Source organism: Saccostrea echinata, unplaced genomic scaffold (genome assembly GCF_033153115.1).
Source record: "Saccostrea echinata isolate AGI-Se365-2 ecotype Australia unplaced genomic scaffold, CSIRO_AGI_Sech_v1 ptg000009l, whole genome shotgun sequence".
Lineage (NCBI taxonomy): Eukaryota > Metazoa > Mollusca > Bivalvia > Ostreida > Ostreidae > Saccostrea > Saccostrea echinata.
This window is the reverse complement of record NW_026889758.1, coordinates 33,658,701-33,730,789: the sequence shown is the minus strand read 5'-3', so window position 1 is coordinate 33,730,789 and position 72,089 is coordinate 33,658,701.

Sequence of the window (72,089 nt, the reverse complement as noted above, 5' to 3'; positions counted from 1 at the left end):
TGTTACAGTAAATCTAATTACTTCAAATAATTCATTTAAAAAAAGGAGAGGAAACAAAACCGAGAATCGACCCCCCTTTTCTCAATGAAAAAGGATTTTCAATTTGGGGCAGTTTCGAGTATATTCAAAAAATATTTAAGTTTTCTCCTTACCCCAACCCCCTTTTATATGCGTTGCAACTTACCTCACAGATCTGGATAATGACCGTAGGTTTCGTACTCCATGGGATACTTATACGGTTTACCTGTTTTATGCGATTGTACATCTTTTTTGTTATGCTAAAAAAATAAAGCAAAGAGTGTTTCGTATGAACTTTCATTATGATTCAGAGTTAAATAATTAAACCAAACCTGTACATGTAAGTCAAAAAAGATAAGACTTTGAACATATTTTTCAGCTCATTTCAGATTAGAAGCCTTACAAAAACTCAGAAAGTTATATTATTGCAAATCTAGAATTACTTTAAGATTTTCAAAAAAAAAAATTTTTAATATTGTCAAATTTCTGCATTTCAATTTCAAAAATGAAAAAATTAAAAATATTAACCGATCAGCTCATTTTCAAATTCCTTAAGCGTGTTTAAAACAGGGAGTGTAACGATATCCCGGGATATCGTGATACTTTTCGCTTGAAGTAGATTATCGATTATCTGAAATACGCTTTTTTTATATGAATGAAAAACGATTTAAAACATTTACTTTACTGCTTTCCAGAATGTAATTTGTTTCTTTCATCAATCTTTCATTCATGAGTTGTATTTGTAGAATACATTTAGTTTGGGTCCGTTCCTGGGTTTCTGGAAAGGCTGTACAGGAAATTGTATATAGGGAGTATCCTTTCCCTAAACTAGATTTTGTTTAAATAAATGGTTACCATTTTGGTCGATTAGATGCATTTAGAAGCATTATTTTTTTAAATTTCAAAAGAAAAAAATGAAACATTTACTTATACAGATACTAGTAAATGATGAAAAACATTTGTGTATTTTGGTATGACTTTAACAACTGTATAACTTTCAACAGTATCGAGGATGAAAATATAATTTTGAAATACATGTATATATAAAATCTTTTTATAAAATCAATGTTTTACAAATGAATGATGTTTGTAATCTGACAATGTTATTATAAAAATAAATAAATAAATTTGGTCTTTTAGTAAACAAGTTACAAGGGTTGGACAAAGTTGGTTGGCATGAATTTTATGATAAGTATTGGGAGAAGATGGGGTATTTTCAGTTGCAATGGTGATGGTGTAGGAAATGATAACGACTACATTTCCCATTACTCGAAAACAATTGGAACAGGCACGTATACACTTGGGATAGTGGAACATCCCGGGTTATCCCAAGTGTAATACGTCACCGCGAAAGTGATGACGTCTTTATTCTCAGAGCCGTACCAATGATATTGAATATTGAGAATGAGCATGGTAGACTGGCATTGGCGGTTCAGTGTATCCATGATTTAACCACACCCACCCTAACCCTTAGTATGTTTTTCTTGTCTTCGGTTCATGATAACGACTACATTTCCAAATACTTGAAAAGAACTGGAGCAGGCACGTATACACTTGGGATAGGGGAACATCCCAGGTTACCCCTCGGCACGTCGGTCATTGTTCCGATGTTGTAAGCGCCCGAGTATGTACTTTTCACGTATACGACCTTTCTTCATTCAAAGAGGGAGGTCTAGAGCGGTTCTTCCTTGGTCGCGTCAGGCGTACGGTTAATCCGCGGACGGTTACTTAGACAATCTTTACTACATACACAATCTGCAATCATTTTAATACAAAATGCAGTTTTATACAAGTTATCAAAGCAATGCAGTTCCCATCAGCACAAATTTTCACTCAGTGTCAACCATTAGTCGACTAACTTCACATGAATAGTACTTAGGTTAAAATATCAGTTGACTTTAGTGTGCGCATGTGCCAAATGGCTGCAAACGGGTAAACATTTGCAGTCACCCCACAAGGGAGCACCAAGTTGACCTACGAGAATACTATACACTCCTAGTTATTTCCTTCCGGATAGATTGTTTCTACCTTTAGTCGGATATTATAACCCCCTCCCCCGAATTATGTTATCTACCTAGTCCTTGTTGCACCCGGAGGCACACACATGTTGGGCAAGGGCTAGGGATTTCCATTCTTTTCTGTTCTTAGCTATCCTCTCCACCTATCCCCAGGTAAGATTCATGTCCTTCAGTTCTTTTTCAACTGTTCGCCTCCATGTTGTTTTTGGTCGGCCTTTCCTCCTTTTTTCCTTCTAGGGTCCATCTTATTGCCATTCTTGTAATGTCCTCATATCAGTTGTTTTTGTTGTTTCGTATAGATTTTTGTTGGTTATTTTTGCTGGCCAAAATATCCCCAAGATCTTCCCGAGGCACCCATTATGGAAACCTGATAGTTTGTTTATATCATTTTCTGTCATCCTCCAGTATTCAACACCATACATTAAGATAGATAGTACACAGCTATTAAACAGCTTGATCTTAGTGTTTCTGCTGATGCTGTTTGACTTCCATATATTCTTAAGTTTGACAAAGGATCCTCTGGGTTGCTTTACCTAATCTTGCTATTATGTCCTTGTCAGCACCGCCATCTGATGTCACTACACTTCCGAGGTATGTAAAATATGATGTATTTTTAATATCTTTTCCATTCAGTTGTATATTGGGTGGGCTTTTTGTATTTAGCGAATTACTTCTGTTTTCTTTATGTTGATATTCAAACCGATTTTGCTGGTATTTATTTGTAAATTAGATGTTTTTCTTTGCATTTGTGTTTTCAGATGAGATAGTAGAGCCAGGTCATCTGCATAATCTAAGTCAAGATTCTAGATTGCTGAAAAGAGTCCCACCTGATTCCTGTGTTGTCTTTACTGAGGGTTGATCTCATTACCCAGTCTACTGCTATGATGAACAATAGGGCTGGCATCACACATCCTTGTCTTACCCCTGATTTCACAAGAAAGCCTGTGTTTAAAGAACTATCAATACAGCATTTAAATTCTGCATATAATGCTTTTATTAGGTCAATTAGTTTAGATGGTATACCATAGTGTCTTAGGATGTTCCACAAACTGTCTCTGTAAACGCTATCAAAAGCTTTCTCAAAGTCAATGAAGTTTATGATGAGTTGTCTTTGTCATTCTGTGCATTGTTCTATTATGTTTCTTAATATAAACACTTGGTCACAGCAGATCTTTCCTTTTCTGAAGCCAGTCTGTTCTTTCCTTAACTTGTTGTCCACTGCTGTCTTAATTCTGTTTACAATTATTTTACTAAAGATCTTGCTTGGTATAGAGAGTAAAGTAATGCCTCTCCAGTTGTTACAGTTTGTGAGGTCTCCTTTTTTTGGTAGTTTAATGATGTTACCTTCAGACCATGCTGTTGGTATCATGTCGTACTTCCATATCTTGCAGAAGAGAGGATGAAGAATATCTGCTGCTGGTGCTATCAGCTGGTAAGTTGTCATTCCCAGCTGCTTTGTACTTTAAACTCGTGATTGCTGTGACAATTTCTAATTTTGATGGTTCGTCTGTATTGATTTCTAAGTCAATGTTTGCTTCAGGTATTTCTGCTCTTCTGTTTGGATTTGGTCGGTTCAACAGCTCTTTAAAATGTTCTTCCCATTGTTCGTGCTCTTTTTCAGATGTAATCATTGTGCCCTGCTTGTTTCTTGCTGGCATACATGCATTTCTTTTTTGTCCACTTAGCTTCTTGGTGATCTGATAAACATCACCCATTCTCTGTTCTGATACTGCTTTCTCAGCTTCTTTTGCCATATTTTCAATGAAGTTCTTACGGTCCTCTTTGTGGCCTTCTTTACTTCTCTGTTATAGTTTGAGTATTGTTTTCTCAGTTTCTTTTTGATTCTTTCTGAATGTGTGTTACACAACCTCTTCTTTATTTCTTTTATGTTGTCAATGAGTTTCCATGTACCTGGTGTTATCCATTCTTTATGTACCTGTTTTCTGAAACCTATATCTCTCTCGCTTGTATTGCTAAACATATCCTTCACTTTTTGCCAATGCCCGTCTATCTGTTCTTCCTCTTTATCACTGCTTTGTAAGATATGGAATCTGTTTTTCAGCTCCAATCTGAAAGCTTGGTTTTGATGTCACTTAGTTTACCAGTATCAAATCTTTTCTTGCTGTATTTGGGTACTGTTTTCATCAGCTTAAGTTTAAAATCTGCAGTTACAAGGTGGTGATCATGCCTACATCTGCTCCTCGTCTTACCCTCACATCCTGAAGAGATCTTCTCTATTTACCATTTATAACAATATGGTCTATTTGATTCTTGTCTCTTCCTCCAGGTGATACCCATGTCAGCTTGTGTATTTCTTTGTGTGGGAATACCTATTCCACCTGTTACCAAGTTGTTGTTACCACAAAACTCTGCCAGATGTTCACCATTCTCATTCATGGTACCACAACCATATTTTCCCATGGATCTTTCATATTCGATGTTGTCTTGGCCTACTTTTGCATTGAAATCTCCCATGATGATGGTTAAATCATGCTTTGAAATTTTTTCTAGCTCAGCCTGTAGTACATCATAGAATTCGTTTAGCTTCATCTTCTGCCTCATTCGTTGGAGAATAGACTTGTATGATATATGTTTTAATAGGCTTTGTGTTGAGTCTTGCTCTTATCATTCTTTCACGTACAGGATGGTACTCTATCAAGGATATAGCTGCTGCTTTACTCAGAATAATTTGCTACTCCCTCATGATGTCTATCATCTTTCCTTCCTGAGAATATGATTGCTTCACCACTATTTGTAATGTTCTTCCCAAAATCTGTCCATCTGCATGCACTTATTCCTGATATGTGAAGTTTGTTGTTCTTCACCTCTCTGACTACTTGGGCCTGCTTTCCTGCCTCGTACATGGTACGGACATTCCAAAAGCCGATCTTAAGTTTAGCTCTCGTGCTCAGTATACTCTTCCTGCTACCATCTTCCTGTTGGCTTTCACTGGTTGCATTCATGTATGTAGGTTCCTGCTGGTATTCTGATGTCTCGAGAAAAGGTGAAATACTCCTAGTCCTCGTATCCGTAATCAAGCAGTTTTTAAGAGAAGGGGAGGTTACCCCCTTGCTCAACCTCCAACCTGATGGATCAGGGATTTATAATCAGGGTTGCCTTCCTCTAGAATGGTTGTCTGCCACAGCTCATGAAGCCATTCTCTCCAGGTTCTTTCTATTCGAGTTCCCTTTCATAGATTTTCTGTCTGGATTTTCTTCCGTAGCCTTTGACTTTCCCAAGCCATCCACAAGGCAGTGGAACTATTTAACCCATAGCTGGGAACTAGATTTGCAAGTATCAGGGCATATCCAATCACCGTTGGGCCATGCATACCGTGCATTTAGGGGTTCAGTTTCCTCCAAGACCCTGTGGTTCTGCTTGGGGCCGTAAGATAACCAATTTCCACCTGCTACCTTGAGGAGGAGTCCCATATCTGGGCCACATAGGTCTAACTGTGGAGAGGCTATACCTGGCAGAGAAGACTTAAATATTTCGCTTACTCTTTCGGAGCAGACTGTTAGCCAGGGGTGGTGCTGAAAGCGAGAGCGACAAACACAGACAAACACACACACTGTACACATCACATAGTCATTTAGCAGGCCCGAATTGTGTTAAGAAATGCAAAATTTCCCAGGTCAGAAAGCTGATATCCATCTTTTAACAAAAAAGGGAATATATCCTGTACAAGTTCTGGATATTTCAAATGGCAACCTCTCAAACCATAGGGAAATGTTTAGCGATTACGGATACATGTATCTCTATTAAAGCGAACACAGGCTCTTCTCATTGCTTGTTTATTTTGGGAGTACTCCATTCTAATTTAGAAAGGACCTGTATCCATATGAATTTGTAATTTTGGAAATGCTGTACTTTGGATTTTATGTCATTTTGTTGTTTCATGTATTAGCTTATACAGAATTTTATCTCCCCTACCAAAATCATGACTATCTCAATGAATAATAATAAAATGTTGTAACTCTTCTATTCTCTTCAAACAAAACAATTTCTTTTTCAAGTAATCTTTAGTTCAGTCGAGTGCTATTAACAAATCATCAATTGCATATCAGTCTTAACTCTAGAAAAAACTCACAGGCTCCTTCCATTGCTTGCTTATTTTGTGAGTACCTCCATTTTAATCTAGGAAGGACCTGTGACCATATAAATTTGGAAAATGCTGAACTTTGGATTTTATGTCATTTTGTTTCATGAATTAGTTTATACAGATTTTTATCCCCCCTTCCTAAATCATTACCTCAACAATGAATAAGAATAAAATGTGGTGGCACTCCTATTCTCTTCAAACAAAACATTTTCATTTTCAAGTCAGTAATCTTTAGTTCAGAGTAGTATATAAAAAAAATCTTAACTCTAGAGCAAACTCAAATTTATATCACCAAAATCATTGTTTTTTGACTGGCAAACTAATTAAGGTTTTAGAAAAGTTTAACAAGTGGGCACCGAATGTACGACTTGTACCCTTGAGATTTCTATCTACCTGCCTCCCTTACAACCCAATTCATATGCAGCAGTGGCTGCCCCTATTCTTAAGGAGTGTGCTTTAAATTGTCCTCCTACCCCTATAATTTCTAAATCTTTTTTTCAGAATTGAAGTAAACTGATATCGAGTGAAAGGTTTTCCCCCAAAATGACAAAACAAAGGTCCTTTTATCTTGGGTCTAACAAATATTTAGACATACACCCAACAGGACATATATTGCTGTCCACCCTTTGAATCCTTAGGGTCACTCCTTTACCATGTTGATCATACTTTGATCAATTCATATTCCAAAGTGTTGTGACACGGTCAGGTTAAATTTTGATGTTTGCAATCCGCATATTGCAATAAACATCACTTGCTGTTGATAAAGCGAATTCTGCAACCCATAAAAACCGGAAAGGCTAATTAAAAAACTTCTTCTTTACTCCTGAACATCAAACAGTTGGCATGACTGAAATAAGTATCGAGCCCTCTACCAAAATTATGAAATTCGTGGTCCCAGGGTCAGGGGTTCTAGAGTTGGAATGGGGCTTTAATGATCATAATTATAGTAAAAAATGCATAAATTCTTTAAAAAAATCTTATCTCCCCTGTATATTAAGCAGATAAACTAGGTGCATGTTTATGATGAACAGGATTGCCTCTTTCAAAATTGTAAAAAAAATTTGGCCCCTTGGTCGGGGGTTCTGTGTGTGTGTGTATTGGGAGGAGTGGCTTTATTGATTATTTGGTGAAAATGCATTATTTCTTTGAAAATCTTCTCTCTGCTGTAGGTATTAAGCAATCAAAGTAAGTACATAGTTATGATGAGCAAGGGTGTCTTTTCTAAAATTCTGAATTTAATATGGCCCCTGGGTCAGGAGTTCTGGTGTTAGGATTAATTAATTAGGTAGGTCTAATGATTATTTAGTGAAATTGCATTAATTCTTTGAAAATCTATCTGCTTTTGTGCATTTAGCAGATAAGTTAGTGCAAAGTTATATTTAGGGTGCTTCTTCTTCAATTGGGAAATCTGTAGCCATGGGGTCAGGGGAGGGGTTCTGGTGTTGAACGTGGGGACTTTATTAATTTTATAGTAAAATGCATAAATTCTTTGAAAAATTTCTTATATGCCCCTGGGAACTAAGTGAAATTAGTCCATAGTTATGATGACCAAAGGTGCCTCTTACAACATTTTGAATCCCATGGCCCATGGATCAGGTGTTCTAGTGTTAGGGCAGAACTCTATTGATTATATAATGAAAATGCATCAATTCTTCAAAAATCTTTTCTCTTTGCTCCTGTGTATTTCGCAGATAAGTGCATGGTTATGATGAGCAATGGTGCTTCTTCCAGAATTGTGAATAATTTCATAGCCCCTTGGTCAGGGGTTCTGGTGTCTTTAAGTATTTTCTTCTCTCTGCTTCTAGGCATTAAAAAAATAAACTTATTGCACGGTTATGATGAGCAAGGATGCCTTTTCCAAAACAATGAAATTCGTAGCCCCTGAGTCAGGTGTTTTGGTACTAAGACTGGTCTGTTTGAATATATCGTGAAATGCATTATTTCTCAGAAAATCATCTTTGCTCCTGGCTATTTAACAAACATACTTAGTGCATGATTATGATCAGCAAGGGTGCCTCTTCCAAAATTATGATTTTCTAGGCCCCATGGTCTAGGGCCTTTGGTGCTAGGGCAGGGCTTAATTGATTATGTGGTGAAGGTGCATTATTTCTTTTGAAAATATTCTTCTCTGCCTCTGAATATCAAGCAGAGAAATTGAATATGTAGTTATGATGAGCAATTGTGCCTCTTCCAATATTGTGAATTTCCAGGCCCCTGGGTAAGAGGTTTTGGTGTTAGGGTGGGGCTGTGTTGAATCTATTGTGATTGTGAAAATGCATTATTCTTTGTAAATCTTTTTCTCTGGTCTTGGGCATCTAGGAGGATTTGTATGTTTGTTTAACGTTCCTTCGAGAATTTTTCACTCATACACTGTATTAAGACGCCACCACTTGCAGGTGGAGGGATGCAAATTTAGACCTGTAAATTGTTGGCAAAAAACTGATATGCTCAAATATTTGTTCTCCTTTCATTCAACTTTATCTTACATTGATTGCTGGTGGAAAAAAATAAATCCATATTTTACGGAAATGTTGTACTGTAAACATGTAATTCATAACTGTTTTCTTTTTCATTATTTCTTTCTCACACTGAGTATTTTTAGCAGAGAAGTGATATTTAATCACAAAACATATGCGCAGTTTGGTGTTCTATGTCAGTATAAAAATCTTTACAAACAGGTTCAATTCGTGCGTTAAACATGCTTTGTAATGTCTCTCTGTTGAAAAACAATCTTCATTGCTTTGACTAATGTTTATAGTTTCATCGTTTCTAAATATATGGCTTAAATTTCATTAATCACTACTGCGGTAAGAAAAGAATATTTTGCTGACGTCGATGGTAACATTTTTCATGTATAAAAAAATATTGTCTACACGAATTTTTTAATAGGGTTCTTATGCAACTTAACAAATTGGATCGAACTTAGATTCAACCATACTGAAATTACAGGACACATAGCCTCGGGGAAGAATTAATCATTTCTTTTTGGTCCCCTTTTTTGTTTCACTTCAAGGTAAGTTATGTTTAAGGTCTCTTGTTACGAAATCAAACGACCATTTTAAAAATATCACAAGAATTTCATTATTTTTTAATCAAACAGTTAAACCAAACTATGAAGTGACTCACCAGTAATAGCATCCAAGTTTGAAAAACTTTCTAAATCAGATTTAAAATTGCATAAATAACCATTGATAAATAAACAATCAGAGTAGAGTCTCCATAATACATATGTTTTAATCTTTAAAGTTGACTAATTTCATTTTTGAATGACTTATTCGAGAAACTCGCACACAAGCAAAACTGAAAACTCCACCAAATTAACGATACTTGAAAATATTGTGACTAATTATCAAATCGAACTAGATGCTGTCATAAGACGTTAATAACTATACGTGTTTGTCTCGAAATATACTCTCCTTTCGTGTGTGGGAAACTAGCAAAGGAGCCCAGTAGTATTCCATAATTTACATAAATGTATATGTGTCAAACTTCAATATGACGTTACCCTGTACTTTATTCAAAATTCCTTACACTGATCTGAAATATCTTGTTAAACTTTATGTAAATTATATTTGACATATTGATTGGGATTTTGTGATGAAAGTAAACTTTTTTCTATAGAAAACAAAGTTAAAAGATCAAATGACTTCGACCTCAAGACGAAGTGATTATTTCAAGAAAACATATTGGTCATTCAAAAGTAGCACATGCATACTTACTGAATAGGGAGTTTCAGCCAGAATGTATATCTTGCGACTATCCCCTAACTATTAATAAACCATATTCTTTTAAAATGTACTGATTTTTCGCCTATTCGAAGTAGACTTTTTAATAATGTAGGAACCATGTATGAACTTTTAATGTTAATGTTAAAACGATTTTAGAATATTTACATGAAACTGGTTTTTACAGTAAAATTTAGATGTAAGTAATTTAAGCAGCTTTGATGATAACGTACAGATCTAGAGTAATTTATATTTTACATGTTTACATTACATATTTTTGAATTTTAAATCCGTCGGACGGGACTTTAAATGGTGCTTCGTGTGAAGGATTACAACCCCCTTGGCACGAAAAAGATAGTTTCTCTGTATTTCGAAAAAGAGTAGGCTTACTGGGGGCCGCCAGAGAAACCAAAAACTGGTCATATAAAATTAATTTTCCGTCGAAATATGGCTGAAATATTGCTGACTCGGAGTTAAGCAATAAACAAGCAACCAATCAAACTGAACATAAAATGCACAGGTGGGCATTTAGCTCCCAGGCCTCTCATGTTAATATTTCATATGATAAATTCGTTACCATTCTGAAAACAAGATGTGTTTGTGAAACACTGATGCCCCCGTATGGCAACCGTTCAAAAGTTATGGCCAAGGTTAACATTCAAAAGTAGGTCAAACTCCAAGGTCAAAATTGTTGGTATTCAAAGTAAGGATTACACAAGGATTACATGTGTGAAGTATGAAAGCTCTAACACCAACCGTTCAAAAGTTATGGCCAAGGTTAAAGTTTTTCAAAGTAGGTCAAACTCGTAGGTCAAGGTCAAAGGGTCAAAGTTGTTGGTCTCCAAAGGAAGGTCTTGTCACAAAAATTACACATGTGAAGTATGAAAGCCCTAGCACCAACTGTTCAAAAGTTATGGCCAAGGTTAAAGTTGGGTAAAATTTTGTAAAACTGGATCAAACTCCAAGGTCAAGGTCAAAAGGTCAAATATGATGGTACCCAAAGAAAGGTCTTGTCACAAGAAATACACATGTGAAATATGAAACCCATAGCTCAACCAATCAAAAGTTATGAGCAATGTTAAAATTTTTGCAGACAAACAGATAAACAGACAGACGGACGGACAGGGCAAAAGCTATATACCCCCGAATCTTCGATACGGGGGCATAATAAAGAATTTAATGAAGAGAATTTCTGTTTTAGAAAGATGTTTGTTAAAAAGGTATTTTAAATTTTTGACACCTTCTTGGTCCCCAGGATGAAAAAAAAATTCCAAAACCTTTTTGCACATCTACAGGACAACACCAATCGTATTCCAAAATGCTACTGGTTGAAACATAAAAGGAGTTCTAAGAACATAGTTTTTGTGTCGTTTTCAGGCCCAACTGGCCTTCCGGATGAAAATTCCGAAACCTTATTGTAAGTCTACAGGACACCAATTAAATTCCAAATGACGATTTGCCTACAACTTCAAGAAAAATTTGAGTTCTGGGAAACAGGTTTTTGCAGCAAAACTTTGATTTCGAGCCACAGTTGTCATCTCGGATGAAAACCTTATTGTACATCTACAGGACACCTCTGATGAATTTGGCTACTGTATGAGTTGTAGTAACCGAGTTTTGGAAGAAAAAATTGTTTATCGACTCCCAATTGGCGCCTAGGATAAAGATGAAAATTCTAAAACCCAATTATACATCTACAAGATACCACCAATCATATCTTTGTATATTTCAAGTGCAAAGTGAATAATATTGCACAAGATACATTTTTGTCTTAAATCTTGCTTTGAAACGGTACAATTTGGAAATAATATCCAGTTGAATCATTTAATTGCAGCATAATGTATCGGTGGGGAATGACAAGAGTTCTTAAAACATAACGCAAAATCACTCCCTTTCACATGGAATTCATCTTTACTTCAGTTTTTCAAACTTTGCTTTTTAGAAGATAAAGTTAAGTGTATATGGAACAGAATAGGACATTGTTAAACAATATAATAACTGTCTTACGAAAAAAAAAACTTTAAATTGAATTTAGTCTACATGTACTCGTATAACATTTATTTTTTACATTTCATTTATACCACAAACACATCAATATGTAAACATTAACTATTTTTTGTATTGAAATCTCTATGTTTTGTTTAATATATCTCCTTTCTTCTAATTCAACTGTTCTACAATGTAACTTTACGTAAAAGGGCATTCCTTGCTATTACATACCACATTTATGAATCCAACGCAATTTTTCTGACTTATGTAAACAAATGAACACCTTAATGTCAAATATGTATATTAAACAAAAACGACAATTAAATGACTTGGTAGATTAATGAGAATAACAAGAAAGCTCTTTGTGGGCGGATACAACCAGAGTAAGATGATTGGATCCTTTATCCGTGTCAAAGTTTGATGACAAGAAGTAAAAAAAAATATTTCTCACCCAAATAGTAGCCTGGTTATTAATGGGGACTACAGAGTAATTGTAACGATCATAAATTCAATCCTAGCAATAATTTAATAAAAAAATGTCAGTTTTTACTCTATTATCTACATTTTAAAGGGTTAAATACCAAAGAAGTTTCTTCGTAAAAAAAACTTCCAATCGTAAAATTTCCCAGCGTACCTTTTAATTCAACAACTTGATGTATCAACGATGTTTTATCAATTAACAATAATAACTTTCATTCATATGTCAACTCGATAAAGTACACCACAAAATCTACCTCATGCTTGGATAATTTACTGAATATAGATGTTAATGGCCAAATAACAACCAAATTATATCACAAACGGGATGACTTCAGCTTTCTGTCGTCAACTTAACCTAGTTATATAATCACACAACAATCACCTGTTAATGTCTCCCAACTGATTCTATACTCGAGAGCAAGTTCCGAGTAGGATCAATTTTAAAACCGATGCAGCCTACTGACAAATAAGTTGATGTTACAGGGTTTTAATTATCTTGTTTAAAGTCGGCATTTTGCAAATTGTTAGGTCGTATTTTGACTGACATGTTTCCCTGGGGAAAAAACAAGGACCCCTGAAAACCAGAGATGGGATCAGGTACCAAGTAAAAGTAAGCGTACCCCGTCGACAGTCAAACCCACGATGAGCTCTCTGCATGGATCGTATAAACGGAGTAAAAATTACTTAAAGCAGTGACTTCTTAATTGGTATGAACCTTATCATTCATAAAACGACCCGAAGATATGCTGTTTTTGAAAACCAGGTCAGTATAGCCACCATAGAGGTTGCGAAATGCTGACTTAAAACGAAATTGTTGAAAGCCCTGTTATATTCATTATTTGTCATAAGCCTGTCTCTGTTTAAAAAATTATCGTACTTAGGGTATGCTCTTATGTACCGAATTAGTTGGACGACAAACACCATATACAGGTGTAAGGGAAGTTGACGATGGAAAGCTGACGTTATCCTGTTTGTCATCTAGTTTGGTCGTTAGTTGCCCGTTAAAGTCTATGATCAGTAAACATCCAAATATTAAAGATGTGTCAGACTCAGAATATAGTGCCCTATATTTAGAGTTTACATATGAATGAAAATAACTAATGTTAATTGATAGAACGTCTTTGGTATAGCTGGACCACATGCTTCTTAAGTAGAAGTTTTTGAATGAATTCTGCTTCATAAGAATTTAATTAAAGAAAGTTTGGCTAATAATGCCCATCGGAATTCTAACTGTTGGAAGACTCCAAAGACTACCTAGATATAAACAATAAACTCCAGCATCTACTTTATATCACGTCAGCAGAGTACTTGTGTGTAGAATCAGAGTGATTTTAAACAATGTAATTTTGGTAGGTGACCAATCCCAAGATACGAAAATTTCTGAGTTCCATTTTTATTGAAGAAGCAGTTGTTTTAGCCTAGTTTTTTAATGTATCGAAAGGAATGGTTGTAAAGAATGTAAAGTCATACGTTTTGATGATATAGATTTTTGAAAAAAAAAAAAAGTGATTTCAATTCAAAAAGTTCTTTGGAGTTTTTGAGAATCCACATTTAATTAACCGCACATTTTGAATTTGTTGTAGCACAGTACGTCTGGTGTTTGTCCTTCGCAACATTGAGGGGTAAACAGTATGAGGGTAAAGCTAGGGGAATGGTAAAGCTTTTAATGGGTCCTGTGTCTTTGTACGGATGTTTTATTAAGCTGTTGGAATCCAGGATAGTTACGGAATATCAAATTCATTTCTGTTGACTGGAATATTTAAGGTATCTAAAATTGAAGAATTTCTTCTGATGAAAGGAAACTGAAAGTAAAGTTGGATTACTACACGTATAATTAAAGCAAAGTTCTTTAAGATGCATTTGTAATAATAAGCTTTACTAACAAAGACTATATTGTTAGAACCGTTGTAAGTTGGAACCCTAATATATGTTCATGTATTCTTATTCTAATTTTTCTCAGTCTGTATAGATGGCACTCATTTGGCTTCGTGTGATACGATTCTTTATTCTTCTTCTAAGATTTTTGTCTATTATGACAAAGTTTCGACGTCTTCCTCTTCATATTAGGCCCAATCTCTGGCATGCTCCTCGACGGACACCATAAATATAAATGAAATTCTGTCGTCATGTGATCGGGACTCCCTGAGCTTTGGATCTTTTAAAGTGATTTTATTATAGCAAACTGTAAGATTAAAAAATAATCTTTTTTACGAATTTTAAAATTTGTCCCCCTTATCATCCTCCATTTAAAACTCAAAACTGATAGTAAGCTATCCTCGAACGTTTTTTCTTGATATATCGACATCCAGTCCCCTTTTCTTTACCAAATATTTGGATTGACCATTGATTTTTGTGTACATCTTGAAAATGAAAAAAAAATCTCCTCTAGACTCAAAACAGTCACAATACAATATTAGGAAAAAAATCTTAAATCATTACATGCATAAGGATAAACTCACAGGTGGCTATAATCAAGATTCAACTTCTTCCTGTTTCAAAGAAAGTAAAATGATTTAAGGGCAAACACAGCATATACAGTTTGCAAAACGAGGGAATTTTCATATTATTTTACATAAAAGCCATTCTATTCCGCACCTTACTTTCAAGGGTGTTTTGTTTGTCTTGAAAATGAAAACACGACCTTCTGACAAGGTTGCTTTAAGCTAAATACATGTATAATAAACATGAAAAAGTTTCTGAAGGACAAATGTCTGGACTGCATTTCTTGCCTTAACGCCCATATTTTGTAACCAATAAATGAATGGTCCGATATTTTTATAATCATGGAAGCATTTTGAAGGTATTATCAAATAAAAATACTCCACCAAAGGAATTTACAAAATTTTGATTAATGTCCAATTAATTGCACATCCTCCATTTAAAACTCAAAACTGATAGTAAGCTATCCTCGAACGTTTTTTCTTGATATATCGACATCCAGTCCCCTTTTCTTTACCAAATATTTGGATTGACCATTGATTTTTGTGTACATCTTGAAAATGAAAAAAAAATCTCCTCTAGACTCAAAACAGTCACAATACAATGTTAGGAAAAAAATCTTAAATCATTACATGCATAAGGATAAACTCACAGGTGGCTATAATCAAGATTCAACTTCTTCCTGTTTCAAAGAAAGTAAAATGATTTAAGGGCAAACACAGCATATACAGTTTGCAAAACGAGGGAATTTTCATATTATTTTACATAAAAGCCATTCTATTCCGCACCTTACTTTCAAGGGTGTTTTGTTTGTCTTGAAAATGAAAACACGACCTTCTGACAAGGTTGCTTTAAGCTAAATACATGTATAATAAACATGAAAAAGTTTCTGAAGGACAAATGTCTGGACTGCATTTCTTGCCTTAACGCCCATATTTTGTAACCAATAAATGAATGGTCCGATATTTTTATAATCATGGAAGCATTTTGAAGGTATTATCAAATAAAAATACTCCACCAAAGGAATTTACAAAATTTTGATTAATGTCCAATTAATTGCACCTTGAACATTGCATTACATTAAGATATTGTGGCGCAGTGGTTAGAGCGTCTGCTCTAGAGTCGCGAAGTAAGGAGTTGATCCTTACGTCGCTGTTTCGAATCCCACTGTGGGACGTGGAGACCGGTCCTTCGGATGAGACCGTATAAACCGAGGTCCCGTGTCGCAGTAGGTGCTGGCACGAAAAAGATCCCTCACTGCTCAATGGCCGTAAGTGCCGCCTATAGGACAAAATTTGCAGCTCTCCACCGGTAAGTGGTGGTGTCTCCATATGAGTGAAAAATTCTCGAGAGGGACGTTAAACAACATATAAACAAACATTAAGATATTGTAAAAAGAAACTTGAACTTCATACAAATCTCTTGGTAAAAATATGCATAAACTCTTTTTTTTTTATTAAAATATGAAATAAAATGAATCTTTTACCACAGATATTTTTACAAAATTAAAATATTCTTTTTGTCGCATAGGGCAGATAACTTTCCAAAAACGTTTGAGGTGCAAAATGGCCGGCTTCTTATTTGTTATCAGTCATGTGAATTTGGTTCTTTTCACTTTCATCGTTATCTAGCAATACATATTTAACTAGTTTAAAATGATTTAATTTTGTTTAATATCCCTTCATTATACATTGAATACCTTCAATGAAATATATATGTAACCGCACGTACAACTATCCCAAAGGTTATCACACTGCATGATGTTTCTCCGCTAGATGTCCAAGAGTAGAGAGTTACATTTCATGACATGTAACGAATTCCCAATACATTGTACACGATCATCACTACACCCAAACAAAAGAGTCGAAACCCATGCAAGATTTACAGTTTGGATGGAAGCCTCGTACTCTTCAGTCATAAAGTATACATCAGACGTTGAGGACTAAAGAAGATTTTTGAAGATACATCCATTCTGTAGTTTTGACCCCATACCTGTGTTCGAACAGGTCGTGAACGGTTTGTTTTCCTGCTCTGACTAAGTTGGGATTAATCTCATAGTTTTCGAGGGAAAAATGAACATAATCAACGGATAACAAACGAATATCAAGATGTCATTTGAGCGGACCTAGGTGACCTTAAATCTTGATATAAAAGAAACAATCTCAATTTCTAGTAAAGGAATTATATTTTAATCAAGCTGTTTAATATGACGAGTGCTTCTGTGGAAAAAAAATATTTCCAAGTGGGGTCCAATGTCTGAGCTTCTTTGAGGATACAAGCTATTTCTTACACTTCACTTTTTAAGTCACCTGAGTCACTCGTGACGAATTGCTATATAATACAAGCTTTTTCTTACTTATTAAGTCAACTGAGTCACTCATGTGACGAATTGCTATACATGTATGTTTTGCTATATGTTTTGTCCTCCGTCGGTCGTAAACACTTTCAGCTTCTGCAAGGTTCATAAACCGCCACACCAATTGCAATCTCATTTGGTATATAACATCTATGGATAAAGGGAACTTCAGTTGTAAATTTGATGGTCTCTGCCTCTCTAGGGCCTGGAGTCAAAACCATCAAAATGCAACCTTCCGAAATCTTTACTCCTGAACATCAAGCAGTTGGCGGCTTTGAGCCTACTTTCAACATTGTGATATTCGTGGCTATAGGATCGAGATAGGATAGGTGGAACTCTATTCATCATATAGTAAAAATGCATTTATAAATTATTTTAAAATATTCTCTCCCCCTGTTTATTTAGCAGACAAACTAAGTGCATTGTCGCCTCTACAAAATTGTCAGGGGTTCTAGTGTTGGGGGGGGGCACTATTGTTATAGATATAGTGAAAAAGGATTAATTCTTTGAAAATCTTCTTCTCTGCCCCTGGGTAATTAGCAAACAAAGTAAGTGCATGGTGATGTTTCTTTGAAAATCTTCTCTGCTCCTGGGTTTAAGGAGATAAACTAAATGTATTGTTGTGATAAGCAAGAATGCCCCTTTCAAAATGTTGAAGTTCATGGCGCCAGTTTCGGGTTGTTTTACGTCCCGTTCGAGAATTTTTCACTCATATAGAGACCTCACCATATACCGGTGAAGGGCTTCAAATTTAGATCTTTACTCGGCACTCAGGGCCATTGAGAAGTGAGGGTTCTTTATCGTGCCAACACCTACCGTGACATGGGTCCTCGATTTTTAAAGTCTCACTTTATGTTGGAAAGAAACCAGAAGAAGTCTGAATAAATGTACAAAGTTTATTAATCTACACTACAACATTCCAGAACACATCTATTAAACATATACAATAAAATGTAACACAAAATACACGTTACTTTGGCATCAGTAGGGGCAGACTCAGCCATTAATTCCAATAGCTAACAACCAGTTCAAGACAGCAGTCCAGTCGCAGGAGCCGGAAGAAAGGTACAGCTCAATTGTACCAGTCAACTCGGTGTAACTAGTGAGTCTTGAGACTAGCCCTACTTCCAGTGGATCTCAACTCGGTGTAGCAGCTGTGGAAGGCTGTGAGAAACCAGTTCCGGGCTACAAGAGCAGGAAGAGAACCATGGAAGGATGTTGATACCTTATTAACTCGGTGTAACTTCCTATGCAGTATTAGCATATTAAGAAATCGTCGTGTTGCGTTGGATATCTACATGGGGAAGTCACAAGAGCCGGAAAATAAGATATTAGTGTCAAAATAAAACAGAATTTTGGGGGAAAATTTAATTAATTGTTACAGCATTCGTAAAATTTATTAAATGGTGGCCAAAAGTCAGTTGAATAGATATAAATGTAAATACTTATGTACATTATAGATATGAGACTGAGTGCCCCAAAATGATGCCAAATTGTGTATGATAAACCAGTAATATATATAAGGCTAACATTATAACATCTATAGGTAAAGTTACAAGCTTAATTGTTTTTTACAAGTCTGTAGTGAGATAGGAAGTAGTGTGATCAGCCTATGAATCTACATTACTAAGGAACGCTGAGCATCTCGTAACACAGATACTGGAGTTCTAATGTATCTACAATAGGCATCGGAGGCCCATCTTCCTAATGTTTTAATAATATGGTCCTCCACATGGACAGAAGCTGCAGTCGTAGCCGCACCGATTCGGAAAGAATGTCCATTATACACATCCGCATCACAACCAATACAAGTTAACACATGCTTAAAAGCTGAAATAAATTCAACTCTTGTCAAAGGAGCACCATTTTGATTTACAAACAATGGACTTTGTGGAGAACATGACAATTTGTACCTTGCCTTTAAATATTTACAACATACAGCGAAAGGACAAATAATATTGTCTGTAGAAAACAGTTTAATGATGACTCCTTTCCTGAATGGGTCAGTTTTGGAAATTTTGAGTTGTAAATGTACATAATCCTCAAAGATAGATAAATCACTTATACAAAGATGTATAGAAGGATCAAATACTTCTTTACATGTAAATTCTCCACATCTCAAAAAGCCAAAAAATGCAACAGTACATACGGTTTCTAACATCAAATTGTAAAAATTGTCTATCTTTCTTAAATAAAGACAAGCCCTTTTCAAAATGTCGAACGTGACTGGATACCTTAAACTGCGAGATGGTGATTGTACACGTTTAACTCCATTCATAATAGCCTTAAGTCTACATAACTGAGTATTGTCAGGATATGCAATGTTATCTTGCAAACACATAAACTTAACTCCACATAAATACAACTTGATAGTTGAGTAGCTTATCTGAAGTTTGCTAACACAGTATGCTACGAATGAAATTAAGTAATCTTCAGATACAGGAACCTCAGAAATACATGCATTTGTAATAATATTTGACAACAAAAGGAATTTTACATATACATGAAAGGCTGTTTGGTATGTGCACCTAGTGCTTGGTGCCACTGCATTGGTCCATAACATGTTCACGGTGTCATTGAGATCCATAACACTTCCCTCGGATGAGGAACACTGCATGGTTGATCTTGTGCTTGAGGAGCGAGGCTGCGGAATTTGGAAATCTGTAGCTGGACCCTGCATTGCCGGTTGTTGACGAATCGCCGCCATTGCTGTGTCCAATGAGTGGTCATCTGTTTTGCTGTTCTTCTTTTCGGCCACCAAACTCATGACTGAGTTTTGAAGCCCGAGTACTGTCTGTTGCATACTCTGCATGGTGTTCAGCATGCTGCAGACTATGTCACTGTTCAAGGAGGCCGCCATATTGGATAAATTGGCTCTCGATCCCGATGCAACATTGGTTGATGCGCTAGATCTCGATCCTTCCCCCGATGGTGTTTCGCTTGAAATTGTTGCTCTGGTTGTTTCAATTCTGTTAGTATTCTCTGGAGTTGGTTCCGTACTCGGAGGCACAATCACGGCATTTGCGACGTCCTCTTCCCTCGATTCAACGCTTATCCGGGCATCTGCGTTCGCGGGGGGTATTCCTCGATTCTCCAGATATAGTTTCTTCATTACGACTTTCCCAATGTTGGCAGGGACACGAATACCCAGCTTAGCCAGTTCCTCGATATATCGTTGGGTTGTCCAATTGTTTGTGTTGCTCTCATCCCAGCGATTAGATGGGGTAGGACGTCTACGACTTCGAGCGCGGTCAGCCATGATTTGAAACTTGATCCTCAGCGTCCGAAATGTACGGTGTCCACAATCTTATTGATTTGTAACTGTTTCGCGATCACAAATTCACAAAAAACACATATCACGACATCTTGGTAGCGTACGGCGATTATTAGGTATAATAATTGAAAGTCCGTGAAACGGGCCAAATAAATTACGATACAATTTCTTTACAAACTTAGCGCACTGCTTGTAGCTGAATCCCCACTATAAAAAACAACCAATCAAATTGTAGCAACATAATATTAGAAAAAATAATGGCGGATAGGTCAAATCCGAATAAACCCGTCTTTCCAACATAAACCTGGCTTATAAAGCCTCCATTTCACTTCAAAGTGCCGAGCGCTTGGCGAAGGAACAGTTGCTACCTATTTTTTATCGACTTAGTCGCGGCCGTGATTCGAACACACGACCCTCCTATCACGGAACATGCATAAATTCACGGAACATGCATAAATTCTTCAAAATCTTCTTCTCTGCTAGGGGGAGGGGATAATATAGTGAAAATGCATTATTTCTTTGAAAATCTTCTTTGCTCCTGGGTATTAAGGTAGAACCTATGTCGGAAAAGTCTTTGTCAAAGGATTTTCAAAATTTTCATAATGAGTAATTTGCACTCGCTTACTTAGTATTAATCAATTAAAAGTACATGGCATGTTTCCTTGTTATTAAATGAAGTGCAGCCGGTGCAATTTAGAATGATAATTATACACTGCGACTATGATATGCAGTCATTTTTAGAGGTACTTGGTCATAAGGAGAATATAGAAGGTCTTCTTTAGACATCTTCGTTTGTAGACTGTATTAACTGAACAATAGTTAAAAATATTATTCAAAATTAAATCCTTTTTTCTTCAATTGGCATAAAAGATTAAATCCACTTTTCAACACTTATAGGCAAATGCGCTCAATATTTTAGTCAATCTACAACCCTAAAAATATTTGTAAAATATATTGTAAATATTTACCAAAAGTCTTTGTGGCAGTGTTTTCAATCCTCAATATCATAATGAACATACCCTAATGATTACAAAAAGTGATAAAAATGTATACCTTTCCCCGCAAACTAATGAGAGGGATGATTTTTTTTTTAAATCAGTAATCAATACTATTCATGTTGACCTATTTGCACTTACATCTAGGATTGAATGATTAAATGAATGTTTTGGTGTTACTTTCAAATTTTCCTTTGTGAATATTTATGAAAAAATGTAAATTTCTATTTAAAGGGCAAATACTTTAGCGAAATATTTTTATTATATACGAACTATTAAAAATTCATATAAATAATTACCAAATAGTTATGAAAATGAATACACATCATTTCATAATATATATTATGAACATTAAACACAATCTTCAACAGATCTAATGACTCAGACGACATATCATCAAGTTATTGTACTATTTAATAGTTATTTGAAGATTTCTTAGCAACTTTGCATTCCTTCAAAATAGTAGCATGCCATTCACATTATCACAGTTGTGTATTATTAGCTAAGACCGTTCAACTATGACGTCATTTGGTATTAAGGTGGGACTCTATTGATTATAAAGTGAAAATGCATACATTCTTCGAGAATCATCTTCTCTGCTCCTAGGCATCTAGGAGGAGGCAAACAGTACAAAGTTGTAATGAGCTAGGGTGTTTTTACCAGATCAGTGAAATTTTTTACCACTGGGTCAAGTGTTCTGGTCCTTGTCAGGGCTCTGTTGATATTGTAGGGAAATTTGTACTTTACTGAGAGAAGCTACCCCCTTTGCTATTTACTTATGATAATTAATTACTGTAAATGTAATTGATAGGTCAAATTGAATAAAGAATTAAACAAGAATTTTAATTGTATAATACAAAAAATATTTTCATAGTTTTTCACTGGTCAGGTAAACTTGTAAATAATAGATATATAAAAATGAGACAAAATACCTTATCTCCATACATTATATACTCTTCAAAGACCGAGAGAGGCCAATGTGTGATAGAATGTGTAGAGTTTACGACATAATTCTGAAACACCATTGAATTATTTAGTCTGCATGATGATAGTGACAGAGGGAGTGTATAAGTACTGGCAATTGAATAGATCTACTTCCCAGATAGCAAGCTTACGTTGGGCCAACGCAAGCCCAACAGTGAAAATTGCGTTGGCCCTCTGTCAGTTTTATGCGTTGGCCCAACATCATCTTGCTCATCGGCCCTACGTTCAACCAACATGTTGGCTCGATGTTGGGCCAACATCCGATGGTTGGTTATCTGGCATTGGCCCAACAATGGCCCAACGTTTAACTTCCTGTTGGCCCAATGTTGGTTCAATGTTTTTTAAAGCTAAGAATGAATGTTGAACCAACGTTGGCCCCACGTTCTATAAACATGTTGGCAAATGATCGGCGATTGAATTATTTTAGTTCAACAATATGAATTCCTGTAACCTTTTTATTTCCATAATTACGAGTAAAACACAATTGATTGAATAAATCCTGCATGGTAAATTATCTTGTTCCTTAAACAAATGTTCTATTTTTTTGTCACTCCTATGGAATGAAATCAACAGAGGGAAATAAAGGTAGTTCAATGTTTTCTTAAGTCTATCCCATATCACTTCAGTCACTATATAATATTCCTCTAGAATAAGAGTCCCAGTGTTCAAATTTGTGAAACTTTGGAATGTTCTCCTGCCCATATTACTTCTGAACCATTCACTCCTTTTTTCTTGTTCATGTTATTTTTTCTTTGTCTGTAAAATCCATTTCTCTCACACTGATAATTGAGATAAATCACTCACTGTCCATTACATTCCAAACATCAATGGTCTTGTAACACAAAGGGTTTTCTCCCCACCAGATGCTATAAATGATATGAAAAATATATCAGTTTAATCCGTTCAAAAATGATGTCACTTACTACTTATAAGTTATAACTAAAAGAGTAAATATACATGCATATTTTGAAAATTGCAATTCTTGAATAACTTGTTCAACTTTACAAACTATGCTCAAGTTAAAACTTTCACAGAGATAAAATTCAATCAATCACAACTAAAACGACTATACTTACATTTGAAGGGCTAAAACAATCCATTTTCTCTGTCTTGCGATTCAAAACGGACACGCACATGTATATGCTTTGTTCAATGTTGCAAGTGATAAGATGTGACCACTCCGAGTTTACGAAACAGAGCTGATTAGGATGCCTGTTTCCTAGGAAACCGGCCAGTCACCTGCTGAGCCAGTGGATTTCACCACTGACCTAATTATTTGGAGCTCTAAAATTCAGCACTTTAAGTTCCATGATGCTAAATATAGAATCTACAAAATTATATTCTGTGCACAATAATTAAAACTTCTACATGTATTTGCAATGGTCTCGGACACAAATTACAAATATAAATCAGTATTAAAAATCTTATTTTCATAAATTAGGTTCTGGAATAATTTTTCATTTTTATTTACACATACACTGTAAATTATTAATAAATGGGCTAGCTATTAAGATAATCCATTGTTCATAATATTTTAACGAAAGATAGATGTCTCTATTGAAAGAAGCTTAATTGGTTCTAAAAGATACAAATTTAATATGTGTAATTAACAGATCACCAACATGTATATTTAATTAAAGTTGATTTTATCCCAATATTCACTCCGTTGAACCAACGCTGTGCCAACGTTGAAAGCCATATCAATACCTCATTATAATCAAAATTTACTACGTTGGGCCAACATTGGACCAACATTACATGCCCAACACACATTTCATGTGTTTCATGTCAACATTACTTCGTTGGACCTACGTTGGGCCAACATCAAATGCCCAACATATAATGGTCATGTTTCATGCCAACATTTACTACAATGGACCAACATTGGCCCAACATCGCATACCCAACACCGATGGACCAGCTTTCACGCCAACATATCATCCATTGGGCCAATGTTGGGCCAACATTTACCGCCCAACGCCAACACTATACCAACCTACCAACCATCAACCAACGTTGGCCCGATGTAGTCTTGCTATCTGGGTTTATGATTTATTACTGGGTACTAGACTAACTGTTTTATTGATCCCTGGAGTATCCTATTTCTCTTGCTTTGGGGCAACATATCTTCATCTCAGTTTATTTTGTTTTATTTCATACTTCAGTAAATTCTTTATAGTGTTGAATTATACTCAGGTAAGCGGTAAGGCCTTTGGATCTCTTGTTTTAACCTTGCCTATTAATGACTTTGTCTTAATACTGTGAAATCCTAGTTTTCGAGGGGGTTTAATTTCAATGGTATAAAGAGACCCAGTAATTCATTTACAACGCGAGATGTAAAAATTTCATACAACGGTATATTGTTACCATATCAACCAAATATTTTTTCCTCAAACTACGAAAATTCGACCCCCGCAAAAATAAGTGATTTAACTGTATTTATTATCTTTTAGTTAGGATACTCCCTCAAATCATAAGCAACATCTGTGTAAATGTTACCGAGATTCCAGTTTACGTAAGGACAGACAGACGTAGAAAAAAATTAAATGTACATCACAATGTCCTCTGCAAAGGAGAGAGTATAATTAGTACCCCTCGATCAAGGGAGATAATTGTGCAAATTTTATATCGCTTTTCAGAACATAGTATTTATATAAGACTTTATTTACGGGCTTAAGGAACACTGTCAGATGCTATATCTCTGTATAGGATCATAAAAATTGAATTCTGGGGTTTTAAAGATATCTATGAATTTAACAGAATGCTTTTGAAAAATTGGCGGCCCATGCGTATAGGGCGCAGGCACAGGGGCGCTGCTAAATCGGTCATATCTTGGAAATACATGTTCAATTCTCCTTTAATTACGGAGAATAAGAAGGAAATATATAAGAGTTTTCTTTCTGGCCCCAGCCAATTACAGACAGTAGACACTATATGTGCATTTCAGTCCCTATACCTAACATGCTTCAAATTAAAAATTGAAAAGGTTCCGATTGATAGCATTTGATTAATGACAAAGATCGCACAGATCCTTCAAGCGAGTAATGGTGTACAAAAATCGCACATACTCTCCAAAGAAGTCGTGGTGTACAAAAATGTTTTTAAAATAATCGCACAAACCCTCCAAGCGAGTAATAATGTACAAAGATTCCACAGATCCTCCAAACGAGTAGTGGTGTACTGAAATCTTAAAAAAAAAAATTAGCACAAATCCTGAAAGCGAGTAGTGGTGTACTAAAAGATCCATCTTGTTCCTTTTCATAAACCCTTGACAGAAGTTGCTTTTTAAAAGTCGGGCTGGTGAGCTATTTCATTTGCCCCGGTCAAGGACCAGGAACCAATCAGAAAACAGCCTTTAATTATAGTAAGTAAGTTTTATAAACAAATATGACTCATCTTTAAAAAGGAAATTGTCATGTAATTGAATATAATTAATTGAATCATGTAATTGGCATATTAGATTTGTAACTTGTTACCTAAAATAAAATATCGAAAATTAATTTTTGGAAGATCCTTCTCCTTGCAATCAAACTTAACAAGCATTCTGAGAGTATTGCATTAGCAATACAAGTCCCCTACCGGCAATTGTAATCTGGTTCCCGTTAAAAATTGAATATGCCATAATTCCGTCAAAAATCAATGAAGCGGAACGAAATGCAAATTTGATCTGTAACTCATCAAGTTTCACTCACATACCAAAAATCAGCTCAATATCTGCAAGCGTTTAGAAAAAAAGTGCGGAAAACCAAGTGGGACAGATTGACAGAGGGACAGCTAGACAGACGGACAGACTCAGAGGAAACCTATAGTCCCCTCCGGTTTCACCGGTAGGGGACTAATAACGACAGATTTAAAAGAGATATTCTCTTTAGTTGGTTTATAATTAATCATTACGTCATTTGTAACCACAAGCTCGACTTTTAAATGACATTTTTCAAGGGTTTGTGAAGAGGAATGAATATCACAAAACCTTGACATTGTGAAGATTTAAAAGATCAAAAGATCGTACAAACCCTCAAAGCAAGCGGTGGTGTACTGAAATGTTAAAGATCGCACAGTCTCTCAAAGCGAGAGCATGTATCTGTATTTGTTTCGTCGTGGTGACCAATACTGGCTTTTATACGACGAGTAGTGGTGTACTTAAGGTATTTCCACCCTCCTGTGATGTCATAGGTTTTTTGAAAAACTGTTATTAAATTCATACCCAGTAGAAATATATCTTTTTGAAAAAGGCTTTTCAATAGGCTTAATGAAAAATATTGTTAAGTAAAAGAATTGAATATTTTCTTTATTTAATCAATTATTCAATCTTAAAAATGTTGCCAAGGGCAAGAACTCCTTCTGATTCAGGCATTTTCAATATTGTACTTCTAATGGTTTCCCTGATATTCACAGTTCAACTATAGTTATAAATCAACGATTATTTTGGAACTTTCATCATCATAGTTATGTATTTGAACCAGGTTTACATAATTCTTATAATGCTGTTTACTAAAAATGTGCTATGTTTAAATGCCGACACGTACATTGTACTTCTGTTTATGTATGTCTCACTTCTTTAAAAATATATCAACCTATACATTTTTTGCTCTGATTAATTAATTTAAACTACATTCAGTGAAAATAAATAATGCAGTTTTTCTACTTTGAACTGATAAATTTATGAGGGTGGAAATACCCCCTTGTAGATGATGTTGTCTGAATTAATTATTTGCGCCAATCAATTAAAAAAAAAGATTCCGCAAATCATATGTTCTTTTAAAAATGACTATGTTGCATAAAATGTTAGTGCTTGGACTGACACGGTTAACCTGCCCACGACGCTAATACACGATGTAATATTGCAGCAATTGATTTTTGTTTGAAAAGAATCAGGTTTGATATACTTAAGGCAAAATTGGAGATATTTCTGAATTAATCGAAACCTGATTTGAGAAAAATTATTCGCTGCTTCTATAACCAGGACCTTATCGATTGAAATGTAATCCTCTTGTACTGAATGATTTTTTGCAAACTGGGCGGCTTGGATATGTGTTTCAGATAAGAGAAATTTAATCACGTCAGAAAATTATCTATGATAAAAACCTGACGTTGATGTGAAAACAAAAAAAGTACTCGTTTTGTAAATGTTAGATGAAAGAAGTCACAATGTTTCAGCCTACCATATTAGTAACATTCCTGGTGGGGACATAAAGGTTAACATTGAAATTCCGATTTTTACCTCATACTGAGTAAAATGAAATTAGCTTTTCTGATTTTCAATGTACTCTTCTGTACTAAATTTTGGTACTAATCCATTTAAATTTGCTGATTTTTTCCCAACCAGTAGATGATTTTACCTCTGTCAAATCCACTCTCAAACTACTTGACATTTTTCTTCTAATCTGAGTTACTCCTACAATGATTTACTCGTTTGTTTCTTCTTTTTTTTTATCTGACAAAACCACTCTTACCCCAGGTTCTGAATGATTCTGTATTATATCGTTGCTTTGACCATAAGACAAATCTACTCCTATCATGAAATAACTCATTTTTATTAATCATTTTTACCACCTGATAAAGGCATTCCTTCTCCTTAATTCTTGGTCGTTTTGACCATCTGAAAAAAGCTACTACTTCTACTGAATTTCTCGGTCATTTTAAATAATTTTCTACCCCTGAATTACTCGGTCGTTTTAACCATCTGACAGAACTACTCCTACCCCTATATTACTAGGTCTTTTCAACTGACAGAACTACTCCTACCCCTAAATTACTCGGTCGTTTTAACCATCTGACAGAACTACTCCTACCCCTGAATTACTCGGCCTTTTTTTATCAGCTGATAAAGCTAATCCTACCTCGGCTGAATTACTCAATATTACCATTTGACAAATTACATTCCTGAATTTCTCGGTCGTATTAACCATTTGACAGAGAATTACTTTCCCCAGAATATTGGTAAATCGCTTCCTGTTTAGCTCCCCTGACCTTGACAAAAACCACTGGGTCAATTTTAACCAAAATAGCACAAGGCACTTTTGGGAATAGGGGATTCTAAATTGTTCAAATTAAGGGTCTAGCCCCCATCCAAGGGAGAAAATCGAGAAAAGCAATATTCTAGATTGTTCAAATCGTGCCCCCCTCCCCCCCCCCAAGGGGGAGTGGGGTCCTAATGGTAATAAAAGTTTAATATTGAAATATACAGAATTTTTTTTTTTAAATCATCTCAAGATCCACTGGACCAGAAAAGATGAAAATTGTGTGAAAGGTTCCTGATGTAGTGTAGATTCTAGTAGTTCAAATCATGGCCTCAGGGGTAGAATGGGGCCACAGTAAGGGATCAAAATAAAAAGAAAACTTTAAAGAAATCTTCTATAGAACCACAGGAACTAAAAAGTTTAAACTTATGTGAAAGGTTCTTAATATAATGTAGATGGAAAATTGTTCAAATTATGGTTCCTGCCTATAGGGTGGGTCCCAATAGGGGATCTAAGTTTTACATGGTAATATATTAGATTTTTTTTAAATATAATCTTCTGAAGAACCACATTAGAACCATCAATTTGGAAACGTTCCGAAGTTGTGTGCATTCATCTTTTTTAATATTATGAACGCCAGGTTAAAGTTGGCTAAAATCAAGATCAAATTTTACACAATTTTTGCGTACAGGAAAAGAATTTTATTTTCTGTAACTTCAAGGCCATGATAGTCATATTGATAAGCATCGCCATGTTGTGTTGATTTAGAGACCCCTCTGAGTTAGGGTGGGACCATAAAATGTTTTCACAATTTTTCATGGGGAAATACTTTTAAATATCTCTTTAAGGAACAGTTGGGCTTAAGTACTCGGGTAAGTGTTGTGGCCCATGGGCCTCTAGTTTCCACGTGAAAAAGTTAATCCATTAATCATCTGATTAAGCTGAATTATTCAGTCGTTTTTAACCATCTGACAGAACTATTCACCCTTGCATTCTATTGTTCTTTCGACCATTTGACAAAAATATCTACCCCGGAATACTAGTTACTCCCTTTTTTAATCATAAAAACTACTCTTTTTCCAATCTGACAGAGCTATCCCCCCCCCCCCCCTGAATTTCTCGGTCGTTTTTATCATCTGACAAAGACTCCTATCCCCTAAGTGTAACCCATTCCTCTTGTTTTTTTTAATGACTTTTTTAGTTTATCTGTTGAAAGTATGATTCTTATTCTTTCACTGCATAAAAAATCCTTTGAAATAAAACATTTGCGGGTTACCTCCTCTGTGTATTGGCGTATCTCTCTCACTGACGTTGCACTTCAGACTGCTGATTTGCTTTGTCATTGTAATGGGGGTAATCTCGGGATATTACAATTACATGGATTTGGGCTATAGAGTAGAGTGAATGCATTAAAAAATAACGTTAGAAGAAAGAATTATTCCGTATCGATAACAGGATGGCTGTGTCAATGCTGGATTTCAGTGGAAAATAATGATTGGATAAAGTGTCATTGATCCCTGTGAACGGATTTTATAGTGTCCTTACGTTCATCTGTGAACAAGCAAAATAATAGCGATGGAAGGAAAATAATATCTTTCCTTGCAATAGATATTACACTTGGTTGTAATGTAGAAGGTTCCCCGTAAAAGTGGTTTGTTTGTTTGCTTGCTTTATTTTTCTTTAACAATTTTGCACTCATATTGGCCGGGGGGGGGGGGGGGGGGGCTGCAAATTTAGACATATACTCGGCACTTGTAGTCTTTGAGCAACCAGGGATCGTATTTGTGCTTACATCTACTGCAAAACGGGATTTCTGTTCATGTGAACGGGACTCCACATCCCCCAGTGGGATTCAAATCAGCGACGTGTGGATCAAAATTAATCCTTATTCTGCGACTCTAGAGTGCAGTGCTCTCACCACTGCGCCACGCGGGCGACATGTAAAAGTGTAGAAAAAAATCAACATTCAAATTTTAGCTCACTTCCTTCTGTAAATGGATTACTGACAATGTTTCCAGAAGACTTTAACATTAAATAATCAGCATATTCGTTCGATGAATATTTTCTCCATAAATACTAGCTTACCTGAGGTGAAGGTCTGGTCGAATAGTTTCTGTCGTCCGTTGTCTGTAAACTTCAATTTAGACTTCTCAAGAACAACTAAAATTGCCACAAAGCATCCTTGGGTGAAGGGAATTTAAGTTTGTTCAAATGAAGGGCCACGCCCTCTTTCAAGGGGAGATAATTAAAAATTAGTAAGAAATTTAATGGCATCATTAAAAAATCTTATCAATAACCACTGGGCTTAAAAAGTTGAAACTTACTTGAAAGCTTCATCGCGAAATGTAGATTCAAGTTTGTTCAAATCATGACCGAAAGGGCGGAGCCCCAGTTGGTGTTTAAAGTTTTAAATAGGGCTATATAGGAAAAAATCTTTAAAGAACCTTCTCCTCAAGAACAGCAAAGCCATTTATTTAAAAAAATCCACAGATAGTGAAGATTGAAAGTTTGTTCAAATCATGACCCCCAGAGGGTTAGAGTTGGGCCACAATGGGTCATCAAAGTTTTACATAGGAATATAAAAATTTGATTAATTGATCGTATGTTGTTTTACGTCCCATTCGAGAATTTTTTACTCATATAGAGACGTCACCATATACCGGTGAAGGGCTTCAAATTTAGACGTTTACTCAGCACTCAGGGCCATTGAGTAGTGAGAGATCTTTATTGTACCAAAGCCTGCCGTGTGACACGGGGCCTCGGTTTTTAAGGTCTCATCCTTCGAAGGACCCGCAACTTTTACTTCAAAGTGGCAAGCGCTTGGCGAAGAAACAGTTGTTACTTATTTTTTGTCGACTTGGGTCAGCCGCGGCCGGGGATTGAACCCTCAACCGTCCAATCACGGAGCGAGCGCTCTACCTCCTGTGTTACCTTTACGGTGGAACAAGAATATCTTTCTCTCAAGGACAGAAACCCATGATAAGTCATATGTAAATGGAAGCACCCGCAGGTAGATTCAAGCTTGTTAAAATTATGACCCCCTCCCCCCCCCCCCCCCCCGTGGTAGGATGTGGCCACAATGAGCGATCAAAGTTTTACATAGGAATAAATAGGAATTTTGTGTAAAATCTACTACTCAAGAACAACAAAGCCAAGTTTATATGGAAGCATCCTGGGATAGTGTAAACCCCATGACCCCTGGGGGTGAGGTGCAACAATATTTGATCAAAGTTTTACGAAGACGTATTGTGGGGAAAACATATGCTGATGGAGAACAGCAGGTACCATAGTAACTCAGGTGAGCGATGTGACCCATGGGCCTATTGTTAAATTCTCTGATGAGCCTAGTCGTACTGGGTTTCTAAAAGTTTCACTGGATGTATCATTATTAGTGTTTCACTATATATTTTTCTACACTTTTAACACTAAACGCAGAAGGATTAAAATTTTGTAAAACTTTAAAGAGTATCATATTTTCAGTAGCCAAAGAAACACCATCATAATGGAAAACAGGCCTATAGGCCACAGCGCTCACCTGAGTTAATATGGTTCTGCTGTTTTTCATTTTCCCCCTATAAATTTCTTTGATCACATATTGTGGCCCCTTGAATCTACAATACCTGACGATGCTTCTATATAAATATGACTAATTGAAAAGAAGATTTTTAAAAGATTTTTTCTATGTATTTCTGAGTAAAACTTCTAAAAACAATCGCCAATTGTGGCTCCACCCTTACCCTATGGGTCATGATCTGCACAGATTTGAATCTATACTTCCTGAGGATACATCCATATAAATATGACTAATCACGTGCTATTTTTGAGAAAAGATTCTTACGCATTCCTATCTGAAACTTCGATTGCCCATTTTGGCCCCCACCTAGCTATAATAACGCATCCCTCTCCGATTTTTTTTTAATCTGATGTTTTCAGGAGAGGACTACAATTCCACAGGATCTCCGTTATGGTGCAAATATATTTTTTTAGATACGGTGCAAATATATTTTTTTAGATACGGGTGACTGCAGGCAAAATAAACTATTTTTGCATTCAACTTACTTCAAATAAGACGGAATTTTATTCACTATCAACAACATAGAACCAGGTAAAATAAAACTGCGTGTTTACCAATCGTTCTATTCAGCAGCCATGACAGTTCTCGCGTGATGCACTGAAAGTGATGCATTGAAATTTTGATAAAGAAATTGTCGTTGTGAATAATTATAAATGACTGTGTTGTATAATATCACTAAATATTGAGAAATAAAAACATTCCATGTGATATTTTTTTCATAAACAGCGATATTTATGCTTAAGATAAGAGAATTCCTAAATAGATTCTTTTCCTAGACCCCAAATTCTCATTGGCTGTCCCAAAATAAAATCGATCAAGGTCAGTAGACATGGTGGATAAATTCAAGTTGTGATGTTGACATACACGAAAAGTAACCGATATATGGATTTATATTCAGTATATTTTGGATTATGCAATTCATGACTTGCATAACTACATTTTTTGAGTTCAGGTAAGAAATGTTAATAAAATAGTCACTTAACTAATAATTTGAGCCGATATCCTAAATGGTAAGCTATAGAAAGGAAAGAAGATGATTAATAAACGGCGAATTTAGGGTAGGGCCAGTTAAAACTTTCAAAATTTCCTCTTAAGATCATCAGAACAAAAAATGTAGTGTAAATTCATGATTGTCCAAATCAAACTAATGACTAAGGTCTGCCGTACGACTTGAACTCGGAACAAAATTTTTACAATTTTGATAAAGGGTTTATTCTTCAATACCATGATGAAAAAGTGTGTCGAGTAGATGTGCAAGAGTGATAGAGACGATACTCAGTTATCGATTTAACTTTGGTAATGTTGGTTCACCTCTGGGCTCCAAAAATTGCAAATTATATTTTACTTTCCATTGTGCGTTCGTTTAGCACCGAGGGATCTTTTTCGTGCCAGTACCTACTGCAACACGGGGCCTCGGTTTATACGGTCTCATCCGAAGGACCGGTCTCCACGTCCCGCAGTGGGATTTGAACCCATGACGTAGGGATCAACTCTTACTCCGCGACTCTAGAGCAAACGCTCTAACAACTGCGCCACGCGGGCAACCTTTGTAAAAGATTATGTTCTATGTTCTTGTAATAAAAATAATTTAAATTCAGTGGACAGATTTTAATATATTAAGTGTCCCAGAAATTCGTGAACATCTAATTTTTTTTTCATTTGAAATCGCAGGATATTCATAGTCAACACAATTAACCATTATTATTGTAAACTTCCAACAATAAGTCTGCTCAAAAAGTACATACTAGTACATGTGAATGTCATGTTTATCATCGTTAGTTTTTGTAATTCTTTCCATCGAGTTGAGAAGTGGTTGTATAGTTTCAAACACACGTGTCTTACAACATTTGTATGAATTTCTGCCATAGCTTCTTGTATTTTGTTTTGTTTTGATTCGGAGTTATTGTAATATTATATAACGTTTGTATGCGCGGTTTGTTGTCTGATGCATTTATCATCAAGGAATCGAAAGAGTTGCAAAGTGATGAAGGTTCTGATCAGCAATAAGCTTGGTTGAACCAACTTTCAACAAACAAAACTGATACACAGTTTCTTGGAAAATAATAAACAACGAACTTTTGGACGAGGACAGAAAGCTTATTACAGTCCCCATCACACCAAACTCATTTCTAGAATGACTTATCCCGCGTCCTTAAAAATCGTAAAAACGCTTTTGGTCGGATATTGAAAGTGCAAGCTGTCACAAATAATGCCTACAATACGATCTTAGTTTCTTGATTAACAACCCTTTATAAGTCCATTCCCCGTTCACAGACAGTTCATATCAAGTTCAGATCAGGAAAATTTGCCCTTTGCAAGTAGTCGAAGCCCCTTCATAGTCAGATTAAGCCCATTCTTTATTAGTTCTACCTCGTTTCCAAAAGTCCAAACTGATTCTTACTAGTGCGAAACTCGTTTTAACTACAGTTTTTAACAAGATCACCCCGTCCAGAGATAGTTCACCTCGTTCTCATCTCGTCCTTAGTGCATTTGAATGCGGTCGTGCAATGACTACAATCCCATCTTGTCTTGCGGGTTTTAAAAACCCAGGGCATTCTTTGCCATTCCTCATTCTTTTTCAACACTGGAAACTGCATACTACTCGCGATTTTATCATGCTGCAAAAGAGAAAACTGCTTTTTCGGAGAGAGCAACACAAAGATGGCCAGGCTGTGGTTCATCTGGAAGCTATCCAGATCAGTTCCAAGAAGCTGAGCCTCCTGAAGCTGTCCCCGGACCCTGTACATCTCCACACTTAGTTGATGAAATAAGTGGAGATAACGAACAGTATTCAAGCTCAAAAGCCCATTAAACATTACAAAATAGGGGCAGAGCAAACACGGACCTCTAAGATATCAGAAGTTGGATCAGGTGCCATGGAGGAGTGAGCATCCCCTGCCGATCGGTCACACCCGTCGTGTGCTCCTTGTCATGATCGGGAAATAACGGAAAAATCCGTCGACAATTCAGTGTGTTAATAATGGCTTAACAATTAGTATGAAAAAAGTCAGTCAGCATTTGACTTAATGATAAATTGTATTTGTTGACAAGGTCATTGTATCGACCATAGAACTTACCAAATGATGACTTTAAATTTAAACGAGACTGTTTATATTCTTGTTTCATCAGCTTGTTTGTCAGTAACTTACCTCGTTTGTTCATACGTAGAACATGCTCTGGCGTATCGAATCAACTGAGAGATATAAACCCCGTATGCAGGTGATAAGGGTATATTGCTGCATAAGTAAGGAAAGTTGACGATTGAAAAGTTAAGGTCATCACATTTATCATAGAGCTTTGTTGTTAGATTACCATTAACGTCTTTTTCTAATAAAATATCCTGATATGAAACAGATGTGTCAGACTCTGGTATCTTTCATTTAGAGCAACAAAAGTCCCTGAAAAAGACTCACATTCATAATCCCGAGTCAAGAGGAAGCAATGGAGGGAGCAAGAGAAACAACTCGCACTGCTAATTGATGCTTGTCCATGTCACGTTTTAACACGTCCTTAATAAGATCGAAGTACATGTAATGCAATGCCGTTCGTAGTACGACAGGTCTGATCTTAGTACATCCATCTCGTTGGAAGTACGTTGTCACCCCGACCAAATTCAGGACTTATAATAAGTTGAAAAGGCTCAAATTTCTGGCCATCTTTCTGGTCCAAGCGAGAATGAGCACGTCAATGAAGTTCTTAAACAGTAAGCAAACAGTTGCTACATTGTACTACGTTCTCCTCCTTTGTACACCGTTTGATATCAGTTTGGCAACATTTTTGTACAACGTAGTAAGAATTATTTAGGTGGGCACTTTAGCTTACTTTTGTTAAATTCTTCATTAGAATAATAAACTTTTCTATGCGGCTCCTGCTCCTCAGGTAAAGCCATTATGATACAATACATGAATGTACATACATGTATATACAAAAAAACCAAGGGCAAAACACCAATGAAAATATTTCAAAAATACATCAATAATTTTTTTTGTTTTCTTATTCGGGAAACCCTAGTCACTTATGTAACTTAATTATTGATAGTTGGTTTCGTCCATCGACTTCTTGATCAGATTAAATGGACCAGTTGCAAACTATACTCAGCACAAAGCTGTCTTGAGATTGGAATGAAGATCCATTCCATTTCGAAAGGCAAAAATGGTTGTTGTTGTTTTTCAAATCATGAAATCATCAAATCAGTTTCATTTTTGTTGAAGAATTAGTTTTCTATGGTATCAGAAAGGGTGGTTTTTAATTTATCGAAAGGAATGGTTGTATAAAGTGTAAAAGTCGTACGTTTTAACTTTAAGTACTGACTAGTCACTTTGAAGAAAATTTTATGATTTTAAATTTCCTTAAAGTTCTTTGGAGTATTTGAGAATTCACATCTGATTCACACCACTTCTAGAATATGTTGTAGCACAGAAGTTTCTCCTTTACAGCAGTTAATTTTTTGTAAGGAGTAAAGATATGGTCAGTAGAGCATTTGTTGAACCCGGCAATGCAAGAGAGGATAAAATATGTCCATGGGAAAAAAAAATCATGCCTCGTGACACTCAGTTGAACGTTAAAGCCAATGGGCCTCTTGTTTAAATATACATTGCTGTTTTTTTAAATCTATATATCACTTATTTTCACACATTTTTTACGGAAGTGGGAAAATCAGTTAATAAATGGATGGAATGTCATTGATATGCAAAGCTTTCTAATTCTTTAAATCGAACGTATGAGTGGTTGCTAAGTACGTGTGATATGCTTGTATACTTAACATTTATATAAGGACATATTCTTGTTTCTTTAAAAGTGCAAAAAAAAAAAAACTTCCATAATTTGGAAGATTTACATACTTACTTGTTAAACTGTCGCCATTTTATTTTATTTTATTTTATTTAAATATTCGTATCATGTTAGGTCAGCTTACCATAACATGAGGTGCGTACAGGACCTCATCTAATACAAAATTTAATGTTTTCAAGATTTCTACTGTGATACAAATCAAGAATCTACTCTGGTGAAAACTTTCATTTTTTTTATCTTTTCAAAAGTAATAAATCAACGTCTTTCGAATAACATTGATTATAAAACGTACATTAAATACATCAATTTGCTAGGTATGCAAAATAGTCAAATTGACCTATATGTACTAGAATATTACTTATATGGCGCTTTTGAAAATATCACTTTCTTCTAACGATTTTGACCTTGTTAAAAGGAGGCGGAGTCAGACTTCTCTCATAGATAAGCTTTAAGTCTGATAGAAGCTTCTAATAATTTCCTCTGTTTCTGTTTCGAGCATATGAATTATATCTACCCATGACAGATATAGCCTCTAAGAGATCTTCACAAAATATGAAATATTTGTCCTGATAATGAGCATCTATCGTTTAAATTCTCATTTTTATTGACTAGAGTTTATGACGGTTAAACAGGGTAATGTATACAAAGAACCCCGATTTCTTTTCATTTATTTTATAAACTTGAATAATATCTTTATTATATAACAGTTTATTCACTGTTTTCATATCATTAGTGTTAGAATTAATTATATTTAATTTTAAAAAAGTCACAAATAAAATGAAATCTTGATCAGTCTTTTAATACACTTAGAGTAATTCATTGTTCGCTATAATTGCATAATAAAGTTCATTGTTCTATATTGCCCTATAAATAAATGTTAAAAACAAAAAGAACTGACGGAAGCAATTTCTAGAAAAATCGTTTTTCTTTTGATCTTTAAGGAATTTTTCTATTTATGCAATGGCTTGTGTTTTTAAACATGAAGTATAAAAAACTTCCGTGATTGATATACATAACTTATTCATGATCGTTGTGTCGTCCCGACACGTATAATGGCGTCCATTACAAATAATCACATGTAAATATACAGTTTAATTCGTCATTATTTTGACAGTGTATTTTATTACTATATGCTTATTCGATGATACTGTAAAATGCAAAGCATGTAAAAGCAAATAAATGCAGATCGAATTACGTGTCTGAAAACAGATATTTGAATTTGTAAAATGAAAAGCAAATACAGTACCACTTGCTTTACGTCAAATCAAATCGTAGCCGGAAGTCTAGTTGTTCGAGACTGAAGCAATAGAGGTCTATTCATTTACTTTCTAGAGTACATTCACATTACTTAGGAACCAGAAAATATTTATCACTTGGGAGGGACCGTACCAACAAAAAAAAAAACTTATAAAATTCAAAAAATAAGTCTTGGTCTCATACCTCTCAGTTTGATCGGTATGTCTATCTTCATAGGTCGTGGGTTCAAACCCCGGCCGCTACTTGCCCAAGTCAATAAAAAATAGGTAGCAACTGTTCCCCCGCCAAAAGCTCGGTACTTTGAAGTAAAAGTTGCGGGTCTTTCGGATGAGACCTTAATAACCGTGGCCCCGTGTCACAGCAATCTTGTCACTTAACCAGAAAATTTAGGTCAGTTCAAGCATCTAAAGCCAGTCCAGTAGTGTGCATTCTTAGATTTATCATCCATGCAAGTTTGGTCAACATAGCGCTGGTAGTTACTTTAGAATAAACCTGCTCCCAAAACTTTAACCTTGTCACTCATCAGAAAAATATAGGTCAGATTTAGCATCTGAAGTCTGGTAGTGTGCATCCTTAGATGTATCATCCGTGAAAGTTTGGTCAAAATAGGGCTTATAGTTACTTGTAAATGAGACCTGCTCCAAAAACTTTAATCTGGTCACTCATCCGGAAAATGAAGGCCAGACCCAGCATCTGAAGCTAGCCTGGTAGTGTGCATCGTCCATGCATCTTTGATTAATTTAGGGTACAGAAGTACTTGAAAGGAAATTTGCTCCAAAAACTTTAATCTGGGAAGCCAACGCCAAGGTTATTGCATAAGTTCCCCCCAACTTCGTTAGAGTGAGTTAAAAATTTTCTCGGTAAAAACAAGGATCCTCGGTGCAGAATCAAGTTTATGCAATTAATGGTTATCTGGTGTAGGGTGGAGCCACATTAGTAGATACATAATCTATACATTTGAATTTTTTTTTAAATCTTCTCAAGAACAGCAGTGACATGCTTAGTTATTATATGCACTAATTCTCAGGTAGTGAGGATTCAAGTTTGTTCAAATTCATGGCCACATGGGAAAAGATGGGGCCACAATAAGGGATAATAGTTGGAATAAAAAATAATGAAAAAAAAGAGGCCCAGGGGCCACATTGCTCACCTGAGCACTCAGGCTAGAAAAAAACTGAAATCGGTTGTCTTAAAGATTTAATATACAAGTGGTTGGTGGTGGTGGTGGTGGGGGGGGGGGGGTAATTTGAACTAACTTGAATCTATACTTCCCAGGGATGCTTTTAAATTAATATGATAATAATGGCTTTGCTGATCTTAAGAAGAAAATTTTTATTGATATATCCTTTGTATAACTATGATCACCTGTTATGGCCCCTTTATTTTTCTGGGGGTCATGATTTGAACAAATTTGAATCTACATTACCTGAGGATGCTTCCATTTAAATATGACTAATCATGGCTTTGCTGTCGCCATTTTCACAGTATTTGTGATTTTTCATACTCACTAATGTTATAATGCACTCTGCATCAAAATATATGATTAAACCCTTAACAATTATGACCAAATTATGACCAAATGGTACCCCTAACAAGTTAAATGATATACAACACTTCCATGTTCTATGCAATAAAAGTATTGAAGATTTACTACTGAAAATATGGGATTATTATATGTTATGCTGTTGCAGCTGAAAAATGGCTTTGTTATCCAGTTTTTGTTTCAGGAGATTTACAATAGAAACTCTCAGTGATAGATGCCAAATCATTGTGAAATTATCCCTCTTTTATATGCAATTTACTTAATGTAAATCAACAAAATATTAGCGAAATTATGTTGAAATATGTGAAAATGCAGATACGTTATGAAATTTTATATAATTCTACTGTTTGAACTTGCAATTATAAAAAAAAATATGTTATTGCATTACTATTACGTTAGGTTCTTTTTAACAATAGAGTTAAATGATAAATGAAACAGTATAGAAAAGTTTGAGTGGATTCTTCGAAACTTTAGAAAATGACACATTTTCTTCTTACTGGCATAAAAATGTCCCAAAATTCTGTAGTGTCCGCAACATGTGCTTATTTTGGAATGCATTATGAATTATATTTCTTTTATTTTACATGTAAGAAGCCAGTGAAGCTACTAATCTATCTACAAAAAAATATCAGACTTTAACTCAGTGTTGCTTGGAATTCTGGCAGATATATTGTCTTTTGTAGAGTCCGCAATGCTGTAGAGTCCACAACAACTTTTTTAATTCAAAGTTTTTTTCAAGGAAATGTAACATGATTTCAATTGACCATCACTATAATTGTCCAAATATTCAATTCAAACATGTAAGGTTACAAAACTTAGTTAAACTATAACTTCAGAATTTGAATAACACCCCATAACGACTTGTTAATACATATTATTCAAAATCTTTCAATTGTCAGTCTTATGTTATATATTGAAAGTCAATTTTCATGTGGCATTTAAAATTGAATAAGAGGAAACTTAAGAATATATCAATATGTTAATTGTTAATTAATAAGTCTAGTTCTAACTAACGCAATTGTGTTGCGGACACTACATTAATAACTATATAACACATTCATGTATTATTTTCACTTTTTATTTTATTAAATATTTCTGAAATATGAAATACTTCTCTGATATTTAGCTCCTTTGATAATAAAGTTTGTTAACTGGATTAAGATAACAAATGGTGATTTTTGTACAAGATAACACTTCAAACTTACTGGTATATATATGGGTTTTATTGTCTAGGCCAAAATACCATTTTTGACTAGCCTTTTTTTATTTCCCTATAATATAATACCATTTACCGTACATATAGAACTAGTTGGAGATTAAGATGTTCAGTTTACTCCATTCAAACCAAATATGGTGTCATTTAGCAATATTTCAATATATTGTAGTGTCCGCAACAATTTCAATACTGAAAAAAAATTATAGATTCCTCAGAAAATTCTTTAATTCATTGAATTTATCTATAAAACTGTTTGTTATAACTTTTTGAATTGTATTAACATAAGTGAAATCATAGACATTTTTTTTAAACTGCATAACAATTATACATCAAGAAATACTTAATAGTCCTTGTTATGTGGTTATTTTCATCTCAATAAACCACATTCTACATCTTTTAATATTGTCCATTTTCAAGAGTTGATCCTGTGGTATGTAATCAGCCTAGAAATGAACATTTATCAACAATTATTTTTATAAAAATGACAAAAGATTATTCTTATGGTTACTTGTAGTGTCCGCAACAAAAATGCCACGCATTTTCAAAGCTAGACAAGATGCAACCAAAGATATCCAGGATGTTATGACAAATGTATTTGAAATTTAGAATCATTCAATTTAATTTCCACATGATAATTATATAGGTTTTATGTGTAATTGTAAAGGTAGGTAAACTTAAGGATGGGAGATAAATTAGGCAAAAAAATTAGCAAGTCATTAATGTGAATAAAATTTTTGTTTTCAAAGAGAACCATAACATTTTTCTTTTATTTCACTGCAATCAGATACATAATCGAAACCTGCAAGAAGTTTGGAATAAATAAATATCTTTAATATTTTATTTTAGATATAACAGGTGTAATGTAGTGTCCGCAACACAAGATCTCACCCAAAATTTGACTTCGCATAACTTTTTTCAGAAGAATGCTTATACATGTATAAAAAAAAAAAAAAAATTGGGACTCACGTGCAGAGGTATTGTACTTTCTAGAAAACAGGTCAATAATGTGCTGTATGACTTTTTATTTTTTGGTCCAAGTGCAACACAATTAGCACAAATACTGTGAAAATGGCGAAAGATTTTTTCTATGTAAAAATTTGATCGCCCATTGTGACCCCACCCTACTCCTTGGGGTCGTGATTTGAACAAATTTGAATCTACACTACCTGCGGACGCTTCCATTTAAATATGACCAATAATGGCTTTTCTGTTCTTGAGAAGAAAATTTTTAAAGATTTTGTCTATGTATTTTTATGTAAAACTTTGATCGCCGATTGTGACCCCACCCTACCCCTGGGGGTCATGATTTGAACAAATTTGAATCTACACTACCTCACAATGATTCCACATCAGTTTCCTATTTTCAAGCACATTGGTTCCTGAGAAAAAGATTTTTAATAATTTTCATGTTCTTCTCAAGAATCCACTGGACAAATTTCAACCAAACTTGCCACAATGGATCCTTGGGTAAAGGGGATTCAAGTTTGTTCAAATGAAGGGCCACGCCTTCTTCCAAGGGGGGGGGGGATAATTATAAATTTGTGAAATTATTGGCATCATTTAAAAATCTTCTCAAGAACCACTGTGCTTGAAAATTATATGGAAGCATCCTCGGGTAGGGTAGATTCAAGTTTGTTCAAATCATGACCTCAGGGAGTAGGGTGGGGCCACAATAGGCAATCAGAGTTTTACATAGGAATATATGGGAAAATCTTTAAAAATCTTCTTCTGAAGAACAGCAAAGCCATGATTGGTCATATTTATATGGAAGCATCCTCTGGTAGAGTAGATTCAAATTTGTTCAAATCATGACCCCCAGGGGTAGGGTGGGGCCAATGGGAGATCAAAGTTTTACATATTTAAATGGAAGCATCCTCAGGTAATGTAGATTCAAATTTGTTCAAATCATGACCCCCAGGAGAATACAGAGGCCATAACAGTGGATCATAGTTATACAAAGGATTTATCAATAATTTTCTTTTGAAGAACAGCAAAGCCATTATTTGTCATATTAAATCAAAAGCATCCCGATGAAGTATAGATTCAATTTAGTTCTAATCAGCCCCCCTCGAACCACATTAAAATTTAAACTTTTCAAGCCTGAACTGATTTCTGCTTTTTCCTAGCCAGAGTGCTCAGGTGAGCGATGTGGCCCCTTGTTATATATATATATATGTATATATATTTTTTTCTTTCAAATCTTTTCTTTTTTTGTTTGTTTTCTTTGTTTTTGTTTTGGTTTTTTGTTTCTTTTTTGTTTTTTTTCTTTCCATTTTATGCTTTTTTTCTTTTCTTTCTTTTTTGTCTTTTCTTGTTTTATTTTGGCTTTTTTTATTCGTTTGTTTGGTTTTTTTTTTTTTTTTTTTTTTTTTTGCACAAAACTTGCCAATTAAATCAGACATTTACAAATCACTATTTTACATAAAACAAATCACAAGTTTACATTAAATACTCACAATTTAACATTAACAAATCACAATTAAATATGTTCAAATTCCAGTTTTACATTTTCAAATACAAATCATCATTTCACATCAAAATTTATAATCAATTACTGCAAATTTAGTCACATCAGTATATAATGCATTCAGTTTCACAATAAGCTTATAACTCGAATTGATTATACAAATTATTACTGGTACAGCATAGATGACAGAATTTGTACATTCCAGGATACAATTTAATATTTAACAATTATTACATCTGCAATATGTATAATTTGTTTAATTTTACAGCCTAACAACTAGTGGTGTTTGAACCCCTCTTCACCAGGCCATCTAGCAGGCTTGCCTGGCTACTATAGAGGCCAAGGAACTTGAATTTCCAACCAGTAATGTCCCAGGTATTGAAAAGGTCTATTAAACAACTAGCCTTCAACTACTTCATCTAAACATTTTATATCATAAAATATAATAACATATAATAACATTAGAGCAAAACAATAGATAATAAAAGATATTTACATTAGAATATTTTCAAAGATAACAATTACTTCATTGGTATAGAGAAAAAGAACAGGGTCAGTGTGGGAGGAAACCGGAGTACCCGGAGAAAACCCCCGTGTCTGAGTGGGCGACCCCATACCCTCTTACAACTCAGACACCCATTTCCAAAACAATTGTTTCAAACAAATTTGTTTTGGGTTATAAAAAATGATAACATTGTAAACTGGATGTGCTTTTGTGTGCTTCACAAATCTATCTTTCTGCATGGTCATCTTTTGTTGGCTTTTTTTCACATACAATCACAAGGATATGCCTCTTCAATACTTTTAATTTCTGTCAATGAATGAGAAAAAAAGTTAATTAACCATTAGGACTAATGAAGCTAAATGAAAAAGAGAGTCTTACAGAATGGCATACTTGGGTAACTTATTCCCATACCTGAGGGCTCCTTGTCATTCATAATGTCAAGCACATCCACATGACTTTATCTGAGTCCCCTGCTGGGTAATGTCACCAACTCATAATGCACACTATAAAATTGAAGTTAATATACTTCAGCATCTATGTACTCGTAAATATATAGAGAAATTAATGAAAGAACAGACATATCTCAGTGAAATATTATATAGCTCTAAGATGATATTCTTTTGCTGTAATTTGTCAAAAAGATCTTGGATTATTAATTATGTCACATACCTGATCAGTGACAGTTTATATCCACTGCTGTGGTAAGTCTTGCTATTGGGAAGGTCACCATCCATCAGTCTTGTCTTTTCCAGTTGCTTCCACCAATTCCTGTCTGGCTGTAGCTGTTCATTTACACATCTTAGAGGGTCAACATCCATCAGTCTTGACTTTTCCAGGTTTTTCCATCAAATCCTGTCTGGCTGTGGCTGCTCATTTCCACATTCTGGAGGGTCAATGTCCATCAGTCTTGCCCTTTCCATGTTTTCCACCAATTCCTATCTGGCTGTGGCTGCTCATTTCCACATTCTGGATGATCAATGTCCATTAGTCTTGTCCTCTCCATGTTTTCCACCAATTCCTGTCTGGCTGCGGCTGCCCATTTCCACATTCTGGAGGGTCAATGTCCATCAATCTTGCCCTTTCCATGTTTTCCACCAATTCCTATCTGGCTGTAGCTGCTCATTTCCACATCCTGGAGGGTCAATGTCCATTAGTCTTGCCCTTTCCATGTTTTTCCACCAATTCCTGTCTGGCTGTGGCTGCTCATTTCCACATTCTGGAGGGTCAATGTCCATCAGTCTTGACTTTTCCATGTTTTCCACCAATTCCTATCTGGCTGTAGCTGCTCATTTCCACATCCTGGAGGGTCAATGTTCATCAGTCTTGCCCTTTCCATGTTTTTCCACCAATTCCTGTCTGGCTGTGGCTGCTCATTTCCACATTCTGGAGGGTCAATGTCCATCAGTCTTGACTTTTCCATGTTTTCCACCAATTCCTATCTGGCTGTAGCTGCTCATTTCCACATCCTGGAGGGTCAATGTCCATTAGTCTTGCCCTTTCCATGTTTTTCCACCAATTCCTGTCTGGCTGTGGCTGCTCATTTCCACATTCTGGAGGGTCAATGTCCATCAGTCTTGACTTTTCCATGTTTTCCACCAATTCCTATCTGGCTGTAGCTGCTCATTTCCACATCCTGGAGGGTCAATGTCCATTAGTCTTGCCCTTTTCATGTTTTTCCACCAATTCCTGTCTGGCTGTGGCTGCTCATTTCCAAATTCTGGAGGGTCAATGTCCATTAGTTTTGCCCTTTCCATGTTTTTTCCACCAATTCCTGTCTGGCTGTTGCTGCTCATTTCCACATCCTGGAGGGTCAATGTCCATTAGTCTTGCCCTTTCCATGTTTTCCACCAATTCCTGTCTGGCTGTGGCTGCTCATTTCCACATCCTGGAGGGTCAATGTCCATCAGTCTTGCCCTTTCCATGTTTTCCACCAATTCCTATTTGGCTGTACTGCTCATTTCCTCATCCTGGAGGGTCAATGTCCATTAGTCTTGTCTTTTCCATGTTTTTCCACCAATTCCTGTCTGGCTGTGGCTGCTCATTTCCACATTCTGGAGGGTGAGTGTCCATTAGTCTTGCCCTCTCCATGTTTTTTCCAACAATTCCTGTCTGGCTGTGGCTGTTTATTTCCACATCTTGGAGGGTCAACATCCATCAACATTGCATTTTCAACCAGTTGTTTCCACCAATCCCTGTTAAGCTGCATTTTCACAATGTTGAAGAAAAACTTCATCAATACCATTCTTAGAAGTCTCTTCTTCAACCTGTCTGATACAAGTGTCTTATAAATAATTAATCTATTTTATTAAAATACTGATATGTCTGAAAAACGTTCTTAGTGACACAGATTTTGTATACTAGTAAGTAGAATCACATGAAATGTCCAGACAAGGGTTCCTCGGAAAAAATGATGAAAAGTCCATGTTTTCTGTAACTATTATATAATGGTATTGCTGAAAAAATAGTAGAAAGAAAATGGTCTTAGAGAATGTCAGTTTACATCTTTGCCCATTCGAGCATTTGTTGGCTCTGTTGAGTAGATATGGAGGGGAAAACGCTGTTGTGATTTGTATGTGACCATGACGGCTTAAGGACAGATGATACAAACAAGTTTTTGTCAAAAATCTTGAGAATAACAACTGAAGTCGTGATATATAAGTGAAATGAATAAGTTTAACCGAGTAGATTTTTATTTTTCAGTTAAAATTTCATATTAATGGGATTTATTTAAAGTGAAAGTTGTATAGATTTATAAGGGTAGAATTTTGAACATCATGGAAAGTTTACAATTGTTTAATATTGCAGGAATTTGTTATTTTGCATCATTTACAACCAAAATAGGTCCAAAAATATATACCAATCCAGGCATCATTTATCTGTCCTTAAGGAAGTTATAAAGTACAGTTATCTCGCTTAGAGTACAAAGTTACCGCATAATATCAGCTGATAAAAAGATTGTTTGCTCATTTTTCAAATGCATATCGATTCAATTTTGAAAGAAGTTTTCGACATTGCATGAGTTTAGTGCAATTTGTCTCACTTAATTTTATAAATGTGCTCTAGATATAAAATTCTATTGGAATCAAAATGATTTCTAAAATGTTTGACGGTATTAAGAACTTTGAAGTTTATATACAGATTTATATTTTTGAGTTAATTTTGATCAAACGTAGCAATTACGTCGTCATTTTAACCGACTTGCACAAATATGAATATATTGAAGTAATCCGAATTTCCTCTGAATCTTATCTCCGCTTTCATATTTTGACATGTGCGGGGTAGACAAATATAAGTCTCGATCATTAAAACATTTATAAATTTCCCATCGTATATTGTGCATATATTAATTTTTTTTAAGTGTCCTGACCTGTCAATGCCATCACTGTCTTTGAACCTGGCCTACCTGATAACTCTATGGCATGTGTGGCGAAAGTGAAGATAATTTTATTTTTTTCTATATATTTCATTGAAAACAACATTTTGTAAAATCACTGGAATGACAACATTTCTTGACAGACTTTACCACAGATTTCTCGACAATCCAAGAAATTATTATATTTGAAAAAAAAAAAACAATAGTTTTTATCTGATCAGCATCGATATTTAAAAAGTGCGACATGAAAATTTAAGTCATATGCGCACAATGAATTATATCGTCAACTTTGATCTTGAATTTTAGAACTGATGTAAATGATGAACTTTTTTTTAGTAAAAACTAGGCCTAAATATGTAATGATCTTTTAGAAAAAGCTAACTACATATTTTCTGGTTTAATTAGTGAAATAAATAATGAAAGAACTGCGAACGATAGCATTGTTCAGCCGCCTACCTCCAAGTCAAATTTCGAAAGTCAACATATTTGAATGATTTTTTTATATTCATATAGATATTTATGTGAATTTTCATAAAACATACATGTAACTTATTTGGGAAAACTAAGGTAGATAACTTTGATTTTGGTAAAAATTGCGTTTTCCACTACGGTTAACATTTTTAAAACGTCTGCCCCCCCCCCCCCCTTGAAACAAAAATTCCTTCATATGGGTTTTACAAATTGTTATTTCACCAATTCATTGAATTTGTTGAATTTTACATAAGTTAAACATAAGGAAAGTTTTAAGGGTCATTTTTCCATTTCCATGCGTTTTTGAAAATCTAGCGTTTTTAAAGCCTGATTTCAATGGATAAAATTTTCAACCTCCGTTTTGTAAAGCGTCGTAAATAAGAGATTAAGTTTTTGACACTGGTTTTAAAATTAATAATCAATTAATAATGAACTCTTCTTTGCATTCAACCAAGTTTTAATGGCCAGACTGCCATTTATATTGAATCAAGTGGGTATAAAATGTAGGCGGGAATCGAGAGTTAATATGCGTGGTTAACCATTTGCCAGCAATTTAACTATATGTGGTTTCAATAAAATATATAGAGAAAAAATAAGATTATCTTCACTTTTGTATACTCTTCAAATAGTGTCCTAGCATTGATAACTCTCTCTGTACCCAGCATTGTTAACTCTCTCTGTTCCAAGCATTGTTAACTCTCTCTGTACCCAGCATTGTTAACTCTCTCTGTACCCAGCATTGTTAATTCTCTTTGTACCCAGCATTGTTAGCTCTCTCTCTGTACCCAGCATTGTTAACTCTCTCTCTGTACCCAGCACTATTAATTCTCTCTGTACCCAGCATTGTTAACTCTCTCTCTGTACCCAGCACTGTTAACTCTCTCTGTACCCAGCATTGTTAACTCTCTCTGTACCCAGCACTTTTAACTCTCTCTCTGTACCCAGCATTGTTAACTCTCTCTGTACCCAGCACTGTTAACTCTCTCTCTCTCTCTCTCTGTACCCAGCATTGTTAACTCTCTCTGTACCCAGCACCGTTAACTCTCTCTCTCTCTCTGTACCCAGCATTGTTTACTTTCTCTGTACCCAGCATTGTTCACTTTCTCTGTACCCAGCACTGTTAACTCTCTCTGTACCCAGCATTGTTAACTCTCTCTGCACCCAGCATTGTTAACTCTCTCTGTACCCAGCACTGTTAGCTCTCTCTCTCTCTCTCTGTACCCAGCATTGTTAACTCTCTCTCTGTACCCAGCATTGTTAACTCTCTCTCTCTGTACCCAGCATTGTTGACTCTCTCTGTATCCAGCACTGTTAACTCTCTCTGTACCCAGCATTGTTCACTCTCTCTTTACTTAGCATTGTTAACTATCTCTCAAGTCTGAACCCCGCACTGTTCACTCTCTCTCTGTACCCAGCATTGTTAACTCTCTTTGTACATAGCATTGCTCACTCTCTCTCTGTACATAGCATTGTTAACTCTCTCTACCCAGCACTGTTCACTCTCTCTCTGTACGTACCCAGCATTGTTCACTCTCGCTCTGTACGTACCCAGCATTGTTCACCCTCTCTCTGTACCCAGCATTGTTAACTCTCTCTCTGTACCCAGCATTGTTAACTCTCTCTCTGTACCCAGCATTGTTAACTCTCTCTCTGTACCCAGCATTGTTAACTCTCTCTCTGTACCTCGCACTGTTCACTCTCTCTCTGTACCCAGCATTGTTAACTCTCTCTGTACCCAGTATTGTTAACTCTCTCTGTGTACATAGCATTGTTAACTCTCTCTGTACCCAGCACTGTTCACCCTCTCTCTGTACGTACCCAGCATTGTTCACTCTCTCTCTGTACGTACCCAGCATTGTTCACTCTCTCTCTGTACCCAGCATTGTTAACTCTCTCTCTGTACCCAGCATTGTTAACTCTCTCTCTCTCTCTGTACCCAGCATTGTAAACTCTCTCTCTATACCCAGCATTGTTAACGCTATCTGTACCCAGCATTGTTAACTTTCTCTTTATCACGCATTGTTAACCCTCTCTCTGTACCCAGCATTGTTAACTCTCTCTCAAGTCTGTACCCAGCATTGTTCATTCTCTCTCTGTACGTACCCGGCATTGTTCACTCTCTCTGTACCCAGCATTGTTCACTCTCTCTGTACCCAGCATTGTTTACTCTCTCTCTGTACCCAGCACTGTTAACTCTCTCTGTACCCAGCATTGTTAACTCTCTCTGTTCCCAGCATTGTTAACTCTCTCTGTACCCAGCATTGTTCACTCTCTCTGTACCCAGCATTGTTAACTCTATCTGTACCCTGTATTGTTAGCTCTCTCTCTCTCTGTACCCAGCATTGTTAATTCTCTCTCTGTACCCAGCATTATTCACTCTCTGTACCCAGCATTGTTAACTCTCTCTCTCTCTCTCTCTCTGTGTGTGTGTGTGTCTTCGTCTTGAATTCATCCGCTTCCTCCTCTAAACACTAAACACTTACTAAACACTTGTAGCTGCAGCTTCTACTCTACAAATATCACAACAATGTTTCAGTCTGCATCTTTTCATCACATCATTAGTACGAAAAAACACACAAACGGACAGATAGACACACATACGGGTCAGTTATTGAGTATGTTGTCTTTTAACAACAGCTGGTGAGAGTGGATCATATAATTCAATTGTGATGACATTGTCGATGATAGCGTTAAAGCCTTTTTGTTTCATTTCTTAATGTAACAATACGAAGATATGATGCAATTCTGAACAATGACAATAAAGTAGAGTACATTGATTTTTTATGACAAAGAAATGACCCCCGACTATATTATTAAGGACATACGCAACGTAGTTTGAACTTTATTGTCTTTTTCCCTGGAGTTGAAGAGTTCCAATACTTAAAGGAACTGTGTGCTACATTTAAATGTCTATATATGCTATTGTACACTTCTTCTAAAACAAGTTTGGATAAACAAAACATCTAGAATATATCCTTAGTAATTTTTGTATATTTTTCTTTGAATTATACAAGAATTTTCATCAATTGATATCTTTTCAAAACCCCTGGTAATGCATGCTGATTTTTTGTCTACGAACATCTGATGCCACTATAATCTTAAAATAAGAATATCTTGAAAAATTATCAGTAGGTAAGGTACGTTGCGTATGTCCTTAAGTCCAATATGTACACAAAGAGATGAAAAATCAGGTTTTCTGGAAAAGGAAGGGGACGTTATGTTATAATATTTAGCAAACATTCACCGTAATCCTCTTAAAACCTGCGAGCGACGGCTTCAGATAAAATGTCAATAACTGAATTCACGCATTTACTTCTCCAGATAAAAAGCTATCATGACCTTAAGTTGTTATGCAAGATTATCCATGCCAAACTCGAGTAGACTGACCCGTTAACTTTGTCATGACCCTGGGCAGCCGTCAACAGTTATTTGACTGGTTTGTTCACATTACGTGCAGTAATAGGTGATGGGGTGGGGGTTGTAAATGATAAGAATTTCATACTTCGCCTCTTTGTGACAAGGCTCTGTATGTAAACAGTTCCCCACAGATTATAAACAGTATGTGCAATAAATTCAAACAGTAGTAAAAATTATGCCTCGAATCTATACTATTTCTTAACAGTTTCTACACTGCAGCAATGAAATTTGAAATAATATATATTGCTTGTAAGTTCGAGTTTGACACATGCTTTCTATGTAACTGACTAAAAAATTCCAATAATAATAATTTTATTCAAATTATACATCAGACCACAGGTTATATATTTTCTTACAATAAAATATTACTATTATGTTGAAGGAAGAAAAAAGTTTGTCATACAATTTCCATCACTTGTGAAATCAACGAATTGACATATCTAAGTGAAGTTTTTAGCTGCTACTTGCTATATTGAACTTGCAGTCGGTTTTTTTTTTCTACGATTTTTGCCTTTCTCGAAAATGACATATATTTTTAACTTCCGATATTTTTCAAAGGTAGGCAGATTTTAGAATTTGCTTACGTTAGTCATTTCTTTGTGGAAAATGTTTCCCAGCAAGTTTCAAAAAAGGGGCTGAGACACATTGACCTAACTATGACTTCTCTTACAATATGCAATCACCTCATTTACAACTCTGGCGCTTGGAAAGTAAGCCTACAGTTCAACTCTTTCTCTTTAAACACCATTAAACCTGGACATTCATTTAGATTACAAAGAAATATCTCCCTATGACCAACTGTTGATCTCCTCGCCTTCATCAGTCCCGAGACTGACCTAAAGATTTACGCAAGATTTGTTTTTGTGAGGTCCATGAAGCGGGTAATAGTTTACTCAGGTTAAGATGGGGTCAAAGGGTGATATGTCAAGGGTGCTCGAATAGGTAATTACGCACAATGTATGACCGAGTCTTTCTTATCGATGTAGATAGGAAAAGAGGAGGAAAATAAAAATTTATCACTGTTTGTCAATAAAAGACATTTAACAGCGTCCACCATCGACCAGTATCAACAAAACATTCCAACACATATACGTTCAAACGCCTGGTCATAAAACATGACCATAAAACCGTCATCATCATTGAGAGCATACACGAGAGTGATACTCAAAAAGGTATCTTTAACCGATACTTAGATGGAAGAATTTTACAAAGGTTATCAAAACATGACAATTCTTGTTTACCCCCCTGCCTCTTTTATGTAGTAAACATTAAAAACCTACAGTTCTTAGATAATCTCATATTTATGATGGGGATTATTTTGACCTTCAAATGGTAAATGCTACGCTGTATTGGTTGTAATTTTCGAACTCCTCTTCACATATGTACAGCATGATTTCTTTTGTTTCTATTATATGAAGTTTAAACAAAAAGAAAAGACAGAAATCTTTTTTTAATCGGTATGTTTTAGATATTTTATTTCAGATAACGTCACGAAAAATTGCATTACCCATATCGGCCTACAAAAAAAAAAAAGTGTAAGATGCTAGAATGCATAGTTCTAAAGCACACTTCACTTACTGCCACCCGTATTTAAATCCCCTTGGTTAATTAAAATCGGACAATATTAATATGAAGTCATATACATTTTTTTATTGTTATTATCAATTTCAATCCAAGTTACTTTTTAATGGTGATAATGTAAGCAAAATCTGGCACTTAATATAAGATAAAAAAAAAAAATTATATTACCTCAATAGTTCTATCGGTTAAAAAAAATCTACGTGTTTTTCCTCCTTCTATGTTTTTTACTCTGTTTCTTACTATTATTATTATTCTTCGTGGGTACTTTTTTGTCCGAGAGTTTAGTAGAGGGTGGATTTTTCTATCCGTCATTTTTTAAACCGATAAAACGTCAGACTCCTGTGCTTCGACTAACTGTTAAAATAGTCTTTTGTACAGATCTTTTTTTTTTAAATTTGAAATATTGAATAATGTAAAATTTCCGCAGTCGAAACTTTTTGCATTTTAAAAAGAGACATAATATTTTTTATTTATGTCTCTGGTTTAATCCGGCAAAAATTACTATTTCAGTTTGTTTTTTGTTTTTGTTTTGTTTTGTTTGTTTGTTTGTTTTTGTTTTTGTTTTGTTTTGTTTTTTGGGCTTTTTTTTTTGTTTTTTGCTATTCTAATCGATTTGTATATATTCGTGTTTTATTTAATGAAATATCGAATCTAATAAGCACTACTGTGAAGAATAAAGAGAAGAAGTCCGAGCATGATCCCGTCTTTTCTTTGAATATAAATTCATTGTTTACTACGTCTTATTCATGGCTAACAGGGCGGATTTAAATTTAATTCGTTGATCATTCTGAAAAAGAACAAAACACATGAAAAATGATTGCAATTTGATGTCCCTTCTAATTTGTTTTTATTTGTAAGAAATTCCATGTTTTCTTTAGAATTTGAATTTATTTTCCAATTAAAACCCCATTATGCGTATGATCAATAACATCTAGTATGTAAAATAACCTACATAGTGATACAATATAATGCATAATTCTAAACAAGCAAGTCGTTATGTATCAATACGAGAGTTATATCCCTCTCACAAGTTACATGAGTTAACAAGACAATATGGTAATAATGAATAATTATAAAATTATGTATTGTGTTATGTTTGTGAGATATTTTACAGAAACCATGCATCATTTTATGACACATTGGTTCCTGTTAATTGTTTAACTCCTTAATCGCCTTTCTGAACTTCGACTGTTGATTTAGTCTTGAAAAAAGACCCAATAATAAATTCACCTGGGTCAAACGCCGGACATTTCAGAGGGTCATCCGGGGTAGAGCGACCAGGGTTACATAATAGGGAGCACTGGGCAACCCAACTCTTGACAAAAATTCGTTCACTTTTATTAGTTTATGATTCGGTAATGGTCAACCAAAGTTCGCAACTTTACAACAAGTCAACAGGTGGTCAAAAGGTTGCAAAGGACACAAAATGACCAGTGGAAGATGAACTTAATTGTGAGAATTGAATTTCAAGCTTTCTTTTTCTCTTTCAAATTGGATGAGAAGTAAGCCTCATTGCTATCGTCCACGTAAAAAAGTTAACCTCGAGCATTTACGTGTTATCCCAAGTGTTAAGTGAAAAAAAATCTTGTTTCATTACAGTAAAGGTATATACATATAAATCATTAATCCTTTGTTGGTTCAAATGCAAAATAAGTTTAGTATAGCCAGATTGCCTGAATCATACCCTAACTTTGATCAGAATAACTCAATGGAACTAGAAAATCTTGGTGACCTTAGTAAGGAAAATCATTCTGGCAAAATGTCTTCATTGAACATATTTTATTGTAATATAATATATACAATGGGATTGGGCACAAGTTCTGAAAACTTAGTTCGCCCTCTCCCTTCATGAAAAGTCTATAAAGTTGAGTTATCTGTTACACAGTTTTAGAAATAAATTCGATTATCTCACAACATGAGTTTATAAACTGCAAGATAATTAGTAATATACGTACAATTACAGTACACAAAAATTACGATGTATCATTTAAATCTATATCAGAATGCTGAATATATGAATGTACATTTGTCATGTTGTAAATTTTGAATTTAGCGAGTGGCAGTAAATACAAAATTTACAATAAATTTTGTATTTACTGCCACCCGGTAAATTCAAAATTTACAACATGACACAATGGACATCTGCAACGTGCATATACTTAACAATGTACCTTTACCACCGATAATTTTCCGCGATATTCTTAATTTAAAATCATAATACAATCAGATGTTCTTAGACAAAAAATGCATACATTTATAATACCAGGATTTTTGAACATGCATGTAAATCAAATTATGTATTTGTATTTTTAAAGAAAAAATACCCCCCCCCAAAAAAAAAACCCTCCCAGTTTTAGCTGGTATTTCCTCAAAATTTGATTTAGAGGAGGTGTTTAAGCATTACCAGGCGTCATAAAAGGCGAAAAATCCTCATTAACATGCTTAAAATTTTGTACCATGATCAGGACTCGTTCCAGCAAACTATAACAAGTAATGGAACGCTTTGGATAATGAATTATAAGGAAGTATAAGGTAGTGTTACTAAATGATACAAGTGAAATTGATGCAAAGGATCAAATCGGCCGCAAAAATGTTTAGAATTTTAAAGTATTTCTATATGAAAGAGTCCAAAGAAAAGAGATTCCAAAGTAGAGAAAGACTTGATTTTCAGTGAATTGTTGACTATGAATCAAAATTAAATTAAGTCATGAATATGAAAATCAGGGATTAATATAGGGTAATATCCTCATCAGATGCAGTAGACAAGTATAACACGTGTCTAATATATATAATATAATAAAGTAATAATTATGAATATCTCAATGATTTCTGACAAAAAAAGGATGAAACTTTCCTTGATCTTTGTCACGTGATAATACCGATGTTTCCGTCGTGATAGATATGTATCATAATAACTCATTTTAATCTAATATTTAAAAAAAACCCTGAATGATTAGAACACTATTTACAGCCTGTTTACTTCTATTGCCCCTATATTGCTGGAATTAAAAATATAAAAGATCAATAATCATATTTTTGAATTATACTCTCTTGAATGGCTTTTGCTCATATTTTTAGAATAACATCCTTAGAAAAAAGTAAAATAAATAAATAAATGAATAAATAAATGAATAAATAAATGAATTAATGAAATGTATGGAGATAACGAACAGTATTCAAGCTCAAAAGTCCATTAAATAATACAAAATAGGAGCAGAGCAAACACGGACCTCCAAACATCAGAGGTGGGATCAGGTGCCATGGAGGAGTGAACATCCCCTGCCGACCGGTCACACCCGCCGTGTGCTCCTTGTCCTGATCGGGAAATAACGGAAAAATCCGTCGACAATTCAGTGTGTAAATAAATAAAAAATTAAGTCCAAATTTCCTTTGCATTGCAACAAATTTACATTTAATCTTGCATATTATTTAAAAATATCAAATATTATATTAAATAATATAATATATATAAAATATGTCATTGTTATTTTGTCTGTTTAAAACAATTTCTGATTTAAGGTTTTGTAATTTATATCAACCCGTTTCTGTCAACTAAAACCCCGAGTAAACGTTATCCTTAAAATTTTATTCCCAAGGTTAAAAAAGGTAAAGATTTTATTTTCTAAAATTCCTTTTTTATATAAAGATTTTATTCGTAAGGTTAAAAAAGGTAAAGATTTTATTTTCTAAGATTTCTTTTCTTATATTTAAATTTTATTCCTAAGGTTAATAAAGGCAGAGAGTTTACCTTTAATAACTGTTATTTGTATTTTACATTAACGAATGTTTTTCACAGAAAAGCTGTTAATACAATACATGTATCATAATTTTTTTTCTGCGAGAAAGACTTTTTTTCTGTGAACATAAATGAAATCTCAAACAAAATTGTTACTTTTGATTGCTACAGAAGTCTTGGAAATAGTTTAAAATTACCAAAAGTTTTTAAAAATAATGTTGCAAAGTTTTAAGCTACAATCAAGACACCGACATAATAATGTTAAATTTAATCTAAATTTTTACCAAAACATTGTTTCTTGTAATATAGTTACATGCAATCCACTATAATAGTTTAGTAAGTACATAATTGAGTTTTTTATGTAATAAAATTACCTCAACATTGCCTGTCAGCAGTACCTTTTAAACGTTACTCAAATTTAAATTTCATTAAGCATTTTGTAAAGCTGGGATAGGACTTCCTACCAGTAATAAAATTTGTAGATCGAGAGTTATTCATTTTTCCAGTTTTCATACAGTAGTACCTGTTTCACAGGCACTTCTATCTGTTAAATTTCTTGTTATTCGATAGAATAATAACAAGGTATATATCATACTCCGAATTATATGGAGTAGCCCCTCTCCCCAGAAGCGCAGTTATTTTACACTTTCAGAGAAAATGCACTGGCAAACTGTTTATTACCATTCTCTTCTACGATAATTTATTTACAAATCAAATATGGAGATAACAACAGTATTCAAGCTCAAAGTCCATTTAAACAATACAAATCGGGAACAGACCAAACACTGATCAACCTCCAAAAACATCAGAGTTGGGATCAGGTGCCATGGAGGAGTGAGCATCCCTTGCCGACCGGTCACACCCGCCGTGTGCTCCTTGTCATGATCGGGAAAAACGGAAAAAATCCATAGGCAATTCAGTGTGTAAATAATGGCCTAACAATTAGTATGAAAAACGTCAGTCAGCATTTGACTTAATGATAGGTTGTATTTGTTGACAAGGTCATTGTAACAACCATAAAACTTGCGAAATGGTGACCTCAAACGAGACTGTTGATATCCTTGTTTCATCAACTTGTTTGTCTAAAGCTTGTCTCGTTAATCTATTCATACGTAGAGCATGCTCTTGCACCACCTGCCCAAAATTATTCATTTTTTGTTGGGAGATGATGTTTTTGTATTTTGACTTAATATTTTGAGGTTGTCTGTCAAATGCATATGGAAACGACATTTAAAGGGTGTTAATTATCGTTGAATGGCGTACCGCAATTTTAGCTTAACTCAACGAAGTTAGGGGAGTTTATGTAATACCGTCGGCATTGGCGTCCCAGGTTAAGTTTTTGGAGCAGTTTTCTTTCTAAATATTTCTATGCCCTATAGTGAACCTACCTGCATGGACTATGTATCTATTATGTTTTACTGTACCATTCGGATTTCAGCCAAAATTTCCATAAGATTGACCAGGTCAATTTAGGGAGGGGGGGGGTAAGTTTTTGGAGTAGGTCTCATTGTTTTAAAAGAAGCTATAAGCCCTTCCTTGACCAGACTTGCATGTATGATGCATCTACGGATGGACACTACACGTACCAAACATGCTTCGGATGCTGGATCTGACCTTTAGTTTTTAAGGACGTTCGATCCTGAGCTTTTGAGCAGATTTTGGTCTGGAGCTTTATTTCTAAAATTCTGCATTATTTTTAAGTTCTAACATTAAATCTGGATTCTACAATGCAAATTATACTATATCCAATGAAAAAAACGCGATTAAATCCCATTCAAATAGGATTAAGCCAGGAACTATATTTTGTGGCGGAAGATTTTTTAGAAGAAAATGATCATTTTTTCCCTTCTGAAATATATACAGTACTGTTAAGTTTAGATTCCTATTTTTCCCTGCTGGTTGCACACAGAGCTATTTTGTGCATTGAGATATTTAATGCTGGTTCTAAAATATTAATTAAATCAGTTTTTGTGAATTCTATCATCATATTGTGACAAATATAGAAAATATATTCTGAAACTCCAGGAAAAAATTGAGCCAATTTTATCATAAAATTAACAGTTTTTTAGTAATATCTAAAAATTAACATCATAGACCTCCACTTTTGATTTTCTTTTCTGAATATATAAGATAACTCTGATCAATCTACTTAAATTCAGCAAAAGTTTAAGACTTTAAAATATCTTTCTTGCTTTTTAAATTTTTAATGCCCGAAAAATGACATTTTGTGAGTGAAGAAAGGTCAAATAATTGATTATGCGAAGCAATTTGAAAATTTTTCTTTGTCACAATTTTAAAGTGTCTTTTTTAAGAGAGAATAATAGCATACTTTGTCCCATGATTTATTTGGATAAAAAAATATTGGAGGGAAAACGTCGAAGATGTTATTTTTGATTAAGACACAAATTCAGTGCAAAAAGGTCATTTTAAATGTACTGTAGCGCCAAAAGAAGCATATTGACCCTCATTTTTTGTTTTGATTTTTAATTAAGCTATGTGTGTAGAAGCTAAAAATATACTTGACAAAAAAAGTTTAAGACTTTAAATATCAGGATCCAACGTCGTAAAGTGAGTGAACATGTACGTTTTTGGAGCAGGTTCATTCTAAAGTAACTATGAACCCTACTTGGACCTTACATGGATGATTTATGTGGGATGCTGGATCAGACCTACATTTTCCAGATGATTGGATGATTGGTTGATTGTTGTCCTTCGCAAAAATTTTTCACTCATATGAAACGTCACCAAATCCCGATGAAGGGCTTCAAATTTAGACCTAGACTCAGCACACAGGGCCATTATCCTACCAACACCTATCGTGACAAGGGGCCTCGGTTTTAAAGATCTCATCCGAAAGACCGTGACTTTCACTTGTAATGCTGGCACTTAGCGAAGGAACAGTCACAAACCTTTATTCATTTCGTATGTTGACGAGGCGCGACAACAACGAGAATCGAACTCTAACCCCCCGATCACAAACGTCCTACCACATGGCTACCGTGACCAGTCATTTTCCGAATGAGTGGACAATTTAAGGGTTTTGAAGCAGGTTCATTTTAAAGTATCTATATAATCTTATTTGGATCAAAATTGCATGCATGATGTATCTAGGGATGCACACTAACCATACTAGCTTCAGATGCTGAATCGGGTTAAATATTTTCCGGATAGGTGAACAACTTGAAGTTTTCGGAGCAGGTTCATTCTAAACTGTTATGGGACATTAAAAAAAATTCGTGTGTACTTTTGTCGATGAAAAATTTGGAATTTTCAGAGGATTCAAAATTCACCCAGGTTATGACAACTATTGCTGAAAGTTATTTAAATTTATGCATTATTTGACTAAAGAAGCCAAATAATACATGCAGCACACGCGTTTGAAGTGCGGACCGATCGTATTTCATCTCTGTTCATCTTTTCTATTGAAATAAAGGCAACAATACTCCACTAGCGGAACGGACGGTCGCGTCAATATCCGAGAAAAATAATACAATTGAAACACAGAATAGTAACCTGTGAGAATACTACATAAAAAATCTAATGAGAGGCGGGATGAAACAGGTCGTCTGTGAATTACAAAAGCTTCGACTGGTCAATCTGACACAAGAAAAGTCAAAAGGATCGCTAACATTGAACGAGCGAGCCCTGTATGGACGCAGCCCATCATAACACGGCGTAATTTGGATAAGGTGATAAAAATCGAAGTCACGTCGCATCAAACCTAATCCTAGAATAATGTCCAGCGACAATAAACCTCTTTCTGGTGGATTAATGTCATTTTTCTTACACATAATATTTGGGAAACTGCCAGAGTTTGCCCATTTTGATTTCACGGCCAAATATATTACGATTACTATAGTAAACTACTGATATGATAAAAACATCTTCTTAACTTAAAACAGCAGTTAGAGTCGTTTTTTCATCTCCAACGAATCTGACAAATGGAAAATCGCAAGTAAAAATTCTTAAGTTTCTAAATAAAAGTTTTAAATTTGACGACAACTAGTTTTAAACGTGTTCTTTTTATGTTAATATAATAATGTCAGCAGATGTTGGGGTATTTGTGCAGAAAAACAAAATGGGGGGTCAGTCCTTTATCTTAGATAGAGCTCCAATTAGGTAGCACACAAATTCAATTAATTTTTTCGATTCCAAAAAAGACTGTAATTTGTTTTGCCCAGCATGCTGCATTTTGCAAAATACCATTCTATTTAGGTCCAAGTCTTTCATTCGTACGCTGTTTTTGCGATCGAATGAAATGATGAATGTCTGAGTTAACTAGATATACACGCTTCTTTAAGTAGAATTTTGTCGATTTAATGTTGCTTTGAACATTTTTAATCATTTGTAAATGAAAGTACATATATGGAAGAGCGCCCTATCATGGATGAACGTATCGAAATGTAAAATGAATGATATTATAATAAATGATTCAAAGAAAGAGAAAAAATTCTAATATGATATTGGTTAAAGCTTTTAGAATCACGGTAATTGACAATCTATAAAAAAAAACATAATGGACGCGGGATTTCAATTAGCGACAGAGGAAACATTGGAACAATTCAAATGAAAGTTTGTACATTAGAACGAAGTGAATCAGAGGTGTTATAGATAGTTTCCTTATCAGTTTTTGGTCTCGTCTCTTATCGCTCGGGGTACGTTATGAGAAATTTACGGTACATTACGGGATGTGGAACAATGGTCAACCGTAGTCTGACCAGGGCGTCTATTTTCACCGAAGGGTCACTTAAAAGTCATCTGTTTTTGATTTTTAGAAATCTCAATCGCCATTTCTCCACGCACAAATGGACACTGGAATATCCATATGCCACGGTGTGTACAGAAATAGAGAACGGACAGCTGAACAGTATGGATGCTTGACCATTAAGTCCACCATCATCGCTGTGATTAGATCCTCGTTAATGGATCCATCGGAGCAGACGAAACAAGAAGCGTACACACAGGATCGGGTTGATCTAAGAACCGCTGGACATCATCAAACTAGGATCATTTGAAAAATCCGACGTGCTTTGATACAATCAAATCAAATTTTGTATAATGTGCTGCATCGGAAAGATAATGTTGCCATTAATGGCGCCGCAGGGAGAGTCAGATTGCACAAGTTTATTTGCTGCTGTCACGGCTCTTTCCATGACCAATGCTAGATTTCCTCTCTACTAAAATTAAAAACAAATACTGACCAGAACACTTCGTTTGATTTATTTCTTGCATTACATAGCCCTAATTGAAGTTATAACATTATCCAGGAGATCAAAATGACTTGCAAGCACATGTATACGACAAATGCTCGAAGTGTATAAATATTGCTAAAGATGTACCTATAAAATCTGGAAGCGAAAGTGCACTTCACAGCACGAGCGTCCGCCTTCCTTCATTCTTCTGTCATAATCGTTACATGGAAGGCTTTATCTTTTTGCGTTCCCGCTTTGTGGCTAATTGGTCAGTGATGTACTGTACTACGTCTATTTTATTAGTAAACATCAGTGCATTGTTTGTATGTGTACACGTTAAACGGTCCTGTCGTAACTTTGTAGTTGTTGCGTCCGGAAACGCATTTCTCGTTTATGTTCTGACCAAACGACATGACACTCTTGGAGAGAACACCGTGTTCTTATTACGGGTCGACATCAGCCGACCTCTTTTTCTCTCTCGAAGAGAGCCAAAATTCCGCTTAGTAGGGGATTGTATCCCTAATAAATAAACAAAATACCCAAAATTTTGGATGAGAAGATTTATGAATGAAGGAGATTCATATGGTGTTCATTCGGTTTGTTTTAATCAATAAAGTCATTTACATCAGCGTTTTGATTTTACAGCCGTTGAGGGTTTTTGAATGTAACTGTCCACAGATAATTTCAAATGATAAAGACTTTTTTAAAATTCCCGTATAACATTGCCATACTTGAGACTTGTTTCCCTGCACTTAAATGTGTATACGTATTTAGGAAGACACTTTAGGAGCTTATACCAATAATAGTAGTTGCAAGTTTTTTTTTTAGTGGTCAGTTTAAAAACCACACTGGATCCTGCATATGCTTGACTTCCTATGTCGGTAGATAATGTTTAAGGATGTACGTAATCCTAGCTCTTCAAATGCTCCCTTTTCTATATATGACTAGTTAATGACACTATGTATAGAATTTGATCTTAATATTTGCAGTTTTCTCAGTCTATGTTATATATAATCTTTAAATTGGAAGTGTCTGCTTTGTTTCTTATTTATCAAAATTAACAAGCAATATCTGTATGCTCCAATGGTCCCTAGACGTTTGGAATTTATAGGTTAAATTGCCAGTGTTAATTCTTGGATTAAATTACCTTTTAGGGAGAAGGCATTGTATCAATTTGAAGGAAATGTCTCTCAAAATATTTTTTATATCTTTTTTCGATTTTTTGAGTTCGTAAGTCCCCTGCCTGCAGTTATTGAATGGGCAAATCACAAAAAAGAAAGGGGGGGGGAAAGAAGAAAACGAAAAAACTAAAACAAAACCAACAGAAAAATGATAAAAACAAAAACAAAGAAACAAATACAACAAAAGAGGGGGAAAAAATGAATTTTATAAATCTTATTTTCAAATTCTAAATCTGCTCTTTTCGACGGATTACTCCCCCCTCAAAATTTTTTTTAATGAAAAATTTTAACTCGTAGTTATAGGCCACTTCTTTAATGCATACACGTGTAGTAACACAAAGTTAAGGCCCAAATAAACCTCTCATACTTGCTTGTACTTTTGACCTTGACATTAGGAAACTGACCTTCAGCCAGGTTCACGATTATACATTGTATATTATTTAATTAATTCTAACAGCACTACAGTTACTTAAACTGTATAATTTTTTGTTACCAATTCCAGTTACAGATAAATACTGTTGCTTTTTTCTGACATTTAACAGTGGTGAATTTATTGTGAAAAATGATTTTATAATAAAGTTCATTATAATGGACCAAACGTGTTTAAGAATAATTTTCAGATTGGTTAAGGACTCTTCGGAAACGCGCATCTTTGTACAATGAATTTTGTTAGCTGAGTGATGTCAGAGGAAATTGTTCTTGATGTCTGTGCGTTAGTTTGCATCTTTTTATCTATAAAACAGATATGAATAAAGGATGCATCTAAAAACCACAAAATGACCATTTTCCGTAAACGGCTACTTACAATTGAAGTTACGGAAACTTTTAACACCGATTTTATCTCGTCTACTTATTCTAAAGGAGTTTATTTTATAAATAATTGCGGTTTTATACGAAATAAAACATGTTTCTGACGAATATAGCTTTACATGTCATGTATTCATGATCACATTACTTATACTAAGTCTGCCTTAAAAATAATATAACAAAACTTACTGTACAATTTTATGGTTTAAAACCGTATCAAATATTGAAGGCGCGATGTAATATCATGTTATATTTATTTATTTCGCTTTAGTAAATGCATAATTTACAGTAAAATGAAGTACCCAAAAGATTAAACAAAATTGTGAAATTTAGTCACATAAATTGATACTATGAAAAGACAGAAATTTTTAATTATTCATTGAATGTTGTACAAAAAAAGAAGGCACTATTTTACTTCCCCGTATATATATATATATATATATATATATATATATATATATATATATATATATATATATATATATATATATATAAAACAATTTTACAAATAATTTATAACTGTCACATTTGTCGATACAAAAGAGGACCGGGGACACGTTAAATAAACATAATTATATGTATTTTTAGCAGAATTATGTGTACATGATATCTTTTCTATCGTATAGATAATAAAACACGTTCTGTCAGATGAGATAGCCGAAAACTCCATTAAGAGTTGGAGAATAACGTTTGATAATGTTCGCATTTTAACCGCGCATAATGACGATTTTCACATAATGAGGTGCCACCATTGGAGATTTTGCGTTTGATTAATTGTAAGTTAAGACAAGCATAATTTTACTAGCCTTTAGTTATCTCTCAATCCATAGATTGCTTATGGGTCTGTTTATCACCAGATCGTCATTTAATAGTTCATTAGTTCACGTAAGTTAGCATTAATGTTTAAGAATATTACTGACCAATTACAATCGTACGATCAAACAGCTCTTCTCTCTAGATAAGAATCAAACAACCCCGATTTACATGGCCGCCGCCTCACCGGTTTACGCGGATCTGTATTTATTGGACAACATCAAAGAGTTTCTGTTGTTGTTTTATTTATTGATGCCAAGCGTTTTGGCAATATTTCATGAATTTCGTCATTCTTCTGACGAATGTGAAGAGAAAAAAACGAAAGATAATAAAGTTTTTTTACAGCACTCGCAGTGCAAATATACTATTTTCACAATTTTCGAAACTCGTTCACTTTTTAAATATATTTGCTGTTACGAATAAAAAGTACATATAAAAGCATTTAGAGTTTAATAATTTTGCATTGGGTCTGAATGTAATGTTATCGCTCGATGATTCATGCCTGGTCAATTTGATCTTACTGTTAAATTACTTACAATCGCCCCTGGAACGTGTGTAATAATCGATTGTTTCAAGTCTTTAGGCTATTTCAAACTTTGTTAAACGATATTTTAATCACTTTCTCTCGGACTTCTTACATCATAATGGGGACTGGCATTTTATATGCTCAATTTCCGCTTTTCTTCTTGTTCATATGTGGCTCGCTGAAGCCTCTACATGTGTTTTAATTGCCTTGTAAATATGTGTATCAAAAATTGATTTTTGTTTGTTTATTTTGTTCTTTGTTTTGGTTGTTATTTCTGTTTTTATTATTATTTTATTATTATTTTTTTGTATTGTTGTTCTTGTTTAACATCTACACCAATTTTCTATTTACCGCTTATAATGATTAAAGTCCACAAAGACATCGACATTGGTAGGCCTACACAAAGAATGTAAAATTTTCAATCGTACTTTACTTTTAGCACCTCTCTTTTGCAAGCTAAAAATACGACAGATATCGATGAGAAAAGCGTCATCTATCTTTTGGCTTTACAATCAAATTCCATGCTGAAAAAGTGGGCGATCCCTTTTTAAACATTGCCTTTAAAACAACATACAAGCGGCTAGCTGAGAAATACTATTTGTTCTATCTCAGAGAGATCTATTGGGGGTCAAAAGTGTATATTGATATAATTTTACTCACATTGCGCCGAAAAATGTTTATTGCTTATGTATATTCCGATTTTATCAGAGAAGTCCGGTCGTTAGATATGAGATGATAGCTTCATGGTAGAAGACCAAAATGAGGAATTTGTTTTCTCAAAGATACCGCTACGATATACGTGACGTTAGCTACTAACTATCTGTTGTCAAAATATACAACGGGATAAGACCTGCCATTACTGAAAAACAAGAATCGCAATAAATTTTGAAAGAAAAAAAACATCATGCATTTAATGCTAAGATTTAATGTATTTATGTATGTGTGCGAGAGATTAAAATTTTCCTGTTGAATTGTTGTGTTTAAACATTAAATCTCTGTTACCTTTCTGTATTGCTTTCCGAGTTCAAGATGGGCGAGGTAATATTGCATGAAAATGCGTCATGAGTTTATCGTTTTGGCTAGTTTTCAATGAAAATACGACCATCTTTCTACACTTATCATATCAATGAGAACTAGTCACCCTTCTTTAGAAAAGGCCCTTTTTCTGCATCACTGTATCAAATATTGTCTTTGAAATATACGATGAAGACATTTTGACATCGTTTACCGTCAGGATATGGAACCGACAATCTCTGGAACAAGCATATCTCATTCTGCAAAAGAACGGAGGAGAAATGCATATTATCGAATTTAATGCTTTTCTCGTAAAAGACAATAACCATTAAAGAAAATATACGGACACGCACTGGCACGTGCATTTTCCTAATGTATCGCCTTATTAAATAACTGTCTTCTTATATTAACTTAGAGTTTTATACAGAGTATATATTTATCCTAGAGAAACACCATTAGAGGCAGTGCCATAAATCATAAAAACAGGTTTCTGTACCTTAAGCATATATGTTATGAGCAGGCTATTCGGAAAAATCATGTAGCAAACATACATAAGTTAACAAAAATGCACATTAAACATACCTTTGCCATATAGGTTGTATCACAAGCAATTAAACAGTGCATTTCAGACATGAAAATGGCGTGAGCGCCTAGACCATTATAAAGTTGTTTCATAGAATCACATTGAGACAAAAGAGTACTAGATGTATTGCATATACCATAAATCTTGATGAACCTAAGAGCTAGTTCTAGTGTTTCCTTAATAGCATATACATTTATCTTGTGTATTTAAAGATCATCATATACATGTACATAGATTTAATGAACGTAATGGGTTTTTATTATTATTCTTAATATAATTAATCCCTTTTAAGGGGGGCACAATAGTGCTTATAATATTTCATTTTATAAGTCAAATTTCAATTCTAAATTATTTTTTGTCTTTATGAGCTGAAACTTGTACCTAGAAATTAGAAATGACCCATTTCTTTTCTCAAAGAAAGTCGCCATAACATTGTACAAGATCCTGTAGAAGACTTCCTGCTGGTGAGTTCGCCGCACGCAATAGGGCGTGATTCACAGACAGATGAGGAACAGTTGTGTCAAATTCTGGCATATCCATGCTGGGAGTTACTAATACTCCCGTTTCCTACTTTGAGCGTTCAAGGACAGGTCTCTATAGCGCATGATACAACATTATATAGGCTCTGAAACTTAGCATTTGCCGTTCTGTTTAGATTACCCTGGGGTTTTCCTAAAAATCGGCATTGTAGAAGAATGCATGATTTTCTCATTCTATTGGCTTTGCCAATTTTTTTCATTAAGAGTTTTTTTTGCCTCCTACAATATCGATGATAACAACGGAAAATAATTTTTGGTCATACTTGGCGTATATGAAGCCTTTGTTTTGAAGCGCAAACCTTTCAAAGGAAAAAAGCTATATCACAGAATGTTTTAAGGTTATCCATTCCTCAGGTTCTGAAAATGAAAATCAGCAGTTAAGTAATTGAAAATGCTCACAAAAATGTCACTGAATTCATAATGCAATGTGTATATACATGTACCCATGTTATTTCTTCAGAGTTCATCATTCTAATTATTCATTTTATTTAAGGAATAACTGTCTAATTTTTTGGATTCATGATGTGATCAATCGAGTGGCTTGCGTGATATTTTGCATAAATGCCGAAGGCGTTTATGCATAAAATTATCACGCAAGCCAATCGATTGATCATCGTCATGAATCTAAAAAATCTGACAGTTATTCCTTATATTTACATGCTCCTGATTCTGCAAATTAGCGTGCGAATAGCCCCGCTTCTGTCTCTATTTGTCCCGCCCCGCACGTGATTTTTTTTAACCGCGCCTATCGATGAACCAGTAGATTTATGTAGAAATAAAGTATTTTGTAATTTTATCTAAGACAAAGACATTGAAAATGTATATATATATATATATATATATATATATATATATATATATATATATATATATATATATATATATATATATATATATATATATGTATCTCAAATATATTTTCAGGAATGAAAAAGGTAAAGATAACGAACAGTATCGGTCTCAAAAAAATCTATAAACAATACAAATATGGAAAGAGGGTATAAAACACGGACCCCTGGAGATTCCAGAGGTGAGATCAGGTACCTACATGTAGGAGGAGTAAAGCATCCCATGTTAACCGATCATACCCGCCGTGAGTCCTATGTATTGATCAGGTAGACGGTACATTCCGTAGTCAAAATCAGTATAAAAACAAAGACCTAACAATTGTTATGAAACACGGCAGCCAAAATACGACCAAATGATCGAAAGATGTGAATAAAAGCACCAATTATGCATTTTCTAATTGACAATTAATCAACAGTTACATTTTAGGATAAAAAACTATAGGTATCCAGGGAAAATTACATGCCTTATATATTAATGCGGTATTTTAGTTCGTTTGTAAGCTTCAATTGATGTATATGTTGTAAAAACCTGTGATATCATCGCAATATATCAAGGATCACTTCCAATTTTATTTCATGCTAATAAACATTGGTATCTAAGGCAAGATAAACGGAAATTCAATTTTTCTCAAGATGCAAAAAATATATTGTACGGGATGCAAATCCCCATTATAAGGCCTTTTCTGACTTAAAAGAACCGTGAATCATATTGAGATTCTTTTAAATGAAAATTGTTGCAAACACACAAGATCAATTTCGAACTTCATTTTGAGATTTATTTTTAATAATAATTTTAAGAGTTATTGTTCCTGGCTGAGAAGCGGAATCCTTAATGTGAGTTGGTTTTTTTCTTCTTTTAGTTAACCCTAAAATAACCTGTTGCACGGTCGCCTTGATGTTCTATCATAAGCTGTCAACACCAATCGCCCCCTTCTTAAGGAGTTCTTTTGAAGATGGACTTAGGTGATGCTGACCAGAGGCGTTGGATGGTAAACTTTTGGTGCCCCCGCTTCCCCCTAAGTGTGAACATGTGCAGTGAAATTGAGTAACACACGAACGGTGCGCTATGACCTGACCGTTGCGATTAATGGCATCACAAGGAAGATTGCTTCAGTCCGAATAGCGTAGCACGTGTTCACATTTAAATTTTGCGCTGAACGACCAGGTCATCGAAACCCCTTGCACATGATTTTTCAACAGAAATTATGTACTGGACAGTTTTAAGAAGGCCGTGGGAAAGAGGCAGGGAATATGGAAGATGTTTTACATGCGAAGAATCTTAAATATGTATCGAGTTCTGGTAGTCTTCAAAACTTGTTGGAATATGCTTACATATTAAAACAAATGTTTTGTTAAAATTGTTCAGGACTATAATTTTAGGGGTTTTTATATATCAATTCTAAAGAAAAAGTCTCATGCATCCAATAAAGAGAAACTGATCTATTTTTTGATACACAAATGATTATGTTCACAACGTTTCATAGAAAGAAATGGATGAAACTTGTGGTCTAATTTGTAATGTTGTCATTTATATTTTGATATATTTAGCATAAAATGGACAGAAAGAAGTAGGTTAAGAAAATCTACGAATCGAAGAAAATTAGCTCATATATAATGTAGAGTATGACTTCATGTTAATTCACTCAATTATTCCCAGAAACAATAGGGCAGTAATAATTCAGTCATAAGGTAATTATTTAGCAAGGTCAAGCATGTGAAATTGATCGACTTCAAAGCAACACAGTGCAGGCCTTTAAGTAGACTATTCTTGTTGTAGATGACGTAAGACTGATTAGTTCCCCCGACCTGCATCTTATTGCACAACTGAGTACAGACCAGAGAATTGGCAATAACATGCTACATCATAAGATTACTGGCAGTAATTCAGTGTTAATAATAGCCGATATGATGAGTTTACGTGAATTTGTACAACGTAATGAAAGAATGTTTTCATTTTATTGCATTTATTACATGACTGGTGCGAGCAACACAGCCTTAATCTAGGATGAAAACATCAAGTGTTTTAGAATTTTTTTGATGGGAATTGTTAAGCGCTAATTTGAGGAGAAAATACTTGTAAAGTACTCTTGGTATTTATGAAATGGGATTGTGTGAATCAGAAAATAAAGTATCGTTCGTGCAATATACATTGTGCAATAGTGTTATTTTTAGGATTCATAAATATCATAATGTATTTGAATTACACAACAAATGGTGTACTTCTACAAAAAAAGAGGTTTAATGCTCTTGATCTTTCGTCCACCGGTCATCCATTGCATGGATAGGTTTTGTCCTCCTGATCTCTTACAGGGCTTGACCTAACCAGAATGGATTAATTTTATTCAGGCTTAATTTTACAGAACATGATGAACTACATGTATTGAGTAACTGGATTTTGTCCCCTTAAAGTTTTTCATAATTGTTCATAAGTATATTGATTTAACAGGTGTATTTTTTTCTGTTTGAAAGTAAATAATCAAAGTGTTTCTCAAGCTATAAATGTGTATTCCTTCACCTCCACAGATGGTCACGTGGGTGACAAACTTTGTATCCGAAAGACTTTATCCCATCAACGTTATACAAGAAGTTATGGCGGGTGACTTAACGAACTGTTAAAAAGTCGAAGTAACCCAGTGAATTACTCAACATTTACAAAGCGTCACAATAGACCTCAGACCTCTGCTTGGTAGAGCTTCGGACCGTGAACAGTTTTTATTTGTAAATGGCATAACTTGGCCAAATTCTTATGCAACTCCCAAACACAAGGGGTTTCAGTCAGAATTAGTTTTGTGGTTAGAGGGTCAGACAGGAGAAAGGAACAAGAACACAAAGCAAAAATTCTCCTTTATTTATGTTAAACTGATATATTGATAAATAAATAAATAAACTGATATATATATATATATATATATATATATATATATATATATATATATATATATATATATATATATATATATATATATATATATATAAAATCTGGTTATGGTATGCAAGTTGCACAATGAGAAAAATCTCCGATATGAAGTAAACTACGTATATCATAAGAACAATTTGATCTTTCAGGGGGGGGGGGCAAAATAAGAAAAAATAAAAAAAACATTACATATAAAGAGAAACAATATAACTTAACAGACAATATGCATAAACTAAACATATAAGAAAAGTTGAGGATAAATTTTATTCTTTCCTCCCCTAAGAGATTTTAGTACTTCGAGAGGTCATTTTCAAGGGGTGCAGGTGAAATTAATCCCATGATGATCGTTTACAAAGAATGACCAAAGGTGACCCGTGGTCAAAGCCGTCTTCCTACTGAGAAGGGGTCTCTCATTTACCAATCCAAAAAATTACCTTTCGCAAATGAAAAACACAAATTCATATCATTTAATCACCCACTCATCAGTTTCACATTACTTGGCTGGATAAAGAATCATAATGGTTATGAATATTTATAGAACACTCGTATCATTAATTTTTCGCTTTTCAATCTTTGTTTTATGTTGGCGTTTTTGAGAAAATCTGTTTTATTGTGTTTTAGAATTCAAATAAAAGAAACTATTCCTGCTCGTGCCAGATGCGGCCCATGGAAAATAATACCATTGGACATATTCGGGTGGCCATTGTTCCGGAATGGCCTATCCGTGTATTTATGAGTTGTATATTCTTTTTTATTTGCCCTCCTATGACAGGACACACGCGGGTCATCTAAATTAAAAGCCCCCTCTCGTGTCGTCTGATGGCAAAAAACGACATTCCTGATCATAATTAGTTTCTTTATCACAAAAAATCACAATCGCTTGAAAAAGCCATCTGACCATACGCAAAGATTCCTTTGAATAATCTTTGATGTATCTTTTTTTCAAAGAAAACTTCATTGCGTTTCCTAGCTCGAAGAATATATATTTAAAGGTATTTCATTATATGATATCATTGTATCAAGATTTTATTTTCGGGGAGGTGGTTGCTTTTGACATAAAGAAATCCACATCAAAATTTGCGGGTCTATGCTCCTCCTGTTCAGCTAGAAGGTCGTAAATTTGATTTTTTTTTTTTGCATTTTTTTTTTAAAGGATGAAGCTTTTGCAGGTTAAGCATTTATTAACATAAGTTAAATTAGCTATTCTTTTTACAAAAATCAAGATATTTTCATCAGTACAAATTAAGCAAAATTATTGGACACCTTGGTAAGATATTTCTTTCATAAAAATAGTACATGGCAACTATGAAACACAGACACTCTAGATATGCTTTAGTAGTAGTACTCTTAAAGTAGTAAATAATCCAAGTTGTCCCTAAAGCGGAAATTTATGTTAGA